Consider the following 72,089-nt stretch of genomic DNA (forward strand, 5'->3'; position numbering starts at 1 on the left):
CATCCCTACCAACAGTTCCCTTTTCTCCATAGCCTCTCTAGCATTTATTATTTGTAAAATTTTTAATGATGGCCATTCTGACTGGTGTGAGGTGGTACCTTGTTGTAGTTTTGATTTGCATTTCTCTGAGAGTTAGTGATGTTGAGCACCTTTTCATATGCCTCTTGGCCATCAGTATGTCTTCCTTGGAAGCTGTTTGTATAGAGTTTTTTTATTTAATACTACTAAGCTAAGGAGTAGAAGAAAAGTTTTTTCCCTGCTATTATTTTGAAATCAGTTCACTTTGAGTAGAATTTGTCTTGGAATAGCTTTCATTTAGTTAACAAATTTATGAATAATTTAAGACTTATGTACTATATCTTCCTGTTCATTAACCCTATGCCAGGTGGACAAGTTACAGTTTTTCCTTTTCCTGAAGAAACTACAATGAACATTGGGCTTTTTTGCCTACTGCTGCATTTTCTTTTTGAATTTAGATCACTGAGGTACTTTTGTCATTATATTCTTTCATATCCTTATAAATAACTTATTTAAATAGCCTACTTACTATGTGTTAGAAATTTAAGATGGTATGCATATAGTTACTTGTATAATTACTGATGTTGCACTTAAAAGTTACTGAATTCAGCCTTGATAAATGAAATCACAAAAATTGAAGACCTGAGGAGTATAGAGTTAAAAACAGTGGCTTTATTTTTGTTGAGGTGTGTGAAGTGTTGCTAAATAATTAAACAGTCAATGTTAAGGTTATCCATTTAGATTACTGGTATGTAATATGTAGCAAAATTAAGAACTGTGCTCATAGAATTGAAAGAATTCAGGACTGAGAACTGCAGCTCTTTAAAGGGGCTGTAGAATATTCTCAGAGCAAGTGCTGAGACAGCGATTCCTGGGCCTGGCAGCTTCATTCTTCACTCAGGTTTCGGCATTTTGTTGGTGTTAAATAATGAAAACCCGAGATTTGAAGAAGGAGAAAAGAGTAAGCGTGGGACTATATTATATATATTTCACCAACAGAGATTCATATACAAGGGTTAGATGATATTCACCTTTAACAATGATAATGAACCTACTAAATTAAAAATAATTCAAGCCCTTCCTCCCTCCTTTCTGTTATCTTCTCCTTCTCTTCCTCTTATCCATCTGGTTCTTGCCAAGAAATAGCTATTAAGGAATATTGAATAAATGTCTATTGCAGGAAATGCAGATAGAAGATATCTGACAGTTTGTCCTGAGAAATGGTAGACATTTTTCTGCTGTTGTGAGAGCTCTGAATAAAGGATTAAGAGCCTTTGGGATCTGATCCGACAGTCTTATATCTGAAGCTAAGGATTCAGGTTGAGTGTCCTTTTTAGTTTTCACTGTACAGGGTCTTCATTGTGTCTTGCGGGCTCTTCCTTGCAGCGAGGGCTTCTCTAGTTGTGGCCACAGCAAGGGCTTATTCGCCCTATGGCGTGTGGGATCTTAGTTCCCTGACCAGGGATCAAACCTGCATCCTCTGAAGTAAAAGGTGGATTCTTCCACCACCAGGAAAGTCCCTCAGGTTAAATGTCTTAAAGCTGGTTTAAAATATATATATATGTATATATATATATATTTTATATATATGAATATATATATATTCATTCTCAGAAATTCTTAAGGGGATTCAAACTCACTGCTCATTAAATACCTACTATGGCAGCTTTGGCACTAGCGGTAAAACTCCACCTGCCAATGCAGGAGACAAGAGACTCCAGTTCGATCCCTGGGTCAGGAAGATCCCCTGGAGGAAGGCATGGCAGCTCCCTCCAGTATTCATGCCTGGAGAATCCCTTGGACAGAGGAGCCTGGCCAGCTACAATCCATAGGGTTGCAGAGTTGGACACAACTGAAGCAACTCAGCACACACTCATAGCAGCTTTGTATGTTGTTGCTGTGCCCAGTCACTCAGTTCTGTAGGTAGGTGATTTTATATAATCCTCTCAATAACACTGTGAGGTCGATATTATCTCCATTTTGTTGATAAGGATACTAAAATGCTGAGGAATTATGTGACTCAATTAAATTTATATAGTAAGTGGAAGGGCAGATTTGAACTTGAATCTTTAGCCATGTACTTGATACTTGTACATAGTCATTCTTCTCTAACACCATGCTTCCCTCTCTTCTTGCACATCAGTGGAGTCATGTTGGTGTGTGATCAAGATATAGGGATAGACACCTAGACTGGGAAAAAGATCCACCTCTTACATCTCTATGTATAGCAACATCAATCCAGTTGCTTGTGGAGATGTTAAACTATTTTTGTTTTAATTAAATATAATATAAGCTGGAGGAATACATTGATAAAGAATGTCAGTCTAACCCAAATAGTTTAGTTAATGCTTCACCCCTTGAAGTTCCTCCCCATCCCCAATATGGACTTACATCCTTTACATTATCAAGAACCTAGAGACTAGAAGGTAATGGCACCCCACTCCAGTACTCTTGCCTGGAGAATCCCATGGATGGAGGAGCTGAGAGTTGGGGTCACTGAGAGTTGGACACGACTCAGTGACTTTACTTTCACTTTTCACTTTCATGCATTGGAGAAGGAAATGGCAACCCACTCCAGTGTTCTTGCCTGGAGAATCCCAGGGACAGAGGAGCCTGTTGAGTGCTGTATATGGGGTCACACAGAGTCGGGTACAACTGATGTGACTTAGCAGCAGTAGCAGCAGGTATAAGAATAGACTTTTTTTTTTCTGTTTTCCTTCCTTTCTTTCCCTCCCCATGACTCTCTTTCCTTCCCTCCTCCCATCCTCCCTCCCTTTCCCTCCTTCCCTCCCTTTCTACTTTTTGTAGAATTCTCTTGATTCCTCCTCAGTATCCATTTTCTATTTTCAGTTTCTAGATATTTCCCCAAATGATTGTCAGATTGGGATTGATGCTACCTCTTGATCCAGACATGAATCTTGATTGACTTGGGCTAAATCACTATAATCTCATTCCCCTTTCTCCAGCCATTGGCTCAAAAATAGGGGATAATTCTCCAAGCTTAAGTGGCCCTTTCTTTTCCTCTGGATGGTGAAATTAAACAAATATAATGTCTGATGCTGAGGAGGCCATTCTGCTACCAAGAAGAAAGAAAGTGAAGCTGAAAGTGAAAGTCGCTCAGTTGTGTCCAACTCTTTGCAACCCCATTGTCTGGAATTCTCCAGGCCAGAATACTGGAGTGTGTAGCCTTTCTCTTCTCCAGGGGGTCTTTCCAACCCAGGGATTGGATCCAGGTCTCCCACATTGCAGGCAGATTCTTTACCAGCTGAGCCACTAGAAAGCCCAAGAATACTGGAGTGGAGAGCCCATCCCTTCTCCAGGGAATCTTCCCTACCCAGGAATTAAACCAGCGTCTCCTGCATTGCAGGTGGATTCTTTACCAACTGAGCTATGAGGGAAGCCCACCAAAAAGAAAGCCAGCCCAAATGAAACCACAGGGGAGAACAGATCCAGAATTCCAGAGACTTGGAGGTAGAACTGACTAAAGCCGCTGAAGTCCAGACCTTCTGGATTTTTATTTATATGGTTTAATAAATGACTGAATACCTAAGCCAGCTGAATATGGATTTTCACTTACTTGCTATGGAAAATACTGTGAACGAGAACACCCTCCATCCTTTCAATAGGGATTTATTGAGTACCTGCTATGTTTCAAAGTTCAGTATTATCAGTATCAGGCAGTACAAAGAAGTAAAATCTCTCAGAAAGAGGCCATGCCTCTATTTTTTTGGTCTGCAAAGTCTGCTTATTTCTCTTCTACACCTTTTTTACTGTGGTCAGTTTGTACCACATGTGGCCAAGTCCTGGGTACTGTACCGTCAGGCTGCCCTAACCTTTTCTCTTGGGCCCCATATATTTGAGAAGATGAATTATTTACCAATTGAGTTAAAAGTTCTCTAGGACCAAATACAAGTCCACTCCTGAGGCCTATTTCTGTTCATGGATCTCTACGCGAGCAATGGTGTTTTGTCAGAGAAGAGAGATATGATTTGGATCATGCTGCTTCTTTTGATACTGTCTCTTTGTATCAGGTGAGGTCCAACAGTCTCAGTGGTAAGTGAGGAAGAGAATGGAATAAAGGAAAAGATGAAGCTAGAGGGCAAGTTTATCTGATGATGATAATGGTTGTAGACCTTCGAGAGCAGAGTTTCCACTGTTCTACCTACCACAGTGCTGGTGTCATGACAGTAGGAACCAGGAGCATAAGAACTAGGTCAAATGGTCATGCATCCTGTACTGCTTATCCATCCATTCTTTCAACACATTCCCTAAACTCCTAATACATAGCATACCCTTTGGACCTAGAAGAAGCTCACACTTTAACAGAAGGGACAGATACACAAATGTGTTATGTTTAGTTGCTTATATGTCTGGTCACAGTTTTGTCTGACTCTTTGTGACTCTGTGGACTGTAGCTGGCCATGCTCCTCTGTCCATGGGGATTCTCCAGGCAAGGATACTGGAGTGGGTTGCCATGCCTTCCTCCAGGGGATCTTCCCGATCCAGGGATGGAACCCAGGTCTACTGCACTGCAGGCAGATTCTTTACTGTCTGAGCCGATGAGAAGGTATAAATGCAGAGTAATAGAGGTCAGGGGAGTAATTCCTCTATCCAGGGGTCAGAAAAGGTCTGGTGTTGGGGGGCAATGCAAAACTAGGGCCCCAAAGTGGTTGTACTCATGCATCTGGTAAAACTGAGACCAAATTTGGTCTCCTGAGTTCTGGTCTAAACCAACAGGTGTCTTGAAAGACAAATCATGCCACCCTGTTGTAAAGAGGAGGGTTGAATCTGTATGAGAGGAATATCCAGAAGCATGGACTTGGAGATGACAAATAATTTGGGGAAAAGAGAACTCCTCACATCAAGATCAGATATACTCACTGGGAAGCATGAAGAAGCAAGAAACCAAGTTAAAGTTGAAAGGAAGAGCAATGTGAAAAAGTCACGTGCCCAGTTATCCTTCAAAATGAATATGTGTGCAAGGAAACTGTTGTGCAACCAGGGCAGCAGACTATAAAGTTAGGAGTACACAAATTAGAGAGCTGCTCTGGAGATACACCATCATATACTACTGTTGGTCATCTTCTCCATACCTGTGGTGGTTTGGGTTTCTGAATGAGCTGTCTATAAAGACACATTTCTACAAATTCTTTATAGAAATTTCCTAAAGGGAAAAGGGGAGATTTTAGTGAGTGACTGTCTAACAAACTTAAGCTGAGAGCCTATTTTGTGTTAAGTACTATACTAGATATTGTTCTTTCAGCATTCCCAAATTATTTATTTATATACCTCTTTCAGAAAAAACAAGGACTGCTAACAAAGATAAGTAAAATATTAGATGGTGTAATTAGAGAAAATTTCTTTCCTGCTACTGCTTTCAACACTGTCAGATTCTGTTTTTCTATTGGATGGACCCTGCGACTTTCCCTTCATTTTGGTTATGAAAATTTAAGCCAGTTAGTTGTAATTCCAATCTATAAAACGCCACCTCAGATCTCCAGGTTTAATTCTCCAATTGCTGATTTGAAGTTCTCCAGGACAGTTTAGAAACCAGGTTAAAAGCAGTCAGAGTGAAGATGCCAGGAAGTGAAATGGCCCTGACATGTCCTTTTCCTGTTCTCCTTTCCGTTTCTATCTCCCCATGTGTCAGGGACTTGGCAAACGTGTGATGGAGGCAAAGACAGCCTTTTATCTCTGGCAACTTAAAATTTCCATGACAAGAAGTGTCCCAGCCTTCGAAACCTCTTGTTTTATCTAGTTCCAGCTACTGCTGGTGGCCTCTGCTGATGCAGTGGTCTTGAGTAGATGAATGTAGTTGTTTTGGCGGAAGGAGCAGATCCAATCAGCCCCTCTGTCACCAAAAACACTTCAGAGAGGCCCAACTGAGCCTTCAGTTTCATTTGTGACCTACTGACTCAACCTCTTGCCCTTTCCAACCATAGACTCCTCAGGTGGAGCCACAGAACATTTGAGATCTTCTATCCTTAAAAAGGGTGCCACTATGGTACCCTGTCTCAAAAAGAACAACAAGAGTTTAATTTATATTGGTGACTTAAGAATGATGCAGAGAGGTAGATGCCACTGAAAGAACTATCTGTTTCTTACATTTCCTGAGAGAAGGGGATACACCATGCCATGCAGGGTCACATGGAGGTAGATCATGAAAACCTACCAGGTTTGGGTCAGGAGGCAGAAACAGAAGCGAGGGGAGAGCCTAAGAAGGAACTTTTATTGGGGTTTCCATGGGAAAGACAAGGCTGAGCAGAATAAACGGTTTAGGATTGGCTGGTTTAAATCATGTTGGTGGACTCTGAGCTCTAGGGAGAGTCTTTGTCATCTGGTACTTGGCTGTGCATTGATTTAGAGAAAGGGAAATATCGCCTTGTATGTGAGAGTTAGATAGAGCAGATGGTTGGGGAATTTGGGTTTGAGATTGGTTGGTTTGCATATGAAATGCGTGCTCCCTGTTCTTTGCTCTAAGAATTGGCTAGTCCCGGAAGTGGCAGTCTCCCTCACCAGGAAGATTTTTAAGATGTCAAAACATTATAAAATACACACAATAAAATACAGGATGAATACTGATTCATCCTATAGTCCCTATATACCCTTCCAGCCAGCCCTTCCAAGTCTCTAGACCAGAAAATATACTGTCTCTACATCCAAGTTCATCTCCTCCACCTCCGAAGACTGTGTCATATTTTTTTCCCAGAGCCCCTCACCATCTCCTTGCAGGAGGTACCATGGAGTGGAGTGGGTGGCTTGTAGTTCTGTGCCCCAGCTGGACTCCAGGAGGGATGAAGGGAAAATTATCACTAAATGGTGTCCCCTCCCACCCCACCCTAAATCCCTATGCTAAAGCCCAACCCCTAATATGACTATTTTTGGAGATAAAGCCTATGAGGAGGTAATTAAAGTTAAGTGGGGCCGTAAGGCTAGAGCCCAGGTGTGATAGAACTAGTACCCTTGTGGGAAGAAACATCAGAGAGCTCTCTCTTTCCTCCCTTCATCTCATCTTTGACTGTGCAATGATGTTACCAGACTCAGGTTTGGCTGCTCACTGCTTAAAAAGCCGAGACTTGAGAGATGAGTGTTGGTGTGAATGGAAAGTTTCCTTTATTGAGGAGGCTGGCAATCTGAGGAAAAGATGGACCTGTGTCCAAACACCAGCTCCAAAGATTCTGCTCGATCATGCAAGTTTTTAAAGGGAGAATCATCTGGAGATGGGGCTCAGAATCTTCCTTATCTTCCACTGTGGGAAGCCTTTCTTCTGACTGGTTGGTGGTGAGGCAACCGACACAGGTGGTGTTCCAGGAATCTCGTGTTCAAGCTGAAGTCACCATCCTCCACCGGGGTGGGGGCCTTAGTTCCTGCCGAAGAACTCAAAGGTGGTGTTATACATCTGTATATCCCTTGAGGAAGAGCCAGGACTCTGCCCCAAAGCGGCATTATTATTTCTTGACAGCTTCTCCCTTAGTTCTGCATCCCCTACCCTCCCCGATGAGTAACTGTTTGAATCTACTTTTTGAAACTCAGGGAGGGTCAAGAAGGCTGAATGAAGCCTACTTCCTTCAAATAAGAAACAGGAGACTCAGAAAAGATTTTTAACTGGGAGGGCCCCACCAAGTCCTGCTCTATTTCATAAAGGCCATGTGAAGGGACAGTGAGATGGTGGCTGCCCTTCAAAATGAAACCTACCTTGATGACACCAGTATTGGACTTCCCAGCCTACATACTGTAAGAAATAACCTGCTGTGGTTTAAGCCACCCAGTCTGTATTTTGCTGTGGCAGCTCAAGCAGACTAATACATTTAGGAACACCTAATTCCCACAGGTAGATACAGCTTAAATTCCAGCCCTCCATTTTCTTTTATCCTCTGCTCATATCAGACTTATATGATGGCAGTGGCGGTGGTATCATCGTATCAGTGCTGGGGCAGCATCTTCACAAACTCTCAGCAGATTCACTTTAACTGCTAGTGGTTAACCAGTGTCTCTACCTTGGGCCTTAACTGCAGTTTTAGGATAGAACCCACTCAGCACCCTATTGCTTTTCCTGCTTGTCTCTACTGAAATGGGGAAACAGCATAGGTTACTTCCTATGGGTTATTTCCCCCTGTGTTTGTAAGTCTTACAGCACTCCAAAATGTCCAATATCGTGCTTGCTTGTGGGAAGAAGGAAAATGCTGGGCTGCTTTGCCTGTGTGGGGAGTGGTACCTCCTGTCCGCTCCTCCTCAGCCTTAGGCTGCCGGTATCACCTGCTGAGATCACCGTGGCAAATCCTGCCTTCATACCCAGAAATATTTAAAACATAGTAACTCTAGGCAAAAGAGAAGGACTCATTAGTCACATGGAATTTGTTTACAAGCAAATTTAACTTGCCCAATAAACCAGGCTGTTTATTACCTAAAAACCATTTGAGGAAACGGCAGCTCAATTGAACCTAGAGCTTGGCTTGATCTTGTTTTCATCCCACTGTCTCGTGGCCCCATTTCTTTTACAAGCAGACACCGCTTGGAAGCTACAATTGCTGCAGGGTCATAACCAGGGGTCCTCCATAGGGCACAGATTCTGGAATCAAGAACAGGTGCAGGCACACCCCCTCCACAGACAAAGATATTTTGTTTGAATGGGCACAACTTGGAAGAATGGGATGTATTAATAGCTAAATAGCATCTTTATTAACAGTAGAACAGCTGGCATTTCTCTATGACAGCGCTCATCCCAATCCATTTTATCCAATTGCAGAACCATCAGCGCACTCCACCAGGGAACTAAGGGGACCACACGCAAGCAATCAGCCATTCAGCAGCACTCTAATTGCTTCACAGTTGGAAGTATGTTCTCCTCAGCCACTGTTATTCTTTTTGGAGGAACTGTTGGTGCACTAGCCTGTCTAGAATCAAGTGCTGCTAATGCAGATAAGCTGCTTGAGGAAATGTCTTTGTTTTACAAGGCCTTGTGCACCATCCTCCATAGGTGGATGGTGGGGAGGGGGTGGTCCCTGGTCACAGCTGATGATAAATCCCTGGTGCTGGGTACCAGGAGGGAAGCTGATGCAGGGAATCTCAGCATCTCTGTCATCTCCTAGCAAAGTGGTTCCCCTAAAGAGGGAAAAATAAACTCCCAACTCATAAAACTCCTGTTAGACCCTGCTTGAGAACCTTTCTTCAGGGCATCCTACTGAGCAGAAGAATAGATTCAGAGAGTCAGTGCAGATGTATAAATGCCTGTACTCCAAGTCTCTGAGCAGCGGGGGAGCTGTGCTGGGAGGAATCTCTGTCAGGGTATAATCAGGTTACGGAGGTAAGAGGAAGGAAGGAGGGGAAGGAATCACAGGTGGGTAAAAGCACAACCAAGGAAACTAATTTAAAACAAGACCAGGGATATCCAGCCAGACACACACACGCACACCCACACACAACCACAAAAATGTATTCCCTCAGCGTATTTATCAAGGAAGAATCTGGCAAAGCATTATTTAAATCATTCACAATGTCAAATAAAGGAGACTGCATTACCTTCTTATTCTTTTCACCCACTGTTTGGTTTTCTTTGTGTGTTTGTTTCATTTGCAGTTTACCGAGTCTAAGAAAATATTGTTTGCAGAGCATTGTATTTCTGCCTTTTTACAGGGTAATTCCTGTTTGGTGAGTTTTCAAAGTATCCTTTGGGGAGAATATTAAAAAGCTCTTGGCTGCATTTAGCCCAGACAAATATAGGCAGATATGAAATTACAAAATCTTCCTGATTTGCATGGCTTTCTTTGTTCTCTCTAATCATCTGGGGATTAAATGACTCAGAGGAATAAGAATTATTGTTTAGGATTTGCCAGTCAGGCTGCTGATCCATCTCTGGCTCACCCAAGTTATTGTTGGGACTTCTTGTTTTGTCCTTGTTAGCATGTAGCTCTAGGTAATAAAATTATAGGTTACTCTAATTTATCTACTCCCGCTTTGTTAAATTGCCCCCAAATGGCTTTTGAACAATATATATTTTTTTCATCCTTACCGATGGTACTTTCTGAATAAAGAAACACATCTTTGGCCGTGGTAATAAATTCAGATGAAATGGAAATCATTGTTGAAAATAAAATAGACCCCAGAGAGCCCGGGATGGTGAAAATCACCCTTTCACAAAGAAAGTCACCCAAGCTTTAATGAAAGGCAACAAAGACACAGGAGGCCAAGCAACAAACTCCGAACACAGGCAAAAAGGTCACGTCATTTATACAGACTCTTTTATGTTGCTTCTGTGATGGGCTAAGTTTTCAGAGCAGCATAAATTCCCCCCGCAAGAATCTTTAAATTCTCAGTCCTCCCTGCCAGCAAAGTGAAGATGCGTATGCATCTGTTTGGAAATCTCCCAAATGCATGTGTGAAATGGGCCAAGCAGCCACGGCTGCCAAAGAGTCGGCAGAGCCCGTCAGAGCCTCATGCAGAGGACTTCATTTTCAGGGCAAAGGCACCTGCAGACCATGTCGGGAAGGGGTTGGGGGTAGGGAGTGGGTGGGTGGGTGAGGCAAGGATATTTTTGGCAACAGGATGCCAAGGTCTGCTTAGAGTGGAATAAACAAATCAGATTCCTCTCTACTCAATGGGGATATTTAAAGAGACACTTCCGCCCAAGCATGTCAAATTTTTTTTTTTTTAAATTTAACATTATCTGCATGCAGGACTGAATTGATCCCATTGCCCCATAATCCTGACACACCCACCCACCCACCCACACACACGTGTACATGCACTCAATGTTATTTTACTGTCTGGTTGAGCTGATAATCAGGAAAGATGGAATCTCTGGTCCTTAGGATTCAGGGTTTCTTGACAACTCAAATCAACCCCTTTCATTTCCCAGGATCCGTAAAACAGTTCAGAGATTTCATGTTTACCTCTGCTCAAGCAGGCATGTTCAAGAGAGTGTCTGACTCCTGGACCTTTGCAGAAATACCTGTGTGGTGTTGACCACATTACTTCTTGTAGTCAGTAATGTTTGCCATGTTTGGTCTATGTCTCACCCAGGTGATATGAACCTTCACCCTGATGTTTGTTATGTAGGAGTAGGAAAAATATGCATTTTTATATATTTAACCCTTTCAAAGTTTGAATAACTTTTACAATAGTCTCATGAGATGAAGCAGTTATTCTGTGTCACTCTGTTGTCAAACCCATGTTCATGTCCCTGACGCCAAAGAGAACCAAACATTGGAGTTTGGAATGGAGAAAGGTTTATTGCAGGGGCCGTGCAAGGAGAATGCGGTGGCTCATGCTCAAAAGACCCAAACTCCCTAATGGGTGTCAGGGAAACATTTTTAAAGGCAAGATGAGGTGAGGGTACTCACAGGGTGTGTGATCAGCTTGTGTATAAGTCTCTGATTGGTTGATGGTGAGGGAAAAGGGCAGTGTCACAGGGGTTAGCATTATCAGTCCTCAGGCTCCAGTGAGTCTAGGGGATATGTGCTCAAGGTCATCTAGTAGTTAACTTCTTCCATTTGGTGCGGGGGAGGGGGGGTTTAGCATCTGTAAAACAACTCAGGAAATGTACATCAGGTTTTGTTATCTTGCATACTTCAAGGAGAAACTAAAGATTCTGTGACTGCCATGTGGCTGATTTATTGTTTCATTTCTTACCAGTTCCTATGGTCCAACTGTTATTTTTGTATGGACGGAGGGATCTGTCCTGGGAATGCTCCTCAGGTCCTCAGTTCACTTCAGTTCAGTCGCTCAGTCATGTCCGACTCTTTGTGACCCCATGAATTGCAGCACACCAGGCCTCCCTGTCCATCACCAACTTCCAGAGTCTACCCAAACCCATGTCCATTGAGTTGGTTATGCCATCCAGCCATCTCATCCTCTGTCATCCCCTTCACCTGCTGCCCCTAATCCTTCCCAGAATTAGGGTCTTTTCCAATGAGTCAACTCTTCGCATGAGATAGCCAAAGTATTGGAGTTTCAGCTTCAGCATCAGTCCTTCCAATGAACACCCAGGACTGATCTCCTACAGAATGGACTGGTTGGATCTCCTTGCAGTGCGAGGGACTCTCAAGAGTCTTCTCCAACACCACAGTTCAAAAGCATCAATTCTTCGGCGCTCAGCTTTCTTCACCATCCAACTCTCACATCCATATGTGACTACTGGAAAAAACATAGCCTTGACTAGATGGACCTTTGTTGGCAAAGTAATGTCTGTGCTGTTAAATATGCTGTCTGGGTTGGTCATAACTTTTCTTCCAAGGAGTAAGCGTCTTTTAATTCCATGGCTGCAATCACCATCTGCAGTGATTTTGGAGCTCAGAAAAATAAAGTCTGACATTGTTTCCACTGTTTTCCCTTCTATTTCCCATGAAGTGATAGGACCAGATGCCATGATCTTCGTTTTCTGAATGTTGAGCTTTAAGCCAACTTTTTCACTCTCCTCCTTAACTTTCATCAAGAAGGCTTTTAGTTCCTCTTCACTTTCTGCCATAAAGGTGGTGTCGTCTGCATATCTGAGGTTATTGATATTTCTCCCGGCAATCCTCAGGTCCTACTCAGTTACAATTCTTTCTATATATATGAAAGTCTAATGGCTCAAAAGATGCACACAAGTCCATGGTGCCAGAAGTCTCCCCATTAGTCTGGGCTTCCCCTTCATCACAGCACTAATTTTTAGTAGAAGCAAAAGTTTGCAGGGAGATAATAAGTCATACTGCATTGTGACTGAGGGTGCCACATGCCATATGGCTCATCAAAATTATCCAGAAATGAGATGATAGTTGTCATCATTTGAATCCTCACTCTCTTTAAAAAATATTTGTCTATTTGGCTGTGCTGGGTCTTAGCTGCGACATGAGGGACCTTCAGTCTTTGTTGCGGCATGTGGACTCTTCAGTTGTGGCATGCAAACTCTTAGTTGCATGTATGGGATATAGTTCCTTAACAGGGATCGAACCCGGCCCCTGCTCCTGCATTCACAGCGTGGAGTCTTAATCACTGGACCATCGGGGAAGTCCCTCAGTTTTCACTCTTTCGTGTCAACCTACCTATACACCCATTCAGACTCTATCTAGGTTTTAAATCTTTTCCTCATGGAGATTGAGTCCTCTTGCCTAATTTTACTTACTCCTAAGGCACAGTCTGTGTATCTATGTGTCCTGGTTTCTTCATCTTTAAAACTGGGATCCTGGTCCCAGTTTCTCTTTCCACATAAGGGACACTGATTGTGTAAATATGATAAGCCCTCCAACTTTGAGACACGCCAACTGCACGATGTTCCAGCCAATGCTGGCAGAGACATGTCCTACTTTGGCTCTGAGTAGGGATAGAAAGTGACACTTGGAAACAGTGACGGCCTTTGCTCACGGGCCAGACATGCCAGGGAGCCACTGACCATGCGTGCCTGAGAATGGCCTCCTCTCTCCTTTGTGGCACCAAGTGGGGTATACAGGCTATGGCCAGGTTATTTGGCCAGAGGTCATGTTCCCACCAGGGGGAGAGGGAGGGGTCAGGAACCCTGATGGCAGTGAGTCTACACTGGGGGTTTATTCCTTGATTAATACCTCTGTGACTCCTTTAAGCTCTCTGCTGATTTGGTTTGGTCTTTAATATTAGACTCTGATGTCTCAGCATCTGATCTAACTATCTACTTTATTAATATAGTGACTTTAGGGCTAATGTTGACATTGTCTGGCGTGAAGCATGCCAGAGACTGCTGAGGCCATGTTGCACTGTTCCACCAGATTTATTCAGCTTCTGATATTTTATGTATTTTTCGCTAAGGTATAATTGACATACAATGTTAATTTCAAGTATAAGCATAATGAATCAATATTTGTATATACTGAAAAATGATCACCATAATAAGTCTCCTGAATATTACTCACTGTACACAGTTATAAGTTTTTTCCTTGTGATGAGGATTTTTAAGATCTATTCTTTTAACAAATTTCAAATGTCAGCACAATATTATTAACTATAGTCACCATGCTGTATATTACATCTCCATGAATTATTTATTTTATAACTGGAAGTTTATATTTTTTGCTCCTTTCACTCATTTGCCTCCCCCAGCCCCCTTCTCTGCAACCACCAGTCTGTTCTCTGTATCTACAAGCTTGGGTTTATCTGAAAGTGTATTTTTAATATTAAAAGATGAACTAGTTGAACAAATTATGGTACTTCTATCCAGTGGATTTCCAAGAGCCCATTAGAAAGGATGGTGTAGGGTTATGTTTATTGATCTGGAAAGATGCTCATGACACAGCAAGTCTAAAATTATCCCCTTATGTGAAATTGCAGATATTTATATTTCTATATATTTATATATCTAGACAGATGGCAACCCCACTCCAGTATTCTTGCCTGGAAAATCCCATGGACAGAGGAGCCTGGTAGTCTGCAGTCCATGGGGTCTCTAAGAGTCAGGCGCAACTGAGCGACTTCACTTTCACTTTTCACTTTCATGCACTAGAAAGGGAAATGGCAACCCACTCCAGTGTTCTTGCCTGGAGAATCCCAGGGACGGGGGAGCCTGGCGGACTGCCGTCTATGGGGTCACACAGTGTCGAACATGACTGAAGCGACTTAGCAGCAGCAGCAGACAGATGTCTAGAGGGTTGTTTATAATTTAACTCTGGTCATCTCTGGATGATAAGATTTGGATATGAAAATTTTTTCCTATTGTAACTATGTGAAGTGATGTGTTAACTTTATCATACTGATCATTTTGCAGTATATACATATATCAAATTATATCATACACTTTAAACTTACACAATGTTATCTGTCTGTTATACCTCAAAAAAAGAAAAATATTTTTTACTAACAGTTGAGTGTTGTGTGTGTGTGTTTGAGTCTGTGTGTGTCATTTTAAAATTTCTTGGAGCGAGAAAGTCTTATTTTTGTATCAGGAGAAAGTAAAGCTAACTTCGTTTTCATAAAAGATGGCTTCTGGTAATTTTCTGAGCAGCTATGCTATTTCATCCTCTTGAGTAGTATCAGAAAACATTGACAAAGTGTTCCTTTGTGGCTGAGGCATTTTTCGACACTAGGCAGTGTCATATTAGATGAACCTTAAACCTGCCCTTCCATAGCAAAATCAGAAAGGAACACAAAGGATGTACTGATAACCAGATTAAAATGTAACTCATGTGTTCAACAAACATGAATAGACAATTTTCCTAATCTCCATTCCCAATTTCTTTTTAAAGTTTGAAGAGACCAGTCAGAACCAATATACATATACAGGATCTGGGTATGAAATTTTGAGCTGGTCAAGATACAGTTGTCACAGGGATCTGGGAACTCCAAAAATAGGCAAGTCCTGTAAGATATACTAATTCACTTGTCTACCTAGTGTATGATTCCTTTCCTGCATGTAGCTCTTAAATCTAATGAGAATTAAGCAAGTTTTTTGATAATTTGCAGTTTGCCAAAACTCTCAAGAGAAAAGAACAGGCTTCTTATTCCCTCTGAGACTATGTTCAGAAAGCAGTTAATGGCATTATCAGTGGTTCTCACGTGAATTCTCATAGCTGTATGGTCAGGAACAGTGGGGGGATGGTGGGAAGCAGGGAGAAGGATGTCCTCGAAAGTTCTTAGCGCATTAGTGGAGTGAGAAGTGTGATGTGTCTATGGGATTCAGTGCATTTACCAGTGGTGACTATACACAAATAATGTTAGCTTTAGAGGGAAAGGGAAAGCCATACAGGAAAGGAGCAGAAGTATTTATGAAATGAGAAAGGACATACCGAGGTATACATAGTGTTCAGAAGGAATGAGGGAGAAGAGAAAGACGGGGTAAATGTAACGTTAAATAGAGAAGAGAAACTCAGCTGACTTTTTCTGGTTCTTCATTAATTTTATTAATATTTTCTTATTAGTAATGTTATATTCCAAAATCATGATTCCATTATCAGAAAATATTTTAATTAATTTTATCAGAATATAGTTGCTTTACAATGTTGTATTTCTACTGTACAGCAAAGTGAATCAGCTATGCATATATATACATAAATATATACATATATACCTCCTCTTTTTTGGATTCCCTTCCCATTTAACAGGTCAACACAGAATATTAAATAGTTTCCTGTGCTATATAGTAGGTTCTCACTCAGTTCAGTTACTCAGTCGTGTCTGAGTGTTTGTGACCCCCTGGATTGCAGCACAACAGGCCTCCCTGTCCCTCACCGACTCCCAGAGTTCACTCGAACTCTTGTCCATTGAGTCAGTGATGCCATCCAACCATCTTATACTCTGTTGTCCCTTTCCCATTCTGCCTTCAATCTTTCCCAGCATCAGGGTCTTTTCCAATGAGTCAGCTCTTTGCATCAGGTGGCCAAAGGATTGGAGTTTCAGCTTCCGCATCAGTCCTTCCAGTGAATATTCATGACTGATCTCCTTTAAGATGGACTGGTTGGAACTCCTTGAAGTCCAAGGCACTCTCAAGAGTCTTCTCTAACACCACAGTTCAAAAGCATCAATTCTTCAGTGCTCAGCTTTCTTTATAGTCAAACTCTCACATCCATACGTGACTACTGGAGAAACCATAGCCTTGACTAGATGGACCTTTGTTGGCAAAGTAATGTCTCTGCTTTTGAATATGCTGTCTAGGTTGATCATAACTTTCCTTCCAAGGAATAAGTGTCTTTTAATTTCATGGCTGTAGTCATCATCTGCTGAGATTTTGGAGCCTATAAAAATAAAGTCAGCCACTGTTTCCCCATCTATTTGCCATGAAGTGATGGGACCAGATGCCATGATTTTAGTTTTCTGAATGTTGAGTTTTAAGCCAGCTTTTTCACTCTCCTCTTTCACTTTCATCAGGAGGTTTAGTTCTTCTTTGCTTTCTGCTGTAAGGGTGGTATCATCTGCATATCTGAGGTTATTGCTATTTCTCCCAGCAATCTTGATTCCAGCTTGTATTTCATCCAGTCTGGCATTTTGCATGATGTACTCTGCATATAAGTTAAATAAGCAGGGTGACCATATACAGCCTTAACATACTCCTTTCCTGATTTGGAACCAGTCTGTTGTTCCACATCTGGTTCTAATTGTTGCTTCCTGACCTTCATACAGATTTCTCAGGAGGCAGGTAAGGGGGTAAGGTAGTCTGGTATTCCCATCTCTTTCAGAATTTTCCACAGTTTGTTGTGATCCACACAGTCAAAGGCTTTGGCATAGTCAATAAAGCAGAAGTAGATGTTTTTTCTGGAACTCTCTTTTTCAATGATCCAGCAGATGTTGACAATTTGATCTCTGGTTCCTCTGCCTTTGCTAAAACCAGCTTGAACATTTGGAAGTTCATGGTTTACATATTGTTGAAGCCTGGCTTGGAGAGTTTTGAGCATTACTTTACTAGCGTGTGAGATGAGTGCAATTGTGTGGTAGTTTGAGCACTCTTTGGTATTGCCTTTCTTGGGGATTGGAATGAAAATTGAACTTTCCAGTCCTGTGGCCACTGTTGAGTTTTCCAAATTTGCTGGTATTGAGTGTAGCACTTTCACAGCATCATCTTTTAGGATTTGAAAGAGCTCAGCTGGAATTCCATCACCTCCACTAACTTCATTCATAGTGATGCTTTCTAAGGCCCGCTTGACTTTGCATTCTAGGATGTCTGTCTCTAGACGAGTGATCACACCATTGTGGTTATCTGGGTCATAAAGATCTTTTTTGTATAGTTGTTCTGTGTATTCTTTCCGCCTCTTCTTAATATCTTCTGCTTCTGTTAGGTCCATACTATTTCTGTCCTTTATTGTGCCCATCTTTGCATGAAATGTTCCCTTGATATCTAATTTTCTTGAAGGGATCACTAGTCTTTCCCATTCTGTTGTTTTCCTCTATTTCTTTGCATTGATCACTGAGGAATGCTTTCTTATCTCCTTGCTATTCTTTGGAACTCTGCATTCAAATAGTTTTATTAATTAAAATATGTTTGTAATTATGTTCATAAAGGAAACAGACTTATAGAAAGGACACTGAGGATACCTGCCCTGGATCAGGAATGACTTGAACTGGTCACTGTGTTGGAAAACACTCATTTCAGTGTTCATGTCCTCGGTTTATCCATCTTTTCAGTAGGTGTAATGGTCACAAGGGGCTTCTCTGGTGGCTCAGTGGCAAAGAACCTGCCTGCCAATACAGGAATTGTGAGTTCAACCCATGGGCTGGGAAGATCCCCTGGAAGAGGAAATGGCAACCCATTCTAATATCCTTGCCTGGTAGATCCCTTGGACAGAGAACCCTAGTGCGCTATGGTCCATGAGGTTGCAAAGAGTCAGACTCAACTTAGCAACTGAAGAACAACAGCATTGGTCCCAAACCCAGCTGGAATCAGGAAAACTTAAGCGATGATGCAAACATCCATTTGCTGAAAGCAATTGTATTTTGCACACATCGTCTGAACCATCTTGTGCATGTAACACTCCAGTCACTGTTCTGTCCAAATGGACAGACGGCAATGAAGGGAAAATAATAGGGACACTCTAGAGCTCTGATGTTTGTGTGTTTCCAACAAAGGACCCACCTACCCAACTCTGCATCTTTCAAGAAGCTATAGCGTGGAGCTCCTAGCAGATGGTTCTGCCACGTCAGGCCCACAGCTGTGTGTTTCTGGCACAAGAACAATGTTTGAATTCTGTACAGAGATTTTGTAAGATATATTTCTTGTTGCCTTTTCATGAATTTTATTTGGTAATTTTTTCAAACCATAAAGAGTCTGGAGACCATATTGAGAAAATGCTGGCAAGGGAAAGCTATTTGTTAGCTAGCCAGATTTATTTAAAGAAGATCAATTACATATAATTCGTGGAAGAGAGGCAGCCATTGGCACCCACTGAGCAGTCCAACAAACTCAGAGCTTGAACTGCAGCCACTCGGTATTTCCTCTCTGGCTCTCTCGTAATTAAAACTCTTACCAAGCCAGGTATGAGAGAGCACTTCTGTAGGAAACACAGAGGATGCTAGAATTCTTAAGTGCCTAGACCGTGGTGTCTCTGAATACATCCCACACATATCATTCCAAACTGAGGAGGAAAAAAAAGTAGAAGGAGCTCAGAATTTTGGGGGCTAATAAAATACAGTGTTGATTTTATAGAAGTGGCGCCAGGTCATTTTTGGGTCCACTATGAAGGACTTCTGCCATCTTTAGGAACATTCTGGATAAAATCACAGGATAGTTCCTATGTTCCCTGTACCTCGGCAGCCTACCAGGACACTTTAGCCTTGCACTTGATGTGTGTGTGTGTGTTTTGACCCCAATTTTATTCCAGCTGGTATGTGTGTGTGTGTTTATCGACCCCAACTTTATTCCAGCTGAGGAATTACTGATTTTGCCAGCTAACCCAGCAAGTCAGAGTAAAGCAGACATAAGACACAGGCCTCTCTATTGTCAACTGCATGTATAATCCAGCAGGGCCCACTGATATGTGGAAAGAATACTGGACTGGCCACTTTCTTTCAGGGATGTAAACTGCTATGTGGGTTTTAAGACTTTTTTTTTTTTTCAAAGGTACACTTTCTCTCTGGAAACCCTTTCATTTCTTCTGGTTCCCTTAATCTTAAATTTGGTGTCTTGAAATAAATTTAGGGTATTTCCACTATGTTGTTGAAAGGCCCCAGGGACTGCTACTGTTATCAGAAAAAGAGGTCCGGTGCCATTCAGGGCATGATTAGATAGTGTGTTGGGCTGTCCGCAGTCCCTTCAGGCTGTTCACAGGACCCATTCCTGTGACTGACAGTACCCTGTACCCCGGGTCAGAGCTTCAGCAGCTGCGCACGGGAGCAGATTCCTTTGCCTCCCATTTGATGGATAAACCAGAAGAATCTGGCAGTGAGATCCATATTAATGGCTATGGCCACCTTTCCCTTTCATGATTTTCTTGCTCTTTCATTTTGTTTGAGATTGAATTTGAAAGTGAACTTTGTTCCACCCTGTAGCCTATGGCAGCAGGCAAATGAGATGAAACTGCACAGAGACATCGCATGCATGCTGCACACACCAAAAGCAGATGTATGAAAAATGGAAATGACAAGGGTGGTCGGTTTGCTTTTTATAGGAACTGAGCTTCCCCCTGAAGAGTTTTTGAGGGAGACTGTGCTGGAGTTTTCATAATCTCAGAGCACAACTAGCTCTCCTGGGGAAAAATGAAAGCAAGCTCTAAAGCACCCAAGCAGACAGGAAGGGCAAGGAAAGAAAAACCAAGTCGGCAGCCACAACACAGATGCCCACGTTTGCTGGGTGCTATGTTTTGTTTTGTTAGGAATTCAGAGGCTTTGTGGACTCAATGTTAGAAAAGAAATCCAGAAGACTAAGGATAACTGTCTGAACATGACAACACCATCTCTAAAGAACAGAGGTCACCCAATCCATGCCCATCCACACCCCCATCTCATTCCACCCAGATTCCATTGCTAGGGAGGAGACTTTGGGAGCAGGAATAAGCGAGGTACATTTTATCTGTAATGAAACTCATTATCAAATATCCCCATCCCTCTCTTGATCTTACATTCTGGCTACTTCTTTTCCATTCTGTGACTTGTCTTCTTATTCTCTTGATACTGTCTTTTGCAGAGCAGAAGTTTTTTTTTAAATTTCAATCAAAACCAGTTTATCAATTATTCGTTCAGGGCCTTTGATGTTGTATCTAAAAAGTCATCGCCACACCCAACGTCAACTAGGTTTTCTATGTATCTTCTAGGAGTTTTATAACTTTACATTTAGGTCTGTGATCCATTTTGAGTTAACGTTTGTGATAGCTGTAAGGTCTGTAGCTAGATCCATTTTTAAAAAACTGTAGATGCCCAGCTGTCTGAGCATCATTTGTTATACAGACTCTCTTTTCTCCATTGTACTACCGTTGCTCCTGTGCTGAAGATCAGTGAACTGTATCTATGCGGGTCTATTTCTGGGCATTTAGTTCTGTTCCATTGATCTCTTGATGTATTCTTTTGCCGGTACCATACCGTCTTGATTACTATAGCTTTGTAGTAAGTCTTGTCATTTGGTAGTGTCAGTCTTCCAACTTTTTGCTCTTCTTCAGGGTTTTTTTTTTTACCTTTAGGGCCTTTTACCTTGCATATCAACTTTGAAATCGTCAATTTGTTAATATTGATAAAATAACTTGTTGGGAACATTCTTGCTACTTCTTTAAACTGAAATTTCTCCCAATGATATCTCTTAGAGAATTTTTAAATGAATTCTAATGTCCAACTCAGAGCTTCCCTGGTGGCTCAGTGGTAAAGAATCCTCCTGCCAGTGCAGGAGATGCGATTCTCTCCCTGGTTCAGGAAGATCCCCTGGAGAAGAAAATAGTAACCTACTCCAGTATCCTTACCTGGGACATTCCACGGACAGAGGAGCCTGATGGGCTAAAATTCATGGGGTCCCAAAGAGTCAGACTCGATTTGGCGACTAACCAACAACAAAAATGTCCAGCTCTCCCCTCAAGGATTCTACCGTAATTAGTCTGGGATGGGTGAACTCACCAGTACTGTTTAAAGATTCACATAGGGATTCTAATCTATCACCAGGCTTGAAAGCCACTCTACCTGTTTTCTCCGTTATCTTAACAATTGTAATGCCCATACATTTCCTAAAATGTTTGGAAAGACATGGCTTTGGCAGTTGTTCTCAGGAAGTGTTGTTGTTGTTGGGTCACTAAGTTGTGTCTGACTCTTTGTGACCCCATGGATGCCTGGTTTCCGTCCTTCACTATCTCCCAGAGTTTGCTCAAATTCATGTCCATTGAATCAGTGATGCAATGTAACCATCTCATCCTCTGTTGTACCCTTCTTCTCCTACCCTCAATCTTTCCCAGCATCAGGGTCTTTTCCAATGAGTTGGCTCTTTGCATGATGTGGCCAAAGTATTGGAGCTTCAGCCTCAGCACCAGGACTTCCAATGAATATTCAGGGTTGATATCCTTTAGGTTTGGCTGATCTGATCTCCTTGCTGTCCAAGGGACTCTGGAGAGTCTTATCCAGCACCACAATTCTCTAGCATCAATTCTTGGGCACTTAGCCTTCTTTATGGTCCAACTCTCATGTCTGTGCATGACTGCTGGAAAAACCGTGCTTTCTGTCTATATATGCGTGGCTACACGGTTTCTAGATTTTCCCTGTTTACTGTGGCTATCACTCTGCAGTGAGATGTCTCAGTGTGCAGGCTTCTCATTGCAGTGGCTTCTCTTGTTGCAGAGCACAGGCTCTAGGGCAAGCGGGTTCAGTAGTTGTGACCTCCCAGGCTCTAGAGCACAGCTTCAGTAGTTGTGACCCCCCAGGCTCTAGGGCACAGGCTCAGTAGTTGTGACCCCCCAGGTTCTAGAGCACAGGCTCAGTAGTTGTGACCCCCCAGGCTCTAGGGCACAGCTTCAGTAGTTGTGACCCCCCAGGCTCTAGGACACAGGCTCAGTAGTTGTGACCCCCCAGGCTCTAGAGCATAGCTTCAGTAGTTGTGACCCCCCAGGCTCTAGAGCATAGCTTCAGTAGTTGTGACCCTCCAGGCTCTAGAGTACAGCTTCAGTAGTTGTGACCCCCAGGCTCTAGGGCACAGCTTCAGTAGTTGTGACCCCCAGGCTCTAGAGCACAGCTTCAGTAGTTGTGACCCCCAGGCTCTAGAGCACAGGCTCACTAGTTGTGACCCCCAGGCTCTAGGGCACAGCTTCAGTAGTTGTGACCCCCAGGCTCTAGGACACAGCTTCAGTAGTTGTGGTGCACAGGTTTAGTTGTTTCCAGCTGTGTTAGATCTTCCCAGACCAGAGATCAAACTCCTGTCTCCTGCATTGGCAGGCAGATTCTTATCTGCTGTGCCACCAGGGAAGCTCCCTCCCCTTTTACTTTTGACAATAATTTTTAAAGAAAACTTCAGTTAGAAAGTTTTCATAGAAAGCTTCAGTTACAACCTTATGTTAGCATTTGATTTAGTTACTAGGTATCAAATACTTGGACTTCCCTGGTGGCTCAGACAGTAAAGTGTCTGTCTACAATGGGAGATTGGGGTTCGATCCCTGGGTAGGGAAGATCCCCTGGAGAAGGAAATGGCAATCCACTCCAGTACTATTGCCTAGAAAATCCCATGGACAGAGGAGCTTGATAGGTTACAGTCCATGAGGTAGCAAAGAGTTGGACACGACTGAGCGACTTCACTCACTATCAAATACTGATAACATCTGTGCTTGGAACACTTTCATATTCATATTTCCTCCGTTCCTGCCCTGCCAGTCCTTTCTCTACCCTTTTCCTCCTTTTTCCTCTGGTCTCACCTCTCATTTCTCTTTCTTCCTCTCATTCTTCCATTAGCTGTTATTCTGTCCTGTCTTTCCTTAGATTCTTAGCAGTGGTTTAGTCTCTAAGTTGTGTCTATCACTTGTGACCCCTTGGTCTGTAGCCTGTCAGACTCCTCTGTGCATGGAATTCTCCAGACAAGAATACTGGAGTAGATTGTGGATTGCTTTCCCTTCTCAAGGGGATCTTCCTGACCCAGGGATCGAACCTGTGTCTCCTGCATTCCAGGCAGATTCTTTACCCACCGGGCCACCTGGGAAGCCCATTCATCACTTGTTTCACTGTTATCATCTTCCTACCTTCTCTTCATGTATACTTCTGGGTCCAGGATCCTGTTCTCAGTGAGGCCTTGAGCAGGTAGTTTAACTTCTAATGTACTCTAATTGGGAGAGGAGAGCAAATTTGAATAAATTAAACTCTGTGATTTAATCACAGAAAGAGGCCATGTATGGACCATGATCACTTGGATTTACCACCTAATTGTGATGTGACCTTGGAGGCATTGTTCAGTGATTCTGTGCATCAGATTTCCCATTAATAAAACAGGGATCTGACAGCATCTGCCTTATGAGGCTTCTTGTATCATTTAAGTTAGTGTATATTTCCTTCTCCTGTACTTGGCACTTAGTTAGTGCTCATTAAATGTCAGATGTTAAGATTAGTGCTCCTTATAACATTTGAGTTACCCTCTGGACGTGAAGGAAAAAGATTGCTTTCACAAATGGATGAAAACAACTTATTAGTATCATTTACACACGTATTGTTGGATGCTATTGCTATTGTGTTGTGTAAGCTAGCCTTTCCCTTGGTAACATGTGAATTTACCTATAAGTTCCATGTTTATAATCCAAGCAAGTTGCCATTTGAACAGTTTTTCAGGATAAAGCTATTGTCATGTCTCCACCATGCAATGAAGCAGTTGCTCATCTGGGTGTGACTAGTCTTGGCATCATATAATCCTGAACAGTAAGCACACTGTCTAGAGCACAGTGCTACAAAAAATACACATTATTTTGTACTACGTTGGCTATTGACAAGGTAAACAAGCAAACGAAAAGACAAGGTGGAGTTGCAGCTGAATTTATTGCTTCTTTGGTTTACTTTTAAGTAAGACCAAGTCCCTATTCCCAGGTGGCACTAGTGGTAAAGAATCCACTTGCCAATGCGAGGGCCACAGGAGATGCGGATTCAATCCCTGGGCTGGGAAGATCCCCTAGAGTGGGGCGTGGCAACCCACTCCAGTATTCTTCCCCAGAGAATCCCATAGACAAAGGAGTCTGGCAGGCTACAGCCCATAGGGTCAAAGAGTCAGACATGACTGAAGCAACTTAGCACGCAGTACATACATGCTATCACCTTTTCCAGACTTAAAAGCATTTTGTTATATGAACAAAGAACACTGGTTATAAACTCCCTAGTTGCAAAAACTGAAATAATAATGAAAGGGCAGAGGTGAGGAAAGGTGACTGTGGGCATTCTCCTTCATATTCAGTTTAAGCAGGCTTTTACTAAGAGCTTCAGATAGTCTCCTAGAGCATTGCTTTCTGCTCTTATTGCACTGTCTCACCTCCCCAAAACCAGCATCACTGTCCACCCTGCACCTCTGAATTTGTGAAAGCTTAAGGTGCTGAAGGCCCAGCAGTGGCGATGTCTTTCTCCTCTCCCACCCCATTTCTCCCCAAGTGAAGGACTCACCAGGCACATGTAAGATAGGGAGAACTGTGGAGTTATATGATGAGATAGGGACTGTTCGGGGTGCCTCTCTTTTCCTCTAAAAACACACATATTCTCCCAAAAACCTTTATTAGGTATCCCCTTCTTTGATTGTAAGAATAGCTCAGTTGAGATATTGGTGATCATCTAATCTAAAATATAAGTGGGAAACCAACCATTTTGGTTAGTCTAGGACTGAGAGATTTCCCAGGACATGCAAAGTTCATTGCTAAAGCAGAGACACTCCTGGGCTATTTGGGGTGGTTGGTTATCCTAGAAATAAGAACTATACATTGGGGAGAATTATTTTACTTAGCTTGGAAAAAATATCCCCATGCTAAATGATATATAAGAGTGAAATATACTTTAGGATATATATTAGTTTGGCCAAAAAGTTCATTTGTGATTTTCTGTAAGATGCTATGGAAAAACCCAAATGAAATCTTGGCCAACCCAATAAAAAGTATACTAATTTACACTGTAGTCTTTGCACTTTTGGATCTCCTCTAAAACCTTGCCCCACTTCCCATTCCTATACAAACAAGCCCTCAGTTTAACAAGTACAAGTTCCATTTCTGTATTGGAGAATGTTGTGTTAGTTGCATAACAAATGACTCCAAAATTTAGTGGTTTAAAAGAGTAATGACCATTGATTACCCCATGGTTTCAGATGGTCTGGGAGTTCAGAGTGCCCCCAGCAGAATGGGTTATGTCTGTTTCACATGTCTGGGGCCTCATCTGGAAGACTCAAAGCCTGGAGGACCGAAGTCATGAAATCTTGACGGAAGCTGAAAGTCCTCCTGCTGAGGTGGCTCATTCCCATCACCTCTCCACAGGGGCAATGTGCTCACATGGCAGCTACCTTCCGCCTGTAGCTGGTGACCTGTGCAAATGCAGGAGGAAAGGATACATTTTATAACCTAGCTTTGGAATTCACATGCCATCGCTTTCACCGCATTCTAATTATTAAATGCGAGTCACTAGGTGCGGCCAACCCTCAGGGGCGAAGTGAGTTCTGCTTTTTGAAGGGAGGAGCATCAAATTTATGGACAGATTTTAATACCACCAGTAATTTGCAGTGAATAAATTACCTTGAGCAGAAAACCCTGGTGGTGGTATGATGATGTCAAAAACTTCCTGAAATGCTGGTTTCCAGTCTAAAAGTAATAATAATATAATCAGTTCAGTTCACTGGTTCAGTCATGTCTTACTCTTTGTGACCCCATGGACTGCAACACACCTGGCTTCCCTGTCCATCACCAACTCCCGGAGCTTGCTCAAGCTCATGTCCATCGAATCAGTGATGCCATCCAACCATCTCATCCTCTGTCATCCCCTTTTCCTCCTGCCTTCAATCTTTCACAACATCAGGGTCTTTTCAACGCTGATGTTGGAAAAGAATAATAATACAATAGCTTATGATAACAGAGTACTTATATTACAGATGTTGCTCTAAATATCTTCACCTGCATTCCCTTGTCTAAAATGCACAGCAAACATATGAGCTAGTACTCTGATTATCTCTGTTTGCTGATGAAACTGAGGACACAGAGAGGTTAAATAACTTCCCATGGGTCACACAGTAAGGGCCAGAGCTGGGATTCAAACACATGGAAGCAAGCCAGTTTCAGAACCACTTTGCTACATGTGATCACATAACAGTGACTTTTCTTTCAAATCTAAGAAAACAGGGTTTGTGATTTTGTATTATTAGACTATGTTATTAGTATATCGGTAGTTATGAAAATCCCCTACAGCTTCTATTTTATCTTATGTCAGACAACTTTGGTCATAGGAAGAAATTACATTTTGGAAGGGGTAGTCTAGAGTTAGTAAATTATCAAAACATTTTGGGGATGGAGAAGACTGCCCTCTTTACCCCAAATGATAGTCTTGTGATCATAAGGAAATAATGAATGAAAGAATTATTAAATTTGTAACACTCTCTAGAGTTACTATATGGTAACCATATAAGAAGAATTTCCCTGGTAGCTCAGCTGGTAAATAACCCCTCTGCCAATGCAGGAGAGACAAGAGACAAGGGTTCGACCCCTGGGTCAGAAAGATCCCCTAGAGAAGGAAATGGCAGCCCACTCCAGTTTGCTTGCCTGGGAAATCCCATGTACAGAGGAGCCTGGCAGCCTACAGTCCATGGGGTCTCAAAGGGTCAGACTCAACTGAGCATGCGTGGCATGAGGGAGTTAATTAGGTGCAAAAGAAAAGAACAGTTTGGGCGGAGAAAGGGCAGGACAAACCAACCATGCAAACTGTTTTTTTGTTTTTTTTTTTTTAACAAATACATAGCATTTACTGTGTGGCAGGAACTATTTTAAATGCTTTTCAGATAGTGACTTAATTATCATCATGACAGCCCTATGAGGTCACAGCTATTTATGGGTGTTATTTTATAGATGGAAATTTATTCAAAAGCCCAGAACAATCAAGTTACTTGCCTAAGGTCTCAGGACTTGTGAACACTAGGGTTGGGATTCTAACATGGGGAATTTGACCTCCAAATCTGGCTATCCATCTTCTCTGCAGTGTTGCCTCATAATTTTGCCAGAGAAATGAGTCTATTGCAGGAGAATCACATTACCACTGATCTCACAGTAAAAGCCACCCTCTGAACTGAATGAGCAGGTAGGCATTTTCCATAGAGACATACTCAGGGAGGAAAAAAAACAAAAACAAAAACACTCTGTAGCTAACCAAATGTCAGTAGCTAAAAACTCCAGTCTGAATTGATAAATTGCAGCACACTGTCTGATATTTCCCAGATGTGTGGGTATAATATTAGAAGAGCATTTAATGTAATAGTCCTTTTGGCATTCAACTAGGGGTGACAGGAACTCTTTAAGGCTGCGTAAACAGCACACACAGGTGTTAGGAAAACAGCTGTGAAGAAAGGCCAGGTCTTTTCAAACAGAGAGAGAAATGGTGCAATAAAAGGTCTCTAACCTCATGTTTTTAGGCTTATGACCTTTGTTTCATTAGGTGCACCTTTAACTGTGATAAACATCCACTTAAATGAATATCATTTCCTTACAATTACCAAAGGGTCATACATAAAACACTAAGTTCCCCTGGCAGCCTATGTGTTAGTCATGCATATTTCATGAGTGGTTTTATTCCCCAAGTCACTTTCAAGCAATGCTCAATCCCATGGCTTTGGAGCCTAGGAAATAAAGGTCTTGTTCGTACAGAGATCTCAGAGCAATTATTGTAGCTCTGCACTTTATCAAGGAGTGCATCCGAATGACCTGCTTGCAACATCTGACCAGCACATTATCAATTTTCTTCTTAATGCACATGATTCCTCTTATTTATCAGTGGACCTGGGAAATGTGTTCCTCTGATTCTATTTGCGCCATGTAAATTGTTTGCATGATGCTGAGTGATAAAAGGCGATCACCCTAAAGAGAATACTTGTAGCAACCTAATGAATGTAAATAGGAAAAAAAAAAAAAAAGTCCTGTCCTGGTGCCTGCAACATGCTCAATACTTGTGGTGTGGCAAAAAATAGATCACGGTCCACAGAGCATGGTCAGGCAATCTGAGTGAGTCGACATCTGTTTGTACAATGTGATGTTTTCCCCAGCTGCATCAGCTGGTGGGAAATAAAGTGTTGGAATGATAATAAGCAGAAAGGAAGTTTGCAGTAACAGTGAAATATAAGCCTCTTTATAGTCTCAATATCTTTTGTGGGCAATTTTCCTTTTTCTCTTTTCAAGACTATTGAGTTCATCAAGACAGCTTCATCTTTCTGCCATCTCCCACCACACTTGGAATATGATCGAAGAAACGTGAATCCCATCTGCCGGCTTTTTGCAAGTCGACTTGCTGAGTTAGATAAAACTACACACAATTTGCTTTTTAGAAAAAATTCAGCTTTGGAAACATTACCCTTGTAGAAAGTAGCTTCCTGGTCTTTTGCCCCCGAAAACTGCACCCCCTCACCTCCTACCTCCCCAGCCCCCCACCCCCACCACCCTCACCCCATTTGCCATATTTTATTTACTTTCAAATGATGAGATCTGGGCCAGGTAAGGGTCAAAGTATTTTAGTCGTATCTGTTGGTTCAATTTTCTCCCTTCCCACTCCATCCTGCCCCAAACAGGTTTATGGGGTGAAGCGTGTGTTTTGTATTTTCCAAGGTTGGGATGGGGGTGGGTGGGATGGTGAGCTGAGAGAGAGATGTTTCTTCTGAAACCAGCTAAATTAATATTTATGTTGTTAAAATATTAGAGAAGCCACAGAATATTATTAATCTAAAAAGGTTATAATTATCTTTAAAATGGTGGCAGCCATTGAAATGTAAATCCTAACGCTGGGGAGAGGGCTCCTGTTCCCGGAGCCTGGGGCCGCCTGCCCGGCTGCCACAGCTGCAATTGATCATCCCGAATCAAAGGCAGAGGGAGACATCTCTGGTGGCACAACCCAGGGGGGAAGGCTTGCAGAGAAAGATGCTCTGTTCTTTGGGTCTGTTATCAAAAAAACGAGCCCGAATGTGTTTCAAATCTCTCTTCTGTTGAATTTGCAGCCCTTCAAAGCTCACCCACGATAAATAAAGTTTTCAAAACCCACAGACTCTAAAAGATTCATTGAAAATTCCTCTGAATTAAGCAGCCTCTCTCTCTCCTTTCTTCCCTCCCTTCCTCCCTCCCCGTCTCTCTCTCTCTCTCTTTACCAAGGCCAGCACAGTTTGAAACAAATGTGAATGAGATGATGAGATACAAGGCATATTTAAACTATTTTAATGCTTTCATTGCTCCTGTAGTTATATTTTGGCCCATGCTTCTAAGAGGTGAATGTGTTGGTTACATTGTTAAAGAAGGCCCAGCCCCACCCCCACTAACCCCCTGCTCCAACACCACCCCCGCCACAGCCAGCCCCAACCCCCAGGAGAGAATAAGAGCGTGAGTCAAAGAAATGGTTGAGGACGCAAAAAATGGTTGAGAATGCAGGGACCGGAAGTGTCAATCCCACGTGTCAGCCTGAGTCCCAAGGCCAAGGCTTCAGGAGTTCACCAACAAATGACAGGAGACAACTGGAATCTTCCCCAGTCCCTGAATATTACTGACTGTGTAGACATTTCTCAGGGTCCATTAAATTCTATTTGACATACATTAAAAAAGATTTAATCACAGATGCCAGTCAGCTAACCAACCCATTAATCTAGCTGTTTTTCCTAAGAAAATTGTATTTAAAAAGGTCTTTTTTTCTCAATTTAATTTAGTCATCCTTTTAAATTTCATGTATTTATCATGTAAATGTGCCTTATTTGCAAAAGAAAAGCTCAGGATTCAATGAAATAAATAGTTATTTCATTAAAATGGATACAAAAAACCCTGTGATTAGGATAATTAATTTGCACACTAAAAGCTATCTTCCTGGTTCAGATCATTAATATTGATGGCCTTCGATTTTGCTCTTGGTAATGTTCCTTGAAATATACTCAGGACTGGCATCAGGGCTGAAAGAGCAGCCATTGGAGCACAGTCAAAATGAGGCATCAGTGAGTATTTAGGGACACCACCCTTTCCTCTCCTTCAGCCAATAAATAGGACATAACTTGGAGACCTGTGTCCTGAAAGAAACTGGGCTGATTCTATTTGAATAGGCTTGTGCAGTTTATCTTATCTCAAATGTCAATCATTGATGTCTGGGACTTATTGACGTGTGTCTTCTTTTGGAGGAGGAAAAGACATTTAAATTGCAAAATAACATTACAGGAGATTATGTCTGGGTACCACATACTGTTATGCACAGCATTGCCAGATAACAAGGCAAAGTCTGTCAATATACCTTTCTCATTAGATTTTCATCTGCATATTATGCAAATGACTCGGAGCACATTTCCACTTTGATAGCTCTCTGCCACAAGTTTGAGTCAAGGCACATACTTTGTTCCTGTTCTGTTCAGCAGATGTATCCACCAGAGACCTTCTAGAAAAGGCGTCATATCAATGCGGTACACTATCAAATGCAGCTGTAGGTTGCATGCATATGAAAATCAAATCCTAGAACAGTCTGAGATTGTCTCACCTAGCTGTGTCAGCATGCTCAGCATTCTTGGTGACAAAAAACATTCTTGGTGACAAAAAACACTCACACGTGTGTGAGCAAACAGAATCACAGAGCAACACAGGAGCCATTTGGTTTTTTAACTTGAATTTCGGGGTTTGCTGACAGGGTTGTGGCTAATGCTTTTTAATTACAGCTAGGGATATGATTTGTGAGGTTTTCACTTTTCCAACTGCTCTTTTTAATTTTTTGTTCTGACATATTTCATGAGAAGCCTCTCTTGCAAGAGATGATAAAATTACTCAGAGTTAACCTTTGCTACCTTGACACTTACTTTAGACTGCTATCTCTTCCAAATATAAGGACTCCGGAACAGAAGTGTTTAAGGAGCTCTTTTGTTGTTCTGGTGTCTGAAGTGCTTCATGAACATTTTAACACTTTTATTGAGTGCAAATTATGTGGCAGGTTCTGTCCCACCTCAGATCTTGAGAGTGAGGAACTCCATCTGCACTTTCCTTGCCTTTTAAAATGCTTTTGAGCTCTTACTATAGTTTGAACTGCAAAGAAATCATTCAGATACAGCTTCAGAGATATCTGTTTTCTGCGCCAAATAAAACAACAACAAAAACGCTAATCATAGCTCTCTGAAAAATGAAACCCAGGGTGGGGGTTGGGAGAGAACAAATTGGGAGTTTTCTGAATCAATGGCAAGACTCCTCATGGGGGCTTCTTTGCCCATCTTGTTTTGTGCAGTGCTTCAAGTGGGGCTCTCTAGGTGCTGTGTAATAAGACAGGGCGCTGCTGCAGAAGGCAACGTGCTAATTAAAACGAGGAACACACCACAGATCTGCTCGTTATTATTCATGGCAAGTGTGCAGCAAATCACTTAGCTGTTTGCTTTTAAAATAAAAGCTTTTTTTTCCACCCCATTTTTCCTTTCTTTTCTTTTTTTTCCTATTCTTTTTTGCTTTTTTCTTTTCTTTTTCTCCCCTCCTTGTTTAAAAAGACATGCATGGTCTCCAAGACTTTTTCTAAAGAGTGACATTGAAAAGACATTGCCCCAAGGTTTGGTAGAGCAAAAGCCTGGATCATTTGTACTGTTTAATGTCATGTCTCTCCCCCCACCCCAAATCTTTTTTTTTTAAAAATATCTATTCACTCCTTATAATATGCTTTCTACAATATGCTTCCTTTAATTGACTCCAGATTAACAAGTAGGTGAGATGAGTAAGGAGTATTATTCCAGGTTTTTTAAATTTTTTTAAGCATTAAGAAGGAATGGTAATAAGAAAAGCAGTTTACCATAAGGCAGATCCCCAAATGCTAACATTGGAAAGGATTTGCTGCCTGATTGTTAAGTCATGTCCACATTTATTAAGATGCCAGCCACTACATAAAAGAGAAATATCATTATCTTAGAAACAACAAATCAGTCAACACCCCCTCCCTCAAACAACATCTAAATTCAAACCCCAGAAACTTGAATTTCAAGATTCCAGTACCTTACAAGAGGCAAACATAGCATCATAGACAATGGCTTTTGTTAACTCTACCTATCTGCAGTTGCCTTTGTGAAACATATCACCATTTTAAATGAAGTTGTTATTATTATTTCAGATTTATAACATCATTCTAAGGCAGCTAAGAAGTTTATACACGATCACTCCACTCACACAGTTCACCACTGTCCTTGATGTTGCGTTTCTTATTTGCCAAGTGTGGTAGTTCAAGATTATAAAGGTTATATGTTCTTGAAGAAAAAGAACAGAGGAATAGGAATTCTCAAATAACTGCTTGTTCCATTAGATTTGGGAAACTTGGGGAAGCAATTTCAATATCAGATTTGTTTTCAGGCAAGACTGCTTAAATAAACTATACAAGATCTTTTGGATGTAATTCAGTTTGCTGGATGAAAGATCCGCTGGTAGTTATGAGGCTACCTTTTAGACTCACAAAAAGTATCCAACTTTGACTTGGAAAGAGTATCTTTATACTGAAAAGAAAGATAAAGCTGAGCTCCTAGGTTCTGAAATTCCCCAGTCATTTACAATTGGGCTGCGTTACTGGAGGCTATGGTTCTATGTTCCTGATGGGATGACTTCATCCCAGTGTCCTGGGATGAACCCAGAGTCCTGATGACTCCTACTTTTTACAACAAAGTTGTGATATTGTGTGTCTGGCAGAGTGATTGGATAGCATGATTCTTTTTTCAAAGCCATTTTGTCCTACTCTTTAATGACTAGGCTTCCCTGATAGCTCAATTGGTAAAGAATCCACCTGCAATGCAGGAGACCCTGGTTTGATTCCTGGGTTGGGAAGATCCACTAGTGAAGGAATAGGTTACCCACTCCAGTATTCTTGGGCTTCCCTTGTGGCTCAGCTGGTAAAGAATCTGCCTGCTATGTGGGAGACCTGGGTTCGATCCTTGGTTGGGAAGACCAACCTGGAGAAGGGAAAGGCTACCCACTCCAGTATTCTGGCCTGGAGAATTCCATGGACAGCATAGTCCATGGGTTCTCCAAGAGTCGGACACAACTGAGCAACTTTCAGTTTGATGTTTTTCAGTAGGATTCATGGGTTACTTAAGGAATTGGACAACATTGCGGTGATAGCTCCAAAGGGCTTTGGAGGTTTCACAACTTATATCTGTTCATTTTGAACCAGAGCATGCTGTTATGTCAGTAACATCCTGATAGGCTGAACGACTGAGAAAATCTCTCTTTTATAGTAAGGGCTTGCTTTTCCTCTCAGCTCTCGATTAGTTGCTGAGGGATAAAATTTTATTCAGCTAATGTCCTATTACCCCTCCTTATGAGCTGAAGCATGTCCCCCCCAACAATTCGTATCTTGAAATCTTAATGCCCAGTACATCACAATGTGACTGTGCGGTGATGTGTGTGTGTGTGTGTGTACGCGGGTGTGCTTGTGTGCACACTTAGTTGTGTCCAACCCTTTGCAATCCCAGTTCCTAACTATAGCCCACCAGAATCTTCTGTCCATGAAAATTTCCAGGCTGAAGTGGGTGGCCATTTCCTACCCCAGGGGATCTTCCCGACCCAGGGATTGAGCCCACGTCTCTTGCATCTTGTGCATTGCCAGGCAGATTTTTTATCACTAGCACCACCTGGGAAGCCTCCATATGAAAATAGAGCCTTTCGTTAAAGAGGTGATTCAGTTAAAATAAGGTTGTTAGGATGACCCTAATCTAAGAAGACTGGTGTTCTTATAAAAAGAGAAAATACGGGCACACAGAGACACACTAAAGACGTGTCCACACATACGAAAGGCCATGTGACGAGGCAGTTAGAGACTGGCCTTCTGTAAGCTGAAGAAAGTGGCCTCAGAGGAAACAAACCCTGTCAGCACCTTGATCTTAGGCTTCCAGCCTCTTTGTTGTTGTTGTTTGGTTGCTAAGTCCTGTCTGACTCTTTTGTGACCCCATGGTCTCTAGCCTGCCAGGCTCCTCTGTCCATGGGATTTCCCAGGCAAGAATACTGTCATTTCCTTTTCCAGCCTCTTAAGCTGTAAGAAAATAAATTTCTATTGTTTAAGTCACCCAGTATGTGGTATTTTATGTTGCAGCCCTAGCAAACTGATACATCTTTCTTGGATGGTGGTGGGTTATATTTTGCTTGATTGTACAAAATCTCCATTAAAATTAAAGTCTTAATAGGATGCTGATGAGTAATTCATACAGTTCGCCACACCTTACAAATTGCCATCAGTGTCGATTTCAAGTTGATAAATGAGAAAACTGCTGCCATATACTAATCTTCAAATAAGTATTTTACTGGCTACCAATCTTGTCTAATTTTCCTCTTGGTAGTCTTGTATTCAAGAGGATGTACAAAGCTATATTATTTTGAATTTTAAAAATGAAACACATATAAATTTTATTTTTCCTTAATTGACTCTTGTTTTTAAAAAAATGTCAAAGACACTCTTCATATACAGATGAAATTTACTTCATTAAACTGAAAAGGCTATACTTACTAGAGATATGATAATAATACTGATCTTATTTTTATTTATGATTTTGATATTCTGCTTATTGTGAATTTTTCACATTAATTTTGCTCTTAAAATATTTCATAAACCTTTTTTGATTGCTGTTTTTTATTGTGCCCTTTAAATTTGGCTCCTGTGTGTTTCACTTGCCTCACCTAGTCCCACTCCTGAATGTGTAAGAAAAAGGATGTTTCCAGTCATACCCAGGCACTTCTTTTCTGTTCCCACAGCATTTCCCTGGACTTTCCCCCAAAGTTTAGCCAAAGCATGGTTTAATGGCTAACTAGGAAACGTGGGTGTTAATTCACTATTTGCCAAGTTCCAAGAGGTCCTTAAGTCATTTCACTTTATAGTTCTTGTAAAGAAGGAGATTATTGGTTGAACTTCTGATAGTTTCATAAGTGGTTAAAAAAAAAAATCCAAGACTAGCATTATGATAAAGTTGGCATCAAAAAGGGAAAAGGACTCTCTCCAGCGATAGGGAGTACTTGGGGCAGGGAAGAGGTAAATGAAAATGAAAAAGCATTAACAGAGAAAATCATTGTAAACTTGAGGACTGAGCAGACACAGAATTCCTTCCTGTTCTAAATGCTGAGAAGTGCTATGTGAATTATGTGAATACCAATTATTGTGTCAAGGGTGTGGAGCGCAAATAGGGAAATACTTATTTGATGAGAATTTTGGCAATACATATTAAGGTTTGAAGTACATATGACCTGTGATTCAGAAATTCCACTCCTGATTACTTAGCCCAGAGAAACTGTTGCACTTGTGAACAGAGAAATATATAGAAATGTTCAATATGGCATTGATCGTAATAGCAACAAGATAAGAAAGGACCCAGATGCTACCCTTGGTGGATAGATAATGAATTGCAGTGTAGTCATAGGAGGAAAGTATACCATAGGTAAGATGGGTGAATTAAATCTACCTGTATTGTTAGGGGTAAATCTCAAGAACAAAGATGAAAATATTGGTAAGGGATGTGCAGAAATTGGAACTACTGTGTGTTGCTGGCAGGAATGTAACATGATACTGCTGCTGTGGAAGACAGTGTGGAGGTGCTTAAATGTGATGGTTAATGTGATGTGTCAAGTACCAAACTGAAGGATGTCCAGATATCTGGTAAAACGTTATTTCTGGGTGTGTTGGTGAGATGGTTTCTGAAAGAGATTGGCATTTGAATTGATTGATCAAGAAAAGAAGATGGCTCTCACCAACGTGAATGGGTATCATCTAGTCTATTGATGGCTGAATAGGAGAAAGAGTTGGAAGAAGGGAGAACTGGCTCTATTTGTTTGATCTGGGACATTCATCTTCTCTTTCCTTCAAACATTAGCACTTCTAGTTCTGGAACCTTTGAACTCAGACTGGGACTCACCTCCTTGGCTTCCTGACTTGGGAGTTTTGAGTCTCAGCATGAATTACACCATTGGCTTTCCTATTTTTCCAGGTTGCAGATGACAGACCAATGGGATATCTTGGCCTCTGCAATCATGTAAGCCAGTTCCTATAATAAATCTCCTCTTATATCTATCTACCTACCTATCTATCCTTATGCTTATCTGGAGAATTCTGATACATTATACCTAGAATTCTCTTATGATCCAGATCTAGCAATTCCACTTTTGGTGATATACCCAAAAGAAATGAAAGCAGAGAATTGAACAGATATTTCTATACCTATTAGCAGCATTGTTTACAATAGTCAAAAGCTGGAAGAAACTCAAGTGTCCATCCACAGAGTAATGGATAAACGAATCTTTGTGATATATACATATAATGGAGTGGTGTTCAGTCTTAAAAAGGAAGGGGCTCTGACCCATTCTACACTGTGGATGAACCTTGAAGATGTTATACTAAGTGAAATAAGCTAGTCGTAAAAAGATGAAGACTGTGATTCCACTTACATGCTATTCCTAGGGTAATCAAATTCATAGAAGCAGAGAGTGGAATATGGTTGCCAGGATTTGTGAGGAAGATTGGAATAGAATGTTGCTGTTTAATGGGTACGAAGAATCAGTTTGGAAAGATGAAGAGGTTTTGGAGATGGACGGTGGTGATAGTTGTATAATGATGTGGATGCATTCCATGACTCTGAACTGCACACTTAAAAGTAGTTAAAATGGTAAATTTTGTCTTAGGTTTATTTTGCTGCAATAAAAAAAAGCTGAGTAAAAAATTGAGGTTATAGAAGGATAAGTTGAAGACAATTGGCATAAACTTTATGAATACACAATATTACATATTGATACTATAGGTATAACAAAAATATGAAAACGTCACTGTAAGGAGCACATGCAACTTTCACAATAGTGGTTTATTTGGGAAAGAGGGAGAGGGAATAGGGTTGATGGGACTTTATTAGAAACCTCTTTCTAGGAAAAAAGGTCAGTGTAGGGTGAAATGAACACATTTGTTAAATCTGAATGGTGGTGAGGTGCCTGGGATGTAGTTCTTTAATTTATAATACTATATCATATATTTGAAATATTTCTTTATTTAAAGCAAAAGGAAAATACTTTAAGTCAACAACAGTGTTTCATCTTTGGCTATCCCATCATCTTACGTGAGTAAGAAAACACGACCTTCTTCAGGTTGGTTAGATGGATATAGGCCACTAGGTGGGTTTTAAGTGGAATGAGAACCTTAGGAAACTCAAAAGAGCTAGTTTTCTTTTATCTTTTGTACTGGGAAAAGCAACTTGTTGCCTTGATTTAGTCTGTGCTACAGAGGTCATATGAAAAAAAATGATCATAGACAGTTTTTCTCACGTTCACCATAGCTCCCTGCCTCTCAAGGCCATTTGACTTGGTTAATTTATGTTGATAGCTATATCTTTTTAGAATATTTAAAAATTTTTATTTCATATTGGAGTAGAGTTGGTTAACAAAGTTGAGTTAGTTTTAGGTGTACAACAAAGTGATTCAGTTATATATATACAGGTTAAGTGTTAGTCACTCAGTTGTGTCCAGCTCTTTACAACCGCATGAACTACATGTAACCTGAAGGCTCCTCTGTCCATGGAATCCTCCAGACAAGAATATTGGAGTGGATTGCCATTCCCTTTTCCAGGGGATCTTTCTGACCTGGGGAGCGAACCCAGGCCTCCTGCATTGCAGGCAGATTCTGTAGCATCTGAGCCACCAGGGAAGCCCATATATATATATAATCATTTCTCAAGTTATTTTCCCATATATGTTGTTACAGAATATTGAGCAGAACACCCTATGCTATACAGCAGGTCCCTATTGCTTATCTATTTTAAATATAGCAGTGTTGATTAGTGTATCATTGAATATTGTGTTTCTTCTTCAGGACTACACAATATAAACAGTTACTTCTGCATTTCCAATGATCATACTGTTTTATTCACTATTCATTTATTCTCAAAATAAGAATGCCTATTCAATGCCTATCAGGCTCCTTTTGTCCATGGAATTCTCAAGGCAGGAATACTGGAATGGGTAGCCATTCCCTTCTCCAGGGGATCTTCCCAACCCAAGGACTGAACTCAGACCTTCTGCACTGTCGGTGGATTTTTTATCATATGAGCCACAAGGGAAACTCTGCATTAAGTAAAAAACATTTTCATAAATATGCTGTGTGCTTCCCAATACAAGTGGAAGCTAATATACAAGGATCAGGTGCTTAAGTGAAATTGCTGGGTTTAGTATCCTAGGACTGACAGGATACTTAACTTCATTAGTCCTTAGTTTCTTTATTTATAAAATGGGAATAATACTTGCACCTATTTGATAGTGGAGATTAAACAAACATGAATGTAAAGCACTGTGACTACCACATTATAAGTACTTGGTAAATGTTAGCTATATTATTTCACAGCTATTAATTTAGTCCTTTAGGCTTTACTCTGCCCATAGCAAGCTGTGATTCAAATGAAGATCTCCTGCTTTAAGAAATTTTTTGAAGACCCTCCTAATGGTTTTCATTGTCTGTATAGCTGTTGAGTTGGGAAAATTTTAAATAGATATTTACACATGCATTCCTTTAATATATTCTAAGTGTTTTCTGGAATTTTCATTTGGATCTGTGTGGTTGCGGTAAAATCTGGACCTAGTCTTATTTCGTTAGTGACAAGTAATCAGATTGAAAATTTTCCTTTTTTCTTGGTGTTGTTAACCTTGCCATCTTGGTGTACAGTTGTCTTGACTGTGGATTTTCAGCTAAATTGTATTTTAGGGTCTAAGTTTGCAAATTATGTAGAAAGATTTGCAGCATCAAAGACTTGTTTAATAGCATTCCTTAGATTTTTGTCTGTAACTGACATAAAGCACAAACTATTGTGACTGCATCACTCTGTAGTCATCTGGCTCTCTGATTATAGGATTACACCATTCAAAATAGCAAAAGCAGCAACTATTACTATTATTTGGAGTAGTTGTGTGTTGTTATAAAAGCACAGGTAAGAGAAGCAGAGACAAAGGCGCCGTAAGCTCAGCTAGAGTAACAGGGAAACTTACACTATCATATGTGAAATAACCAATGGGAATTTGTTCCATGACTCAGGGAACTCAAACTGGGGACCTGTGACAACCTAAGGGGTAGGATGGGGAGGGAGGTACGAGGAATGTTCAAGAGGGAAGAGACATATGTATATCTCTGGCTGATTCATGTTGATGTTTGACAGAAACCAACATAATTCTGTAAAGCAATTATTATCCTTCAATTAAAAAATAAACTAAAAAAAATAAAATCTCTCAGCTTCCTCCATTTGTTTAACTGCATGGAGTCTCAGTCTTCTCACTAGTGAGATAATGATAACAATGTCACCTTCATAGGGTTACAATGATATAATACACATATATGCCTAGGATATAGCAATTATTCAGTATATAATGTTATTTAGGGAAGATCCTTTGTGGCTCAGCTGGTAAAGAATCTGCCTGCAATACAGGAGACCTGGGTTCAATCCCTGGGTTGGGAAGATCCACTGGAGAAGGGAAAGGCTACCCACTCCAGTATTCTGGCCTAGAGAATCCCATGTCTGTATAGTCCATGGGGTCAGGAGAAGGCAATGGCAACCCACTCCAGTACACTTGCCTGGAAAATCCCATGGATGGAGGAGCCTGGTAGGCTGCAGTCCATGGGGTCTCACAGAGTTGGACACGACTGAAGTGACTTAGCAGTAGCAGCAGTGTTATTTAGGTGCCATTACTTTGCATCCTTCTTTAAAAAGTGCTTATTACTTTGACTTTTGTCATCTTGAAGTTGATTTTCTCTTTCCAGTATGGAGAAGGAACACATTCAGAACTAAGCAGAAACTCCTTTACTGGTTTAAAAATGGCAGGAAAAAATGCTAATTCTCAAATTTAATCATTCTTCATGCCTCTGACTATAGTGATAACCTCCTGAAAAGTTAAGCTGAAGTCCAGTAAGTTTTCGTACTTGAGTTTATGGGATTCTTTCTTACCCTCTGTAGAGACAACTATATTAAAAAATTTATGTTGGAGCATTCCAATGAGTACGTGTGTGAACTGAAATGAGAGAGGTTTCTTAGGAAGAAATAAAGTACAAGAAGGCAAAAGTTCCAGATTGTATTTCTGTGCTAGTTCTCAGATTATTGCCTGACCTTGAAAAAGTAACTCTTCCCCAGGTTTCAGCTTTACCATGAGTCAAATGGAGATGACAGTACCCATTAGCTGCTACATGTTCCTACCTTATTTAAAAAAAAAAAAAAAAGGAATTGCTATCAGGATTAATGAAATGATGTTTGTAAACAGCTTTGAGCTCTTTAGGAGGCAGATGTTCTATAAATACAAATTATTAATAAAGTATTTATACTGATGATTGCAGGGAGCATTAACAGTTCTGGAGTAAAGAAGTCATCAATTATTTGGCACATTCCATGGGAGGGAAAGTATGGCTATGGAGCAGTGATGCTCAACAGGCTCATAGCATTCTTAGAAGATGCTCTATGAAATTAGAATGCCACCAATTGCTGTGATTCGAAGAAGTAGTGCCAGTTAGGATCTTTCAGATTAAAAGGTTGAGAAAATAGCTTAGGGTTTCTCCTGATGAGTGATTTATTGTAAAGGATACCTGAAGAACAGGGAACATGAGATGATATTCTACAGCTGAAAAGACAGACCCCAAGGAAGCAGAACCTCACTCATCCTGCCAGGGAAAAGAGGAGCTCTTGATGTCTCAGAGGACAGCTGTGTCCTTCTACTTCATCTGTCCTGCTTTGTACCTTACTAAGTTTCCCTCTCTTTCCTTCAGATATAACTGTATTTCGCTTTTATTTCTTTGATCATCTCTTTTTACTCACCTTTTGACTTCATGGTTTCTTTTCGATGTATGATTTCTGCAGCCTTACAGTGTTTGCTTACTGACTTTCCTCTATGTAGCTCATCTTTTCTGCTAGTGACCCTCTCTCCTGTCTTGGGTTTTAACCCCCTGAGAGGGAGGGTGCAAGTAGTCTAGTCACACTGATGAGTCAATAGTGGATATAAGAAGTCTCTACCGGGGAAAGCTCTCATGTTAGGCTGCTTCACAGGCCGGCTCATGCTCGTTATTTTGAGGAGGGGGACTTCTGTTTGCATTAGACACTAGCTGTTATTTACAATGAGTTGTGAACAGAGTTGCAGGACACATTATACAAGGGATGGAAGCCAATGGAAAGAAATAAGGCTTTGACCATCTAGTTCAGAAGGGACTTGAGGCCATGGTGGTCTCAGTGCTAACAGAGACTGTCTACTCACAAATGATGATGAAATGAATGAGGAATAAAGTTTAGGGTCCTGATACTTGTTTTTATAAACATTTTAGGTCCTTTATATGTCATTTTTTTCTGAATCTTTTTCAGAAGAGAGAACATATCTGCTTGGGACGATTGCTTCATTTGTTGCAAGTGTTTGCTATTTTTTAAAACTTTGCTTATGGTGTCTTTTACCATAAATTAAAAAAATTCTGTATTTAAATATGTTAATATATTTTAATAGTCTCTGTTCCTCGTGTCTTGATTATAATTATAAAATATTTCTTTCAGCAAAATTATAAAAATATCTTCCATTAATGTTTTTGTTCTTTATATTTCTCTCAGTTGTTATTTTTACTTTATCTTTTTAAAATTTTACTTATTTTATTTTTGGTTGCACTGGGTCTTCATTGTTTGCACAGGTTTTCTCTAGTTGCAATGAGCGGGGGCCACTCTTCATCACGGTGCCCAGGCTTCTCATTGTGGTGGCTTCTCTTGCTGTAGAGCACAGGCCCGAGGCACACAGGCTTCCGTGGTTGCAGAACGCGGGCTCAGTAGTTGAGACTTGCTAGCTCTAGTGGTTCAGTGGTTGTGGCACAGGGCTCATTGGTTCTGACTTGTGGGCCCTAAAGCACACAGGCTTCAGTAGCTGGAGCGTGTGGGCCTCAGTAGCTGTGGCGCACAAGTTCTGGAGCTTGGGCTCAGTAGTGGTGATGCACAGGCTTAATTGTTCCTCACCATGTGGAATCTTCCCAAACCAGGGATCGAACCCACACTCCCGCATTAGCAGGTGGATACTTATACACTACACCATAAAGAAAGTCCTGATTTTTACTTTTAAATGTTTAGTCCCTCTTATTAAAGTAAATTAATCATGATGATGTGAAAAAATATCAACATACTCTTCCTAGTCTTTGAGATATCACAAAAGAGTATAGAGGCTGTAAATATATGGAGTCAGTAATGATATAATTAATTTTTCAGAAATGCTTAAAACTTCATGTCCAAAAAATAAAGAATATAATTTTGTCTTCTAGTCCTCATGAATTAGTTATAAAAACTGACCATACAGTTGGCCATAAGGAAATTTCCATTATATTCTCCAAATGGTATAGCCTTTCTTCCTTCATTATAAATTTAGTTACTTTCTTAAGCAACTTTTGAGTCAAAGAGCTGGCCAGAATTGCCATTGAAGACTATTTACAAATAAATAAATATGAAACACTACTTACTAAATTCTGGGATATAACCAAATCTCTGCTTAGAAAAACTCATAGCATTAAAGGCTTTCATTATTAAATAATATAAAAGCAAACTAGGCATTGATTCAAGAAATAAGAAAATCAGCAACATCCAGTTAAAGCCAAAAGCAATAAAAGAGGAATAAATAAAGGAAAGAAAAACAGTAAACCAAAATACTTTTTAAAGATTAAAATAATTAATTTGAAAGAGGAAAAAGATTTAAAAAGTAAATCTAAGAACTTTAAAAAGCCTAGTAATGGAACCAAATATGGTCCAGGCTAATTAAAAGGACAGGAAGAGAGAAATATATAATATAAAGAAAACCACAGACATAGTAGAAATGTCATACTTGTCCTCTGATAAACTTAAAATTCTTGAATCAAATGACTGCTTTTCAACCCTGGGATTTCTTTGGAAGGAATGATGCTAAAACTGAGGCTCCAGTACTTTGGCCACCTCATGAGAAGAGTTGACTCATTGGAAAAGACTCTGCTGCTGGGAGGGATTGGGGGCAGGAGGAGAAGGGGACGACCAAGGATGAGATAGCTGGATGGCATCACTGACTCGATGGACGTGAGTCTGAGTGAACTCCGGGAGATGGTGATGGACAGGGAGGCCTGGCGTGCTGCGATTCATGTGGTCGGAAAGAGTCAGACACGACTGAGCGACTGAACTGAACTGAACTGAAAACTGGCCTAGGGTAGTTGCAAATCTGAATAGGTAAATCCTAAGGACATAGTAATCAGAAGAGAGTGGCAGTAGCACAAGAAAGAATAAGAGAGATCAATGGAAAAAAATTAAAAATAAAAAATAGACCAAAAGGTATATTCTGAAAGAGATGGGAATACCAGACCACCTAACCTGCCTCTTGAGAAATCTGTATGCAGGTCAGGAAGCAACAGTTGGAACTGGACATGGAACAACAGACTGGTTCCAAACAGGAAAAGAGGTATGTCAAGGCTGTATATTGTCACTGCTTATTTAACCTATATGCAGAGTACATCATGAGAAACACTGTGCTGAAAGAAGCACAAGCTGGAATCAAGATTGCCGGGAGAAATATCAATAAACTCAGATATTCAGATGACATCACCCTTATGGCAGAAAGTGAAGAGGAACTAAAAAGCCTCTTGATGAAAGTGAAAGAGGAGAGTGAAAAAGTTGGCTTAAAGCTCAACAATCACAAAACGAAGATCATGGCATCTAGTCCCATCACTTCATGGGAAATAGATGGGGAAACAGTGGAAACAGTGTCAGACTTTATGTTTTTGGGCTCCAAAATCACTACAGATGGTGACTGAAGCCATGAAATTAAAAGACGCTTACTCCTAGGAAGAAAAGTTATGACCAACCTAGATAGCATATTTCAAAAGCAGAGACATTACTTTGCCGACTAAGGTCCATCTAGTCAAGGCTATGGTTTTTCCAGTGGTCATGTATGGATGTGAGAGTTGGACTGTGAAGAAAGCTGAGTGCCGAACAATTGATGCTTTTGAACTGTGGTGTTGGAGAAGACTCTTGAGAGTCCCTTGGACTGCAAGGAAATCCAACCAGTCCATTCTAAAGGAGATCAGCCCTAGGATTTCTTTGGAAGGAATGATGCTAAAGCTGAAACTCCAGTACTTTGGCCATCTCATGTGAAGGGTTGACTCATTGGAAAGACTCTGATGTTGGGAGGGATTGGGGGCAGGAGGAGAAGGGGAAGGCAGAGGATGAGATGGCTGGATGGCATCACTGACTCGATGGACGTGAGTTTGAGTGAACTCTGGGTGTTGGTGATGGACAGGGAGGCCTGGTGTGCTGCAATTCATGGAGTCACAAAGAGTCAGACACGACTGAGAGACTGAGCTGAACTGAACAGAGATGGGGGAGTTGCAGCAGTACCTCATATAAGTTGAGGGAAAAGAGGATTATTCAATCAAGTTTGCTAAATAATCGTCATCACGTGGAAATCAATCATTCAGTATCCTTACTTCATAACTTAAACCAAAATAATTTTCTATTACATTCAAATATTTAAAAAAAGGAATTGTAGGAAAATATAAGTAAATATTTATGCAGTCTTAAGAGAAAAGGGCTGTTTAGTCTGAAATGCTATTAGAGTTAACCAAGTATGAATTTGAAAATTTTATCTTCAGAAGTACTTAAAATTATCAACTCATTAAAAGAAAAAAAAAAAAACTTGGGAGAATATTTGCAATATATATCCTAGGATAAGTGTTGATATTCTCAATATATAATAAGTTGCTACAAATTAGTAGGGCTTTCTTGGTGGTTCAATAGTAAAGAACTGCCTAGGCAAGATATGCAGGTTTGATTTGGGTCAGGAAGATCCCCTGCAGAAGGAAATGGCAACCCAGTCCAATGTGCTTGCCTGGAAACTCCATGGACAAAGGATCCTGGCAGGGTACAGTCCATGGAGTCACAGGAGTCAGACATGACTTGGTGACTACAGAGCAACAACAAATTAATAATAAAAAGATGAATGTGCTGAAGAAAAATGGACTAAAATTTTTTTAAAGGCAGATTCCTCAGTCAGTTTAGTTCAGTCATTCAGTCGTGTGTGACTCTTTGTGACCCCATGGACTGCAGCATGCCAGGCCTCCCTGTCCATCACCAACTCCCAGAGTTCACTCAGACTCATGTCTATTGAATCAGTGATGCCATTCAACCATCTCATCCTCTGCCGTCCCCTTCTCCCACCTTCAATCTTTCGCAGCATCAGGGTCTTTTCAAATAAGTCAGCTCTTTGCAACAGGTGGCCAAAGTATTGGAGTTTCACCTTCAACATCAGTCCTTCCAATGAATATTCAGGACTGATTTCTTTAGGATGGACTGGTTGGATCTCCTTGCAGTCCAAGGGACTCTCAAGAGTCTTCTCCAGCACCACATTTCAACAGCATCGATTCTTCAGCACTCAGTTTTCCTTATAGTCCATCTCTCACATCCATACATGACTACTGGAAAAACCATAACCTTGACTAGACGGACTTTTGTTGCTGGAAGCCAGTGTGAGGACCTCCCCCTGTGGCAAAGGTCATGAGGAAGGAGGCTTGGCATATGCAAAGGTGGGGTCGAGCCTCAGGAGACCCCCTGTTCCCAAGCATCTACCCCCAAAAACCAGAGTCTGCCTACTTTACTGCTTTATTTTCTCACCTGCACCTCTGACTTTATGGGAGACTGTCCCTCACCACCTCTCTCGGAGAAGGAGTTAACTTACAGCTCCAGTTAATAAAAATTCCTGGGCATGACAAGAATGTTTCAACTTACAAACTCCTCTGAAGGCTCTCTAGCCTGCCTGAGCAGGTTTGTCTGGCCACATGTGATTATTCACAGTCTCCAAACCATGAGAGGCACGAGATGCTTTAAACTTTCTAAATACAGATTCTTTTGAGAAGTTAGAAAATTATTAGTATAGTATAGTGGGTTGATTAGGAATTATATCGGTGAAGGGTTTTTCATTTGTTGAGCCAATATTTGCTGATAAATCTCCATATTCCCTGCCCTTATAATGAATATAACTAGCATATAGGAGAAATAAGTATTAACCTTTGATATTAATCATGTTAAACCTTAGGCTAAGTAAATTCCTTTCTTAATTGTAACCCACTACACCCTCATCCTATAGGAATGCAACTTTATCTGGTACCTTTGGAGGGTGGCGCCTGGTTTAAGAAAAATCACCCCTGGAAAAAATAAGTTTTCTGGTTGACTGACTGTTATCAGAAAGAAAGGGTCATAAAATATTATCAGGCCTCCTGGCCAGAAGATGATATAAAACCCCTAAGACCTTTGTATACATTTATATGAAACACCTGATTTTGATAAAAGTCAGGTCTGCTGACCCCGCTTGACTCTGTATTCTATCTCTATGTGTAACAAAAAGTATATAAGTGAACCTAAAAAATAAAGAAAACGGATCAGTTTCTGGAAAGACTGGTCTCCTCATGTCGTTCTTTCTCTCCCTTCCTGGGTGAATTCCCATCTGGAGCGTGGATGCTCGCCAAGCCTACTAATTTTGCCTGGGCTTCGAAGATCCGACCAGGGAGGCCTTAGTATATCCTCTGCTTCGGGAGAATGGGAGGACGCCTGCGCCCTGTGTAGGTGGTGCAAACCTCTTGTCTTGAAGTTTTATTGGTATTCCACATAAACCAAGTTATTCAGCCTCTTTTTCTCCACTAATTTTCCTACTATACTATTCTTTCCTAATCTCTCTTTATATTTCTAATTAAACGGTTCTTTCTTAGGACACCAACTCCATCTCCCCTTCGAATTCCCTGGATCCACCAGGGCTGGACCCTGGCACTTTTTTGACAAAGTAATGTCTCTGCTTTTTAATATGCTATCTAGGTTGGTCATAACTTTCCTTCCTAGGAGTAAGCGTCTTTTAATTTCATGGCTGCAATCACCATCTGCAGTAATTTTGGAGCCCCAGAAAAGTCAGCCACTGTTTCTACTGTTTCCGCATCTATTTCCCATGAAGTGATGGGACCGGATGCCATGATCTTTGTTTTCTGAATGTTGAGCTTTAAGCCAACTTTTTCACTCTCCTCTTTCACTTTCATCAAGAGGCTCTTTAGTTCTTCTTCACTTTCTGCCATAAGGGTGATGTCATCTGCATATCTGAGGTTATTGAATTCTAGCTTGTGCTTCTTCCAGCCCAGCATTTCTCATGATGTACTCTGCATATAAGTTAAATAAGCAGGGTGACCATATACAGCCTTGACATACTCTTTTTCCTATTTGGAACCAGTCTGTTGTTCCATGTCCACTTCTAACTTTTACTTCCTGACCTACATACAGATTTCTCAAGAGGCACGTGAGGTGGTCTGGTATTCCCATCTCTTTCAGAATTTTCCACAGTACATTATGAACCACACAGTCAAAGTCTTTGGCATAGTCAATAAGCAGAAATAGATGTTATTCTGGAACTTTCTTGCTTTTTCGATGATCCAACAGATGTTGGCAATTTGATCTCTGGTTCCTCTGCCTTTTCTAAAACCAGCTTGAACATCCGGAGGTTCATGGTTCACATATTGCTGAAGCCTGGCTTGGAGAATTTTGAGCTTTACTTTACTAGCGTGTGAGATAAATGCAATTGTACAGTAGTTTGAGCATTCTTTGGCATTGCCTTTCTTTGGGATTGAAATGAAAACTGACCTTTTCCAGTCCCGTGGCCACTGCTGAGTTTTCCAAATTTGCTGGCATATTGAGTGCAGCACTTTCACAGCATCATCTTTTAGGATTTGAAATAGCTCAACTGGAATTCCGTCACCTCCACTAGCTTTGTTCGTAGTGATACTTCCTAAGGCCCACTTGACTTCACATTCCAGGACGTCTGGCTCTAGGTGAGAGATCACACCATCATGATGATCTGGATTGTGAAGATCTTTGTTTGTATAATTCTTCTGTGTATTTTTGCCATCTCCTCTTAATATCTTCTGATTTTGTTAGGTCCAGATTCCTAGAAAAGATATTTAGCTGGCTTATGGAGAAAATGATCAGCCTTGCTGTGAATTAAGAAATGGGAAGTCAAAAATGTTTACATTTTATACCTTTCCATAGGCAAAGATGGTAAAAGAATGAAATAAGTGAACTCCCATACTTTGTTGGTAATTATTATTAAAGCACAAACTTTGTGAGACGCAATATGACAAAAGTTACTTAATTCAAGTATTTTTAAGAAAAATTTCAGAGCCAAGGGGCTTCTCTGGTAACTCAGACAATAAAGAATCTGCCTATAGTGCAGAAGACCTGGGTTCAATTTCTGGGCTGAGAAGATCCCCTGGAGAAGGGAAATGGCAGTCTACTCCAGTATTCTTGCCTGGAGAATCTCATGGACAGAGGAGCCTGGTGGGCAATAGTCCATGGGGTCACAAAGAGTCAGATACAACTGAGTGGCTAATACACTCCAGACCTAGGAAAGTCCCTGAAACTCCTTATCCCTGTTCAGAAACAACAGTTGTCCAACCCTTTACTTCTTTACAGGAATAGTACCTGAAGACAGGAAAGCTGATAATTTTACTTTCTTAAAGCATTCAAAATAAATATCTCAAACCTGGTAGATTGTTGCTAAAAACTTGTATGCACACAGAATGACATGTTTCCTTGGAATTTCATTCTACTTAAAAATCCACCATGAATGTAATTTTTATATTACAGTTCCATTAGTAGCAGATCCTAATAGTTCATCTTTTAGTTTGCACTTTCCCATAGCTATTTGGAATTTGGCTTGCTGAATATTCATATATTCAACATATTATATGAATATTCAAGCATACCATGCAGAATGTCTCCTGGCTTGTTGCCTGGTACAATGCCTCATTGTTTTCAGTAACCAAACTTCACAGAACTTGCATATTTCTTAATAAAATACCTTTCAACCCATGTTTGTTTAAAAAGTTTTATTTATAAATCTAAAACTTAGCAAATCATATTGAATTAAATGATATACTGGAATGGTCTCAAATTCTATTTGAAATTCAGTTGTTATACATCACAATCTTGTGTAGAATATTTGAAAAGCATGCTAAATTATTGCATACTAACAACTCCTGGTTAACAACATTAATATGTCAGTGATTAGAAAGTAATTTAAATGCTGTATCCAAATGTGATAATTTGTTGCTTATGTATACAGGTAATTTGCTATATTTTAACTACCTTTTAGGGCATTAGTAAGGGACTTCATATCAGAATATGATGAATTATAATTTTTTTCCACTTGAAAAGGAAATATGCTCCTGATCAGCATCTTTAGGGGGAAAAAATGTCTTTTGTTTTTCTAGAACTACTTTTGTTAAGCAAGAGATGCTTATTTTTACTTAATGTTAGTTTTCTGCCACCTGAATATGTGACATTTAACATTCAGGGCATGCTTATGCTCTTCAGTTCATGTATAAAATGATGATAATATCAACCTCTTCAAAGGATAGAGCACATCAGAATTATAAGTGAATGCCTTATTAAAAAGGTGTGTGCGTGGTATGTGTGTGCTAAGTCACTTCAGTCATGTCCGACTCTTTGTGACCCCATGGACTATATGTAGGCCACCAGACTCCTCTGTCCATGGGATTCTGTAGGCAAGAATACTGCAATGAGTTGCCATTTCCTCCCCCAGGGAATCTTCCCGACCCAGGGATTGAACCCACCTCTCCTGCATTGCAGGTGGATTCTTTACCACTGAGCCACCAGGGAATCTTGGTGTAAACCTGGACTGATAATGAACTTTTGATTATAATGAAGTCTGAACTTTGATGTTAATGATGTGTCAGTGTAGGTCCGTAGACTGTAACAAACTCCAGTGTGGAATGTTGATGCGAGTCGGGGAGATTCTCCGTGTGTAAAGGGAGGGCATATAGGGACTCTCTTTATAGTCTACTCAGTTTTGCTGTAAATCTAAAACTACCTTGAAAAATAAGTTTATGTATATTTTAAAGACATATTAAAGAAACTAACTCTCTGAGCCATATAATATAAAATATTTTTTTCTTCATTCCCTGTTTTCAACTACTTCATTCAGTCTCCCTTGTCTAGCCCATAAATGAGCATTACTAAGTCTGGATCAGTCTGAAACTTAAACTTCTCTCTTCCCTTTAGAACAGGCAGAGCCTGGGACCCTGGCAGCTTGAACAGATGAGAGGAGGTGATCTTGCCTAGAGACATCTTCCTGCCTCTTCCAGGCCTAGTTTCTCCTGTGGTTTGGGGCAAAAACAGGGAGAGAAAAGAGACAGTTGTCTCTGCACTCAGTGACTGACATTGCAGCCTCTCTGTTTGCGCTGTCTATGCCTTTACCATGTTAAGATTTCAAGTGCTGGCTCTTTCATGGGGAGCAAGTGTGAATTCTATGGGGGGGCCTGCAGTGCCTTCCCACTGCCCTGTTGCCTGATTTTGGAAATCTGGCTTCAGGCAACCTCTTCCTTGTCTCTCGGCTCCACCCCAGAGTCTGTTGCTGTTGGGGTCCCCTTGCTCAGTATGGAAGTCTCATGCGGGTTAATAGCAGTAAGGCAAAATAGTAGGCGCCCTCTGCAGAGTCCAGTTTAAGCTCCAGAAATGCATGGATCTTGCTGTTTTAGCAAAAGGCATGTGTATAGGACAATTCTTTATCATTTCTTTCCAACGCTTATCTTCTCTCATCACACAGACCCAGAGCTAGATTGGCAGGTCCACTGACTAAAAGCAGATGTCCAAATGAGGGTAGAATGCCATTTCCCAATTTCTGTCATTGCTCTAATCTCTATGGATAACTCTTTTGGAGTCCCCCCACCCCTTACTTTCTTGGCTTCAAACTATGGCAAAAGTGGCATATCACAGTGAATACAGTATTTCCCATACCGCTTAGACTTCTTGACTGACTCCTCTTCTCTCTTCAGTTTTCTTTGAATTGAGGAGGGAATGCAGGTGGGAAACTGTAGTAGGAGCTGGGAGAACCAGGTCTAATGTCCACATATTAATAAGCATTAAAGGAAGTGTCTAATGTCCTATGTAGGTATCTTTCTTTAGAAAGTGTCATCTTTAGAATGTGCCTGTTTGGAAAACACATAAGCCTAATACATTCTGCAGAGAGTCAGTTCCAGGGCAGTAGCAAAATCCCCCTAGTATCCTGTTTGACTAGTCAGATTTTGGTTCAGTTTACTTTCAACTCTGCAGCCATCCTCGGCTATTGGGATGGACTTAGCATAGGTGATGCATTTGTTTACATTGGAGGGGACAGCTTTATAGCCATTCCACTCTATTATCAAGGACTCACAAAGATAGAGGCAGCCCTATATTGTTTTAACCCTGCTAAGTAGTCAGTAGTAGTAGTCTGGTGGCTCAGTGGTGAAGAGTCCGCCTGCAGAGACGTTGAGCTTGATCCCTGAATCGGAAAGATCCCCTGGAAAAGGAAATGGCAACCCACTCCAGTATTCTTGCTTGGGAAATCCCATGGAGACAGAAGTCTGGCTGTCTACAGTCCATGGGGTCGCAAAAGAGTCAGATGTAACTTAGCAATGCAGCAACAATAAAGTAGTCAATACCCCAAACCTCTTTTCCAAGCAGAACTTGCTCTTCACCTGGCAACTTTATGGTAGCTTACTTTATCTGGAACATCTGGGAGCTTTCCCAGAAACTTGGAGGTGATTTATGGCACCCTCTGCAAGATGTAAGACCCTGAAATGGTGGTCTCCATCAGTTTCTTCCCAGGGACGTGGTAGCATGGTCTCTATTCAAGCCTGGCTCAGACCAGCTCTGGCAGCCTCCTGCCTTGGAGAAAAGCAGACACCTGTCTCTATGTCTTTAGATGTTGCCCTCTCCTCACCCACCCCAAATTTCAGGGACGTGTCAAGTACATACATTAGCTTCTTCACTATATGTTGCTCAGAGCATAGGTGAATTTGCATGTCTTATAGTTTTTCAAGGATCCACCTGGGAGTAAGATACTGGTTCCTTTTCTCACTGGCATCCAGTGGGATATCTACTTGAGTGAGTTTCTTGGAGCTGCCCCCTCACTCCGTCCACAACATATACACACTTCATTTTGTCAGAAAAGAGGAAAGTAAGATCTTACCTTCAACTCCTGTTCCTGAAGACTCCAGTTAGTCTGTTCTTAACCCATACCTCAGGTGTTAGGACTAACACTAGTTTTATTCCCTTCTTTATAAGCCTCAGACAGATTGTCCTGCTATAATTTTGGGATCCTCTCTTTAAAATGTGGGGTTCTGCATATTTTTTGACCTCAATTCTGGTCTCAGATCATTGATTCTGGGGCAACAGGAAAAGTTCCTCTCAATATCCTCTTACCTACGTTTAGAGTTAAATATGATTTCTTTTATGAAGTCCCATTCCCCCCCCCCCCCCGCATTAGGTACTTGACTATGTGAAAGATAATTTTGATAGGAAGAAGGAGAATGAGTATATTGGTACCGTGTTAGTGTCCTTCCCGTCATTGCTGCAGGGTAATTCTTATTTCATATATCTTTAAAATCCCATAGGCAAATATATCCTGAACAGGCTTAAGAGAGACATCATGAGTGATTAAGATATACAAGTCAATGCAATGAAAATAAAGCAAGTGATATCATAAAGTTTTTAATAATTTAATCTCTCTTAATTCTCTCAATTAATGTTAAACCAAGTATCAAAACCTCACCCAGGCCTCTCATGTATTCACCATTCACTTGAGCACCAATTAATCATGAGTCTGTTTTCTTTATGTAACTAATATCCTCATCTGAGCATGAATTGTCTGCTAGAGGCTGCTTTGACTGCCCCATATTCCCACCAGTATTATAGCAACAGAATGGATGGAGTGCTTGCCTCTATGCCAGAGATAAACAAAAATAGCCCAGTGGAAAGATCTTGCCTGGTTGAGGAAATGCAAGACTTGACTTCCCTACCACTCCCTAGCTGAGTGGCTGTAGAGTCATGTCTCATTCCTCCTTTGTAAGATTGGTTAATAGATTACATTAAAACACCTCAAGAATCCCCCTTACTGAACAATCAATAGATGTTACATCTTAAAAAATTCAATTCTTGCCAAATATTATAAAAGGCCTAACCAGAGACCCTCTTTTCATAAAGAAGAAAGTTGCTTATTTGATTATAATTTTATGTAATTTTGTGGTCATCTGGAAAATATCTACTTTCATGGACCAGAATAAAGATATAAATTAGTCACAGTATGACTTCAGTTCAGTTCAGTTCAGTCGCTCTGTCATGTCCGACTCTTTGCAACCCCATGAATCGCAGCACACCAGGCCTCCCTGTCCATCACCAACTCCTGGAGTTCACTCAGACTCACGTCCATCAAGTCCGTGATGCCATCAAGCCATCTCATCCTCTGCCTTCCCCTTCTCCTCCTGCCCCCAATCCCTCCCAGCATCAGAGTCTTTTCCAATGAGTCAACTCTTCGCATGAGGTGGCCAAAGTACTGGAGTTGCAGCTTTAGCATCATTCCTTCCAAAGAAATCCCAGGGCTGATCTCCTTCAGAATGGACTGGTTGGATCTCCTTGCAGTCCAAGGGACTCTCAAGAGTCTTCTCCAACACCACAGTTCAAAAGCATCAATTCTTCAGCACTCAGCTGTCTTCACAGTCCAACTCTCACATCCATACATGACCACTGGAAAAACCATAGCCTTGACTAGACAGACCTTAGTTGGCAAAGTAATGTCTCTGCTTTTGAATATGCTAACTAGGTTGGTCATAACTTTTCTTCCAAGGAGTAAGCGTCTTTTAATTTCATTGCTGCCATATGACTTACCCTAAAATAATAAAGTATTAACATTAGATTGCTTACATCCCCAGTTTTGTTCTGCTCAACTTAATATAAACTGAATTAAAAATTCTAATAAGGAATGTCAATTGGAAATTAATTTTTATGGTAATCTAAATTATTGGTAACCCATCTGATGATAATTGATAGGTTGTTGATATTTATATGAATCTTATTATACATCAGCTATTATACCAAGTGATTTTTGTACACCATCTTAGTTAATTATAATGCTTAGGGAATTTGCTCAAGGTTACATGGTTATTAAAGGACTAAGATTCCAACTCAGATCTTCTTTATTTCACAAGTTGGATTTCTTTTATATATATATTTTTAAATGATTTATTTATTTTAATTGGAAGATAATTACTGTACAATATTGTGGTGGTTTTTGCCATACATTGACATGAGTCAGCCACAGGTGTACATATGTCCCCCATCCCAAATCCCCCCTCCCACCTCTCTCCCCATCCCATCCCATCCCTTTGGGTTGTCCCAGTACACCAGCTTTGAGTGCCCTGTTTCATGCATCAAAAACAAGTTGGATTTCCCACAGCCTTGCTTTTCCTCTCCATTCCATCATAGAGTTGATGCTGTATTTTGTGGTATAATGCATCTGTTTATTCATGATCTAGGCAACCGGCATGCATATGTTAATCTCTTGGGTCAACACTCATCTCAGCTTCTAAATATTCAAGATGTTACAGCCTTTATTTTGTGTTTCTATTTTATTTTTACTGATTTTAAAATATTGATATTTAATAGAGAAAATGTAATCAGTTAAAAATATATAAAAAGCAGGATAGTTCATAAAATGTATAACCAGGAATCTCACTACCCAGAAATATTTACTGTAGCTATTTCAGTTCCTTATCCTCCAGTCTTCATTACTGTCTAACTATTCTTTATTTAAAACTTATTTTAAGTGGTACTAAATTGAATACACTATTTTTAGTTTGCTTTTCCCCTTCTCATTTAACAATATACAAGCAGATCCAGACTTTTCTAATTGACAAGTTTCTGAAAAATGCATTTGAACACCAGATGTTAAGTCCAGGAGCAAATTCATATTATCCATGGTGGCAGTGGGGGGTGGGGTGGAAAAAATGAGGGGCCCTCCCAGAGGAGAGAAAAGATTCTACAAAATACACAACTATGATTTCTGCAGGTATGGCTTTCTTAGGCTAAACAGGTGAAGAGCGGCTTCCCTGGTCCCCACAGAGACTGGCAGAAGCTGCCAGCTTAGACACCAACACAGGGTTACCAGCCATTGCATTGTGACCCTAGGAACTGAAAGAGCCAGTTCAGGAATTTCCCCCTCATTGAGGCTCAGTTTTCTGCTTTCCACTTCTATAGGGTCTTAGAGAAAGGTGCTGTTGCTGTTGCTGTTTAGTCACTAAGTTGTGTCTGATTTGTTTGCAACCCATGGACTATAGCCTTCCAGGCTCCACAGTCCATGGGATTTTCCAGGCAAGAATACTGGAGTGGGTTGCCATTTTCTTCTCCAGAGGCTCTTCCTGACCCAGGGACTGAACCTGCGTCTCCTGAGTTGGCAGGTGGATTCTTTACTACTGCGTCACTAGGGAAGCCCTAGAGGAAGACAGGGATACTTCAGTCTTTAATGACTACAGACAGGGCTCATAGTTATCTGATTATGATACTAGATTTTACCACCCTTACTTTTGAGGAGCTTACAGTTTATTCTTGGCTTACAGTCACTGGGCTAAGGAGTAGCCTAGCCCTGAAATACTTAATCAAGTGAATAACTATTTAAATGAATATACATTGATAATACACTTTGTACTAGTTTCCTAGTGCTGCCATAACAAATGACTGCAAACTGGGTGGTTGACAACAGTAGAAAGTGATTCTCTCACAACCCTGAAGGCCAGAGTTCAGAAATGTAGATGTTGGCAGAGCCACAGTCCCTCTGAAGGCCATAGAGGGGAATCTTTCCTTGCTTCTTCCAGTTTCTAGTGGCTGTGACACTTAAATATCTGCCCTTGTCTGAGCCTGGTGGGCTGCCGTCTGTGGGGTCGCACAGAGTCAGACATGACTGAAGTGACGCAGCAGCAGCAGCAGCAGCAAGTAATCCAGAATGATCTCATATAAAGACCCTCAACTTAGTACACCATCAAAGACCCCTTTTCCGAGGAAGATCACTGTCACAGATTCTGGGTGGACATGTCTTTTTTTGTGGAGAAGGGATGAGGGAAGCGTCATTCAGTCCACTACATTTCTGTATTCCAGATACTTTGAACATGAGCTGGTATGAGAGACACTCAAGTAAATACCTATAACACAGTATAGTCAGTGGTAGAAAACATGCCTGGTAAATTGCTTTTGGAACACAGAGGTGTGGAAAATTGGGATGAGAGCATGTGGATGCCTGAAAGCCTTATAAAAAAATTACACTTCAGGCTGAAATAGAATGATCAATTCTGGGCCTTGATAAAATGCATTTTTAAAAATAGTTAAACATATTTGAAAATAAATGTGGTTATTCTAAACGTAGATAGTGAGTGAAATAAACTGGCATTAGAGAATGGTGGGGACTGTGGAGAAATGAAGAGTAAGTATAGTGACCAGGGGTGTGATCAGATCTAAAGGGACCTAAGGGCACAATTTCACCCTCTCCATTTAAATTTTACCAGAGTTGCCTGTGGGAACTGAGGTGGACTTTACTTTCCTTTGAACAGTGAGCTCTTGAGTGCTTTCTGCTACATACATTAAGACTTCCCTTCCTTCCTAATGTTTTGTTTATTAAGTCTGGTCCAGCCTCTCTTCATTTCTTCTCTGGAGTATTAGTAAATATTTACCCCATTTGGCCAACTTCGTGTCTCTAGAATCCAGTCTATCTCTCTCCTTTGTCTTCCTTCCTGCAAGTCAGTTGTATCATGTCCATCTGCCCCAAACGACATTTGTTTTCATTACTAGTGTGAAAGCTCCACAAGAGTACAAACCATGTGTTACTTTTGCTTCTGTTCCTACTCTCCAGTATCTATTACCCACAGGTACTTGGTCATAAATGAACTGGGAAGAAAATGCTCATTCAGTGTTTCACACTATCAGAGTCCAGTTTTATGGAAGGAAGCACATACAACCTCAGTCCAAGATTGAGCTTCTGCTGTCCGTGGTGAAATGTTTCAGTTAATGATCATTCGCGTGGGCATTAGGCAAATATGTGTGGGACTCCAGGAAAAACCAGTTCACTTGTCAATATCTCCCTGATCGCTCTTGCTTCTGCTGTAGAAAGACTGCACCTTATTTCCTGGTCTGTCGATCTAGCAAAATTTGAAGGAGACAAAGCTAAAACACCTGCACAGAACATCACCTAACTTACAGTTGATGACAATCCAGTTCATAAGGCAGTATTCGGTAGACGGATGAACCAAAGTCCAGCGCTTGGAGAGCCTGGCTGCTTTTGTGATCCTTCTCAGTCTCTGTATCAAGGATCATGAATTCAAACACGAATAGCAAACATGAGAAAAGTGGACTGATAGGAGACATAAGAGAGTGGTGGGAACTGCAATATATTGGGGAGCAAGTGCACCAATAGGGATCACTGCCCTGCAGCTCCAGCTGGTTGTTGCCAGTTGAGAATGTTGGGCCTAATATTGGCATGTTGGCAGATGTTCAAGTGTTTCAAGGGAAGATAAAAATCTGCATTTTTCAGAGCCATTTCCAGATTTTCAAAACACACTGGGGAAGGAAAATAAAAATAGATGGCTCTTTTGCAACTTCCAAATAAAAATCAATGTGCCAAGTTGCCAATAACTTCCTTTGACCTTATTTAGTATGCTTAGAACTTTGAACAAATGGGGGAGGGTTTTCAAACCTGATTTGCAACTTTTCCTGAAAGATATCCCCCCACCTTTTTCAAAACTGAAACTTTATGAATGGCCATTTGAAAAGACGTGAGAAAGATGAAGCTTAATGGGCAATCAGAATTTTTAAAAATTGAACCTCAATATCATATCCAGGAAATTTGAAAGAGCAGTTCTGGAAGCGATTTTTCTTTACTTTTTAACAGCTGCAATCTGGTTCTCAATTGGCAAAGTTAACTAATGGCTGCTGTTTTAAGATGATTCTGGTGTCAGAAGAGTTTTAAAATGACCCAAGTGTCTCTTTAACTGTCGTAGGTTCCCTATGGGGTAAATGCCTTCTCCTCTCAGTGAAGTCTTGGTAGACACTTCCCAGGGGATGGATTCTGATTTTCTCAGCCGTTTCCCTGTTCCCAGGCTACCCAGCTACTTGATCTACCCTGTACTCTACAGAGGGCTTCCCAGAGGTTCAGTGGTAAGAATCTGCTTGCCAATGCAGGAGACACGGGTTTGATCTCTAGGTCAGGAAGATCTCCTGGAGAAGGGAACAGCAACCCACTCCAGTATTCTTGCCTGGAAGACCATATGAACGGAGGAGCCTGGAGGGCTACAGCCCATGGGGTCACAAAGAGTCAGACACTGAGTGACTAAGAACACTGACATAGGCACATACTATATAGATCATATATGTACATTTCCATAGCATCACCCTTTCCACTTCAGGAGCTTTCTGTCACCCTGAAGCTCATCTAGGGTAAGTGAGCCATTAGGACCTCCTGGCCTGGCATGAAATCATAATTGTATAGCTGTGAAGTGGGCACCATACTGACATGCCAGGCACCATGCAACATTTTCTCACTTACTCTTCAGAATAACAATCCCCTGGAGCAGGTAATACCATTACCACCTTCTAGGTGATTTCATAGGGGTGTACATATAATAGAGAAGGAGAAAACAACTCATGTAAGGGCAAAGGGCTCATGCATACCAGCAGCGGGACTGTCATAGTGTTGAAATTAGAAGCACAGGATTTGCCTTCAGCTAGGATTGGGTTACTCCAGTACTTTGGCCATCTCATGTGAAGAGTTGACTCATTGAAAAAGACTGATGCTGGGAGGGATTGGGGGCAGGAGGAGAAGGGGACAACAGAGGATGAGATGGCTGGATGGCATCACCAACTCGATGGACATGAGTTTGAGTGAACTCCGAGAGTTGGTGATGGACAGGGAGGCCTGGCGTGCTGTGATTCATGGGGTCTCAAAGAGTTGAACATGACTGAGTGACTGAACTGAACTGAGGATTGGGTTTAGAATCTGGCTTTTCTGAGTAACTTAACTTCTCTGAGACTCAGTTATTTTTTCTCACTGTGAGACCTAGTAAGTGCCCAACACATCATGATGGGAGTGTAATGGGTATAAACTGGCAAATCCTGTGCTCCAGTATAAGAAATACCGATTATTTATTTTTCCCTAAAATCAAGCTAAATCTGGTGCTAGCCCACATTTTGATGATGGCAGAAAATTCACTACCAGTCATTCTTAGGATTTCTTTCTCTTTTGCCCCGAGTTTGTAGAAGTACCAAGGCTATTCTATTTGAGGAAACATGAATTAATGTCACTCACTTAAAGGGGGAATATATCATCACACACACAAAAATAAGCAACCAATGTATAAAGAAACCAACTCATTATAGCACCTCTAAAAGTAACTGTAGCTTTTAAGGGAGTTTATAGTTGTGAATTTGAGGGGGAAAAGTCTTGGCTTCTACACTGTGATTTTAACATTAGCTGCTGCTTCTGAGTGAGCAATGGCTATGACCTTGCGTTTCCGTGACTATTCACTCCTCAGCAACTCAGACGCTTTATATTCTCCCATTTCCCAAGAAAATGTCATGATTTGTCATTGTGAAGTGGTCCCTAATGGACAGTTCCATTTTCCTATCTTTCTATCAGTGTTCAGCTCCTTCTGAGCTCTTAGTTCATCTTGCTTCCCTGTTGCTATTAAGCTTTTCTATTTCTGAGGCATTTAAAAATATATGTGCATTTTTCTGTGCTTTCAGTGTGAAGGGCTGGTCTTGACTCACTCTTGCAATTAGTACACCATCAAATATTTGTATGAACAGGTGTGCCTGCTGTATATCGCCATTTTATTTTTGTCTCCAGGGTAAAGTGTCCAAAGAAACCACATGTCAAGAGTTACCCTGCAGGCTGATCCATCCACCTATGGCCCCTCTGGATTTGACACCCACAGTGAATGGCCTTACTTTGTTAGCCATGAACTTCTAAACTTGCTTGCCCTACAACATGAGTAACCTCCAGTGTGGTCTTTAGTCAAGACATGAGGTGAAATGGTGTGTTATGTTAGTCTTTTCCTCAAAGTAGGTTAGTAATCAAAGTCCTGTTGGTTTGTAATACTTGTTTTGCTTGTTTCGGTTTGATAGTCAGAAACTGGTCCATAAATTGTTTTTGCTGTCCATTGTCAAGCTTTAAGGAGGTAGTACTATAATCATGAGGTGTCTGAGAGCATGTGGGTGTGTGTGTGTTCCTCCTGTTGGTGAAAAATAAGATGAAAAGAAGCTGACCTGCTGATTCTCATTTCCTCTATTTAAATATCACAGCTTAAAAAGCAAGCATGATAAGAAACATCTTGTAGTAAAGAGGATTCTATTTACCTTAAATTCCTTTGATTTCAGACAAGAGGACAAAATAAGGTTACACATTGTAATCTTCTGTGACAGTTAATATAAACAAATCAAAGACTTGTTTCCTAAAGATGAATATAGACTAGTTAAATAAGGAAACTGTTAAAAACAAGTTATCCTTAATTTCTACATATACAATAGGTAATAATATGCATAGTTTCTAAAGCTTCAGCAACTTAATGAATGAAATTTAGATTTGAGTTTTATACTTGATGGTATAACCAGAGAATGAGGGACAGGGATGGTTTGACTTTGTCCTATTGTAATTTTACTCAGAGATTACCAACTGAGCTGGGAAAAGAAATTCCAAATGTATACTGGTGAATTATAAAAGCACAAAATCCACAAAGATAAACACCAACAAATATGGATGTTGTAAATTATTACTTTTATGTATACTCTAAAACACATTCTTTGTATTTAAGAAATGATCAGTACTTTAAAATTTGATTGGAGTTATAGCCCTACATGGGGCTTCCCTGGTGGCTCAGATGGTAAAGAATCTGCCTGAAATACAGGAGACCCAGGTTTTATCCCTGGGTTGGGAAGCTCCCCTGGAGGGAGGGCATGGCAACCCACAGCAGTACTCTTGTTTGGAGAAGGCCATGGATAGAGGAGCCTGGCAGGCTATAGTCCACAGGGTCACAAAGAGTCAGAAATGACTGAAGTAACTTAGCATGCACACACACGCACACAGCCTCACCTACTTGCTTACACGCCACCTGCGCTAACGCACACGCACATACACAGGCGTGCATGCACTCACATACCTGAATACAAAGCTCTCACAGCACATTGGGTAAGTAGGTCATAGCATTTATCTTCTGATTTAAAACTTTCCAGGCAGCAGACTGATGCTTTTAGAAAAAATGGAAGCAGTTTCTGTATAAGTTGCACCGCCCTTCCTCAAAAAGGAGCACTGGGGATACCAGGAAAATTGTCAGCAAAATTTCCCTGAAGCTAAACAATTTAAGTTAAAACTCTGTGCCTTCTAATATGTTCAGATTTCTTGTCTTCTGTGGTTTAACTGAAGCGGAAGAGTGTTCAGTGAAATGTCTACTCAGTGATTCTATCAATTTAGAAGCAGGATCAAACAAGCGAATGAATCATGCAGTAAGTCTCATCCACTGGACAATGGGACATCTTTCTGTGAGTGGTAAGACAGCTGGAACCAAACCAGGTTTTGGTGGTTGAAAATGTCATTTAAGTAGATTCTTTTAACTTGTTCCTAAAAATAAAAAATGTCACTGACAACTATTTGTCTTCTCAAAGACACTCCTTTCAAATATCCTATTCCGCCAGCCAAAGAATATATTTAATTTCAGAGAAAAGCCTTTCAGCGCCCCGAGAAATCCTTTTTGTTCAAAACTAATCAATTTTTGCTTTGTGCACAAAAGTAAAATACTTTGTCAAACTCTCTGCAGAAATCCTTTTAGCTATCTTAAAAAATACATTTGGTGCAGCCCTGGCTGATTTCTGTTATATGGGCAAAATTTTACTTTGTCAAATTATATTCTTTGGAAAGCCTTTCAGTGGACTTAAAAATCCATTTTGTGCAAAACAATGACCATGCATCAGCTCGGAGTGATTGCACAATAGTTACTTAGCTTGGCAAATGGCAGCAAAATGTCAGCTGCAACGAAAGACACACAGCCCAGGGCTTATCAGGGAACATACAGATGATTCATGTAACATCACAAATAAATACCGCTGACTTTTTGTTGAGGTGGGCTTAACAGCAGAAGTTTCTTTACCAACCATATTATGTTTCACAGCAATGGTAGTGGGAGGGACTTACCTATGACAGTGACATGTGCTAAGATTAGGTACCAAGGTGTATTTGTGAGTGAAAAGGTAAAAAAGACCCTCTGCCCAATAACAGGGTGGAACTTAAAGTGTCACCAAAGTAATGATAATCGTAAAGGGAATGAAATTTCTCATCCAAATGCCCAGAACAGCCACATCCTTCTCTGGCACTCTTGTCCTCTCATTGGCTAGCTCTGGTTGAAGGAGATATACAAAGGAAGAAAAAGAATTGGACCTGTAGAAAGACAGGGTGAAAACAGAGATGGAGATCCTACTCTTAACTTATGCAATACTTGTTCCTAACAGTATGGTGGTGGCCTCCATCACTCAACAAGGGCAATGACATAGGACCCCATGCTCTGAGGACGCTGCTGCTGCTGCTGCTGCTAAGTTGCTTCAGTCATGTCTGACTCTGTGCGACCCCATAGATGGCAGCCCACCAGGCTCCCCCATCCCTGGGATTCTCCAGGCAAGAACACTGGAGTGGATTGCCATTTCCTCCTCCAATGCATGAAAGTGAAAAGTGAAAGTGAAGTCGCTCAGTCGTGTCCGACTCTTAGCGACCCCATGGACTGCAGCCTACCAGGCTCCTCCATCCATGGGATTTTCCAGGCAAGAGTACTGGAGTGGGGTGCCATTGCCTTCTCCTTCTGAGGACCCTAGGCTTGGTTTAATGTTTTCGTGGCACTGCCTTGAAATCCATAATAATTTGTACATTTGTACAAGAGACCCTACATTTTTCATTTTTATTAAGTGTCCTGGGAATTATATAACTGGCCATCCACAATCAAAGATAATCAAGTCTGCCTGTGACTTTATAGGTCCTAGGCTCTTTTGGGTCTTTATGGGTCACTTTCCCTGTAAAGTCATATTTTGCTGCTCCGTTGGTATAAAGATGAATATATTAGCATTTTCTTTGACCTAAAGTTTCTTTTCTGATTTTGAAAGACATGAAAACATTTTCATGAGTCCTTAAACTACCGTGGGCTCTGAGCTGTGTCTCCTGTGTTTGGCGGAGAGGTCGGCCATTGGATCACAGTGAGTGTAGTTGGGATGTCACTGGCCCATTGCCAAACCTGCCATCAAGTTGATATGTGCTGGCGGGAAACAGATGCTCCTAGACATCAGTTTTGTCACAGAAAGATGGGCTTATATTCTCTGAGTATTTGTGTTATGTGATATAGAATACATATGGCCCATGCTGCAACTAACAACTGAAAAAGAGAAGAGAAGCTTCCAGAGCCCTCAGACTTTTCCATAAGAACCTCAAGTGTCCTAGAAGTTCAACGCAGCATCATATTTCCTCAGAACTGATTCAGTTTGTGGCAACCATGCCACACACTGTAACCTTTCCCTGCGGTCATTGTAGTGTCAGGTGGGCAACACAGGCACCCAGCAAGGTGGCTGAGTGTTCAGAGTTAATCTCCAGGTGACTCTACTGACTCTAGACTCTTTTATGTTGATGTATCTTATAACCCCGACCAAGGCAGCTGATGACTTCCTTTCGCCCGTGGAAAACCAGGAAATACCACTGTAGGGTCCTGTGCAGACCCCAGCTGCCCGGGGTCATAGTACATGTTCCATCTTCACTGTCCTTTGTCAAAAGTTTTCTATCCAGGTGGCTCTGATATCTGCCCACACACAGCATAGAACTATGAATGATGGGTTTCAATGAAACTTAATTTTCCTAGCTTGGTGTTTCTCAGTCCTAGCTATATACCAATATTACTAGAGAGAAAAAAAAAAATCAGATATCCTAGACTCTCCTGTAAGCCTATTGAGTCTAGATATCCAGAGAAAGTATCTGGTCACTTGTGCTTTTATAAAGTTGCCCAGGTAGTGCTAATGTTTGGATTGATAATCTACATACTCTTCCAACTGGTCAAGTGATGTAGGAATCACTTTTATAGCATTCCTGACCTTTCTTTGTTCTGCATTTGGGTGAAAAACATTGTGGTGAATACATGTCAGATGTGATCACCCTTCTGGAAGATGGATATAGTAAAATATTCTGTCTCTTTGCTTCATTTTATGTAACACTTAGGACTGTGGCATGGATTTCTACTGAATTTGAGTGCTATATTGGGATGGTTGATGAATGGCTCTACTGGTAAAGAACCTGTCTGCCAATACAGGAGGATATAAGAGACCCAGGTTCAATCCCTGGGTTGGAAAGGTCTCTTGGAGAAGGAGATGGCAACCCACTCTAGTATTCTTGCCTGGAAAATCCCATGGACAGTGGAGCCAAGAGACTGTAATCCACAGGGTTGCACAGAGTCAGACACAACTGAAGCCATTTAGCATGATGAAAGTATAGGCTATATGATTGGGCACAATTTCAGAAGCTTCGGGGAGCACCTCAAATAGATCAGCATAGTTTTGGAGGGGCTGAACCGAGGTACACCATGAGAGACCTGTGTGACTGTCTTAGGGAGGACATGGAATACATCTTATGATGCTGTGGACAGAGAAAACCAAAAATGAATTTACATATGAGCCTGAAATAAAAAACCAGGTTGGAGAAACTCTTTAATACAGTCATTGATTTGTGATTGAGCTATTTCTCAAGAAAAGCAATATTATACAGCTCTGTTTTAGGTGTAATGTTGTCTGTTGTTTAGTTCCTAAGTCATATCTGAATCCTTGGGAACCCATGGACTGCAGCCTGCCAGGCTCCTCCTCCATGGGATTTCCCAGACAAGAACACTGGGGTGAGTTACCATTTCCATTTCCAGGGGATCTTCCTGATCCATGGATCAAACCTGTGTCTCTTGCATTGGCAGGCAGATTCTTTGCCATCTGAGCCACCTCTATGAAAGTGAAAGTTGCTCAGTCGTGTCCGACTCTTTGTGACCCATGGACTATACAGTCCATAGAATTCTCCAGGCCAGAATACTGGAGTGGGCAGCCTTTCCCTTCTCCAGGGGACCTTCCTGACCCAAGGATTGAACCGGAGTCTCCTGCATTGCAGGCAGATTCTTTACCAACTGAGCTATCAGAAAAGCCCCACCACTATGCTGCTGCTGTTTCTGCTAAGTCACTTCAGTCGTGTCCGACTCTGTGAGACCCCATAGATGGCAGCCCACCAGGCTCCTTTGTCCCTGGGATTCTCCAGGCAAGAGTAGTGGACTGGGTTGCCATTTCCTTCTCCAGATCTACTGTAAAGCCACTATAGTGAAGTGAAGTCGCTCAGTCACTCTTTGCGACCCCATGGACTGTAGCCTACCAGGCTCCTCTGTCCATGGGATTTTCCAAGCAATAGTACTGGAGTGCATTGCCATTTCCTTCTCCAGGGGATCTTCCCGACCCAGGGATCGAACCCAGGTCTCCTGCATTGTAGACAGACGCTTTACTGTCTAAGCCACACTATAGTAGGTGCTTAATAACCGTTTTTTGCGTGAATCATGGTAGGTGAGCTCTTTGAGGTAGGTCATCTATAGTTACATCTTCTTTGTTAAATAATTACCTTTCTTTATTTGCTCCCAAAGTTAAGAGGAATTATACAACTTCCTTTATAAATTTCATATTCGTCATTTTTAAAATGTAAATGGAAAATTGAAGTTTTCCCCTTTTGCAGTTTCTTCAAGATACCCCATGTTGGAACTTCTGAATGTAAGCAATTTCAAAGAAACTCTTATAGGACTTTGATTTGGCTGCATAGCCAGGTTCATTCTTGCCATATTCTTCAGAAGACTCTTTTAGCATCAAAAAGTAAAGGAGTTTTAATGGTATAAAACATTTTCAACATCATGTAAGATACCAAGAAGGTTGGCTGCCCTACAAACAATCTTTGTCCTGAATTGAAAATGCAGGCCCCGTCATGAGATCCTGTAGATGGGAGCTTGTATTCAATGTGTTTTGGACTTCAGTCCAAAGAGGGTAGGAATTCAGAACCTCATTTATCAAGATAATATTCCAAGAGTAGCTCACTTTAAAGACATCTCTCTCCTAGGTCAAGGTCTTAAATTCTTGGCCTGTTGTCTAAGAGATCCTTGTAAATGCAACCTTCAATCCTGATGTGGTTATTTTAAATAATTACCAATGCTTTAGGGGTCTCTAGTGACCTTAATACTGCCCTGAACTTTTCTTTCCAAATTCTTCTGTTGTTTCCTAATCACTGTATCTCAGCAGAGGTGTCCTGTTGCATTTTTCAATTCTAGCTCAGCAATGGCTCATTATACAAATACTTTAACGTAATAAGACAATGAACTTTAGTCACCAAACCACCCTAGGTCTTCACACATAGCTGTTTATATATACAAGACATAAATACTCATCATGTAGATTTCTTCATTCCCAGTTCACCGTTTCAAGTTTAGATTTTTCTGCTTAATTCCAGCTCTCTATTTGCAGTATATTATGTAGAGTCAGGTAGTTAAGACAAGAGAGGATCCTGTATTTATAATACAAGACCTTCTATTATGTTTAAATTATATGCTCACTCTTTTTTATAGTTCAAAAGAACATACTATGGATTTTTTGTTATCAGTCAATAAGAGTGGGGAGGTTTTATGCCTCCCCATTAACAGATAACAGAGAAAGAACATATTTTGGAAGCAATAAAAAGTTTCTAAACACATGTGCTTTTCTGAAGGTGGTTTGGAATACGGTATTAGGTATTTCAATTTTGCTGGGCTTTGTCAGAAATAAATCACACCTTTAGTCATGGTCTGTGTCTCTACAATAGTTTTAGATCTCTAAGTGTAAGTGAATTTGATTTATTTTTCCTGTGTCCACTCAAATTATTCCATCCTATTAGTATTTATGGCAGCTAGGTTAGAGAGTGTTTTATACCTGGGCCCTCCACTCTTTTCAGATTCCAGTTTTATTGTGGGTCTGTTAAAAGGTCACTTTAACCTCTCTGCGAAATGAAGAGCCTCAAGATGTATAGCTTTTCTGTCACTTTACCGATACACGTCAATAAACATGCAGCTAGGCTTGTGCTGCAGGTAGTTTGTGAAAGAAAATCTGTCCTGATACAAAGGATGACATGATGAATAACCAAAACAGTGCTGAAGCTTCAAATCTAATCCTATAGGAAGTGTTATGATGGAGAGGCCTGGGCAGAAATCACATGATAATTTCTATGTAGAAAGCAACTGATGCTGGCTTTGCCTCCTTATGCATGATACGGTGCTGAGTAATGTCCTCCAGCTTTGGAGGCCCTCAGGTTACAGCCAAACATTGATTATTTGTCAGATAATGCTATCAGACTTACAAAGACATCCACGGTGTTCTTGCAAGGAAATAAATGACTTCAACCTCCCTTCTGGTGAAAAAAAAAAAAGGAAGAAAACACTCACTTGCAATAAGCTGAGAGTCCACAATGGGTTGAATGTGGAATATGTTTTGATAAAATTCCAAGTCTGTCGCCAATATTATTAAAATACATTTTCTCAGTGTCATGAGACATGATTGTTGTACTTCAGAGTGTGGCTAGCAGGGACTTGAAATTTGTTAAGTGGGTACCCTATGCTGATTGCTATGATAATGTCAGTTCGTTTGATTCTCTTGGCAGCATGGAAGAATAGATACTGTCCCATAATCCAGAGGAAGAAAGTAAGAGCCAGAGGTTTACTGACCTGTTCAAGGTCACCTGGAAATGAGTTTACGGTCTGCAAAATCTATGGGTGGGTATGGTTTCTTGGGCCACCTGCATCCTTGAGATAGTTTCCTGTGATTATTCATGATGACAAAGCGTTGGGGTGGCCTTTGCTGTTTCAAGCCTCTTCCTTCATTTTGAAGGTTTTGAAGGTCTGAGTTGGGAGGATTTTCTCTGTAGCTGGCCCAGTAGGGGTAAGCTCTACTACTTTACATAGGATGGAAGAAGTCTTGTAACGCCCTATACAAAGAAAACATTCCTCTAAAAACAAATAAATAGCAAGCAGGGGTGTCTATTTATGATGGACTCTTCTCTCTCTTTAAAAGAGAGAATTTTCATGAATATGAAGCAAGGTCAAATGCGCATTCTGGCTTTGCACCTGATATTGATATAAGAGCAGAATAAGGACACTGATTTCCTTCCAAGCGTTAACAGGCTGCCTTTTTGGCGGTGCACTTCATGTTCACTTGCTTTAACAAGATTTACACAGTCCTAACTCACTTATTAAATGCTTCAAAAGCGTTTTCAGACAAAGATCTTCAAAAGCAAAGCGCATGTCTCAGCCCTCTGTCTGAAGCTGGCTGCACAGAGTTCACCGATTTAAATATGTGTGTGGAGTTAAAAGGAAACCATTCACTCTCTCTAATTTTTCTAGTTCTGATTTCTGCTCTATTGCTTTCATTCCTTTTATCGAATCCCTCCCCCCAATTCTCTTAAAAAATGATTTTTGGAAGTTTTGCAGAGCACAACTTGAGAATGAATGGGTGTTGGATTTCTCAGTGGACAGTGCAGGGTGGGGCAGAAAGAGAGTGGAATGTGGTTGTGGGCCATGGAAGAATCTCGAAAGGGATGGCTGGAAAGTTGTCCAGTCTTTCAAGCAATGGGTTAAATCTTGCCGGTAGCCCTGTAAAATGTGTTTACAGGTGGCAGAAATTAATTCCTGTGAACAGCAATCTGTAAATAAGCAGCTCTGAAGAGTAAGGGTAATGAAGCAAGTGAAAAATCATTTCTCTAAAGAAAAGCACTTGCTTAGCTCATTCAACCACTTAACCGTTGCTTTCAGCACTTTGGAGAGCCCTACACCAAGCTCTATTTGTTTTTCAACCAGAGAAATAGATGAGAGAATTTATATGAACTGGAAGATTTTTAAAATTTTGATCTTAAGACATATAAGATGAGAAAAAGAATGAGCCAAAGGAAAGGGAAATTGTCTTTTTGTTGGCACCTCACACTTCCACATTTCTAATTTGTATTTCAGTTATGAGAAATATTTCTTAGAGATGAAATATGTAGAAACTGGGAGGGGGAAAGAGCCAGGACATAGATAATTTGCGTACATTTAGCTCTATTAATATCGTTAGGCAGGAGAACCAGTGACACTACAGCTGAAAGCTAGAGATGAAATAACCAGCGCTTTATCTCCTGTTGCCAAGGACTGCACAATGAACTCTGCAGTGACCCAAATTTATTACAGAATAGTGTTCGTTGCTGCTGTACCAAGCACTCTGCTGCAATTACAGCATATTAGGCAGAGGGACAAATCTCAAGGGGAAATGCCTAGTCTTTTAATCAAGTAGTAGAAGAGTCAGGGTGCATAAAAATGACCCTATGAGAAGCATGCTACTGCTAAGTCACTTCAGTCATGTCCGACTCTGTGCGACCCCATAGACGGCAGCCCACCAGGGTTCCCCATCCCTGGGATTCTCCAGGCAAGAACACTGGAGTGGGTTGCCATTTCCTTCTCCAATGCAGGAAAGTGAAAAGTGAAAGTGAAGTTGCTTAGTCGTGTCTGACCCTCAGCGACCCCATGGACTGCAGCCTTCCAGGCTCCTCCATCCATGGGATTTTCCAGGCAAGAGTACTGGAGTGGGGTGCCATTGCCTTCTCCGAATGAGAAGCATATATATATACACATACATATATATATGTGTATATATATATATATCTCCATCTATACGTGTGCATCTTTATCTGATAACAGTCCTCATTTTTCTCCCAGAAAATTTTTATTATATGCAAGAGTCATGAACGTACAATACCATCACTCAGTCTTTTCTTCAACACAGTCTGGTCTTTTCCTTCTATTATCAATCTTTAAGAACCTAGAAGCTCAAGGAAGTTGCACAAAATAAGACAAGCCCTTGGAAGAATAATTATTATGTAATATTTTTGCCTCTCTTTTATTTTCCCAAGAAGTACTCCTTTATTTTCCTTATCTACATTTTTGTTTAAAACAATGAGGTCTTCCCTGGTTTTCAGCAATTTGGTTGTCTCAGTTCAGGACAGACTCAATGACATCATTCTAAAGAACGTACTTTAGCATTTAGTGGGAACCAGCAAGCTCACGCCCCAAGTATGCTGCATCTAACTCATTGATTAGTCGTAACGGATGGCAGGGAAACTTGTATAAGGGCAAAACTAGAAGACACGATTAACGTGTTTTATAGGAGAATCAAGCAATTGCTTTACATAATTCCCTGAAATATATTCCTAGGAAGGGGTTTAAGAATTATAAATTTAGATCGCGAATAAATGGAGACAATGTAGTTAAAGTTTATCAAGAAACTCAGTGTAAAATAGTAGAAAGAGGAAAGGAATGAAAAAAGAAGCCATAAAGGGAAATGTGCAGACTGGAGAAAAGATACAGCTAAGGTCTGTACTCACAAGCCATTGTAAACTATTACTACTTGACTTTCATTGTCATTGTGTATGTTTGGAATCATCTGTAGCCAACCATCATTTAAAATGGTGAAATTTATTTATGTGAGGAAATCAAAGGCTAAAAATAGAACATTCAGCTATTTTAAAGTTGCCGCTGTGGTAAGTTTCCTGCTCATAACATTTCAGACCTCCTAGATATCTTTTTTATGGTAAAGGCTTTCCCTATCTCAAAAAACTAGCTAAAATATATTTCATGTGAAAGACCCCTATTTGCATCCTGAGAAAATCATAATATAAATAAGGGAAACCCACTATTCCCATAGCATTGTGATTCTCTCCTAACTCTCATGAGATAATCTAGCAACTCTTGTGGTAAACACCTGTCTTTTTGATAAATACTCATTTTCAGTGGGAAGTGCTGTTAACATGTTAAATGGTGATAAATTGAGGTCATATTGTCCTTGGGAATACCTCTGTCTCTCTCCCACACTCACATAATACAGAGGAGACACTCAGGAGGGCAAGCACAAATGGAAGTGTATTTAAAGGTTTCGTTTATTTTATCACAATCGCACTGCTAGGTGCTCCAAAATGTACCTGGGGTGTTAGGACCCAACACTTTGATGAAAGGTCAGTAATATGATTTTAAGCCCTTAAGCAAACGCAGCTCCGTCAATATTTCCCTGCTCCAACGTATGGATTTCCACTTCTCGGACCTGCAATCAGAGGGAATTTACATCTCTCAATTTGGTCAATTTTTACTACCAATTGTGCATGTCTGATTTTGTGAGGTACTAAACAACATATTGACAAATGAGATCAGTAGAACACCATTTTAGTAGTTGAGAGATTGTTTCTCTCCATAATTTATAAGCTCACCCTTTCCCACTTTACCCTTTCTGGAGTGTTCAATAAAGGCCTAGTGAGGTACATGGGAGAGCAGTGAAAGAAAATGAGATGTCACTGAGGTGGACAAGTCGGGGCTGCAGAGAGAACCTAAAAAGCACAATAGATTTTTCAAAGTGAGATCTATGATAGAATAAGGGAAGGTCTGGGGAGAGTATAAAATTAAATAAGACGGTCTAAAAGAGATGGAAAGATCTGCAGAAAGGAAGCTGCCGACCCAGCAACTGGGAGACATTTTTCTCATCTCAGTGGAAGTGAGAACTGGAGACAGGGCTATTACAGTAGAAAGAGAAAGACAAATGAAGCAATAGAAAAGGACATATATATACAAGTGTCTGTGAATAGTCCCCC

Source organism: Ovis canadensis, chromosome 5, assembly GCF_042477335.2.
Source record: "Ovis canadensis isolate MfBH-ARS-UI-01 breed Bighorn chromosome 5, ARS-UI_OviCan_v2, whole genome shotgun sequence".
NCBI lineage: Eukaryota > Metazoa > Chordata > Mammalia > Artiodactyla > Bovidae > Ovis > Ovis canadensis.